Here is a 72089-nt window from a genome sequence, read left to right on the forward strand (position 1 = left end):
CAAGTTGATTGTCAGGGTGTTAAGAATAGTACCACCTTGTATTGATGACCCTATGTTGGCAAACCAGGAACCTATGTTGACCCTGATAATGGCAAACCAGGAACCTGCTATCAGACCCTGAGACCCTGCATGTTGATAGGGAGAACCTACTTCATCTGGCAGCTGCTGGATGTTGGAGCATATGGGTAAGGTGAAGCCAGAGACAGACCAGCATACACACAAGGACCCAGAAGGACAAACAACATATACAGACAACATGTGGAGTCGGACTTACCCAGGGCAAAACATAGATGGTGCTAAAGCACAGAATCAAATTACTAGTTAGAAATTGAATAAACATAGCAGAGGTCAGATATACAGATAAGCAAATTAATAACTAGCAGAAAATGGGGAAAGGTATAAGGAGACTAGTAGAACCAGAAAAGTGTAATGTAACTGGGCAGGTATAGAAAAGAATTCCTGGATGCCACCCCCAGCAGCTGACTAGATTGGCCATCTATCACTCTAGTAACTCTTACTGGAAAGAGCTGGGCTGCAGAGGAGCTGAGTGTAGGTCAATCAGTCCCCAAAACAGCAGCAACCTAGCACAGTTAACACACACTATACATTGAGGAGAATGAACAGCTTCTTAGCCACCTTCCGTGGATAGAAAACAATGCTGGCACGGATGTTACAACATGGAACATGTTTCAACCTGTTCCCCCAAAATGTATCCCTTTTCATGTAAAACACGCTAAAGATCTAATTTCATCTGGCAGGTTCTCATTTCTGTTATGCGTGTACAGATGCGTCACCTTAGGGTTACTTAGAGGACACATGTTTGTCTTAGGAAACATATTTGAGGTTGAGAGACTTTTAATAAAAACATGGGATTTAGTAATAAGAATTCTGCAGAATTAATAATCTTGTGTGACAAATCGCGGATGTCTGGTGTTGTGGACAGCTGAAATAAAAATATTTTTGTAATTGCCTTACTAGAATTGATAGCATTTCTGTAAGATATGGCTTTGTGGAGTAACCATTAGGCAAACTTAATTCACTTACTCGTATTACATAAGGTTAAATCTAAGTTATGTAACTTATGTAAGCGGCATGATTTGTGTTAAGCTACACTTCAGTATGCAGCAGCGGAGACTTTGGAGCACATGTTGTGTTCCCGACTTCTTTCGTCAGATGCCATCTGTTTTCTTTTGTGACACAGCAAGGGATGAGTTTCTTCGTATTTTGGTAAATATTTACCAGTAGACGCTCACAAGTAGAAGCTTAGTTATACAAAAAGGAAGGAAGAAAACAAAACCAAATGAAGAGAAAAAGGAAAGAAGCCATGTAAACATTCATGCAAAGACAAAATCATTGTAATGACATAACTGGCTTTCCGCTTGGCAATGCCGGCTATGGAGGCCACCAAACACATGTTAGTTAAAGGAGCAATAAATCTGAGAACAAAAGCGTATAAAAGTGTTTCCTATAACAAAAGCAACAGAAAAGGCCTCTGCTACAGCTTACATAGATGTATGGAAAAGTTTCAGAATGGAGATAATTAGATTAAGTTGGGATCACATCCCAGGCAATTTCACAATTAAAAGCAAAAGAATAAAAATGATAAAACTAAAAGTGCTTTTTTCAGGTTAGTTGTTCAGGGGTAGGATAAAAAGTAAAACATATTGGCCCACATTTACTAAGAACAGTACAGTCTGTACTATGTGCAGTTTCAGGATTTCTGGTGCACGTTCTTCATGAATCTGGAGTCCACTGGACTTCTCCGACAGAGTGCACCATGTTTTTTGTGGTGCACCTTTAACATGAGCCGTGTGACACATTTCTATCGGATTTTGCATGATAAATGTGTCGCACGGTTCGACTGAGCACCGGAAAGCCCATTTCAATGCATAATTTTGAGTTGCATGAAGAATAGTGCAGCTGGGACACAAAGGGGCACATTTACTAAGGGTCTTGCGGCCGCAATTCCGTCAGGTTTTCCCAAATATTTCTGATTTGTGCCATTTTGCGCTGAATTGCCCGGGTTTTGGCGCACGCGATCGGATTGTATCGCCATCGGAAAACCCAACGGATTCGGACAAACCGTGGAATTTAAAAAATGAATTGTGCCGCAAGATCAGCACTTACATGCACCGGGAAGAAGAAGGTGAACTCCGGCGGACCTCAGCGCAGCAGCGACACCTGCTGGATATCGGACGCACAACCTTAGTGAATCCCGGCAGACCCAAATACTCGTTGGACAATGCGCCGTGGGATCGCGACTGGAACGGGTGAGTAAATGTGCCCCAAAGTGTCACGTGCACCCGAAATGTGTCTCGGACACTTCTTAAATACCTGTGCAAGCAGTTTGCACCTAAAAGAACGTATAAAGTTTGACAGAAAGCTGGCCCTTGGGAAATGTGGGCCATCCTGTTTGAACAGGGTTGTACCAGCCATTTTTGGGAGCAAAAGACCTAACAGTAGCCTTAGAGGTCACAGGAGCAGAAAGGTTGACTTCACCAGGACGGTCCAGCTGGAAGTGTATATTAAGCGGCTGGAAAGGGGATCGGAGCAGGGAAAGTATTATTTTATGCTCCTCCTGCATTCAGCTTTCTAGGGGTTTTCCAATGGAGATCAGAAAACCTCTAAAAAAAATAGACTATCCTTAAAGTACAACTCCTATCTTCATTTCCTATCAGCAGGTTCAGGCTGGCCCATTGGTAAACCAGTGAAATCACTGGTTGGGACCCTGGCAACCACTTACTCTGGGCCCCCTGCTTACTCTGACTAGGACTTCAACTCTATCTGCATTCTCTGGACTTCACATTGAAAATCTTATGTCTCGGCTGCACTTTTCCCCGACACACAACAATTTTCTGCATCTGAAGGGGTGTCCCGGTGCAGAGTTGGACCGCACACCCCATTTATTACTGGGTTGTCAGAGCCCAGAGTCTGTGGACCCTCTGGACCACTGTGGGAGATAGTACTAGCCAACACCTGGGACCGGAGTTTAAGTGGCACCCGGTCTTCACCGGAGCCCGCCGCAAAGCGGGGTGGTCTTGCTGCGGCAGGATACCACCAGGTCATTCCACAGGTGCGACTAGTCCACGGTGGCAGCCAAGGTAGCAAACAGGAGACAGTCCGTACCTGGGTGACAGCGGGAGAACAGCACAGGAAGGAACACTAGGACTCACGTCAGGAACACAGGAGCTGGCACACAGATCGGGAAAACACGTACAGACTGGCACACGGATAAGGAGACACACAGGAACGCTGGAGACACACAGGAACGCTGGAGACACACAGGAATGCTTGGAATACACAGGAGGGCTTTCTCTTCAGAGGAATGGCTTAAAGATCCGGCGGGGAATGATGAGACCCGCTGGATTAATTGCAGACCTGGAAGAGGCCAGCGCCAATCACCGGTGTGCTGTCCCTTTAAATCATGAAGTACCGCCGCACGCCCTAGGGAGCGGGTCCGTGCGCGGGGCCTAGTCCAGACAGGAGTGGGAACCTGAAAAAGGTGCGACATTGCAGCGCACAGACTCTTAAGAGAAAGGAGGGGGGTAAAAGGGAGCAGGAAGGACAATTAACATGAATGAAGGGAGTAGGGGCTGAGTAGCACGGACAGATGCATCTTTGGAACAAAGGTGGAATGGGCTTTTGTACATGAATTAACTTTTGTATGGCCATTGGTGTTTTTTTTCGGTTTGGAGTTTGTATGTGACTCATTGGGTAGGATCTTCTGCGCACTGTTATAGATCTCTATATACTGCAATACTATAGTATTGCATTATATGGTAGGAATGATCAGACCACCTAAGGATTTAAATACCCTTGGGGTTCTAAAACGTAGTAAAAAAAAAAACGCCATTTTGCAACACATAAAAAAATTTATCAAAAGGTTGTACAGTCCCCAAAATGGGAATGCAAATGTCTTTTACAATAAATGACTTTTTATAAAGCTCCGTATGCTGAAGTATGAGAAAGCATCAGTACAGGGCAAAATGAAGAAAAAGGTTTTTGTACAAAAGGTATTCATTTTTGAAAACCTATCAAAACATAATAAAACATATATACATTTGGTATCGCTGTGATTGTACCAACCCAAGGAATAAAGTACAGGTCTAATTTTGAGCTCGCAGTTGAAACCATAAAAATGGTATCCACAAGAAAATGGTGCAAATGTGTTATTTCTATAATGTTGTTACAATTAGTTTCCCAGAAAACAAGCCCTGACACAGGGAATAAAAAATGAATTGCAAAAAAATAAAGTGACCTGGTCTTTAAGGGATTACATTTTTGAAGAATTTTTTTTTACTTTAATGACAGAACAGAAAAAGTCAACCCCTTGACAATGGATAGTATTAGGGAGAACAAGTTTGTTCGATTGGATGTGACTTATCAATAAGATAGATTTCGACCTACATTATGTTCCACGTTGTTTGACATCCAGATCCTTGTTGCAGGTCGATAACTAAAAACAGATACAGAAATAACCAGACTTGGGTCCTTGAGGATTCTTGGGTGTAAGCCATCTGGTCCTGGGGTTTTGTTCATATTATTTTGTCTGGCTTTGCTTAGATCGTATTCATATTGAGCCAAGCAATGTTAATAGCACAGTAACTACATGGTGCCCCTATTATTTCTTTCATATACACACAGAAACTTTTCAGAAGATGACGAGTAATATGCGAGGAGCTTCCAAGACATAAAGCTAAAGCGAGGACATCCTATTATAGTAATATTTATCTAAAACACAGCATGACCTCCCAAATATTAACCCCATCAAGACCAGGTTTTTTCCGGGTTTTTCCATTTTTCACTCCCTTACTTCCACAAGCCATATCTATTTGATTCACCCTTTTACAAAGCTATATGAGGGCTTATTATTTGCGGCACAAATTGTACTATTTAGTGTCACCATGTAATATTTTCTGCCAATGTACTAGAAACTACAATAAAATTCCCAATGTCGTGGAATTGGGGGAAAAAACCACAGTGGTGCCATTTTCTGATGGGCTTTGTTTCTACGACTTTTGCTGTGCAATCTAGACAAGACTCGTCTCCTTTATACTTTGGGTCAGTAGGATTGCGGAGATACCACATTTATATAGTTTATATACGGTAGTTATGTTTTAATACCCATAAAAATTTGTCAAAAAAATTTAAACATTATAAAAAATCTCACTTCACCATATTCTGACACCTGTAATGTGCCAATTTGGACTATTTTTTCCATTATGGTGTTCACCTATGGGATAGTAGTTATATTTGGATATACAGGTATCCCTGGGTTATGTACAGGATAGGTTCCTTAGAATTGTTGTAAAGTTGAATGTCAGGATTCAGAGTCTGTGGACCCTCTGGACCACCGCGGGAGATGGTACTAGCCGACACCTGGGACCGGAGTCTAAGTGGCACCTGGTCTTCACCAGAACCCACCACAAAGCGGGATGGACTTGCTGCGGCGGGGTGCCACCAGGTCGTTCTACAGGTGTGACCAGCCCGCAGTGGCAGCCAAGGTAGCATTGCAGGAGACAGCCCGAGCCCGGGGTGACAGCGGGAGAACAGCTCTGGAAGGAACACTAGGACTCACGGCAGGAACATAGGAACTGGCACACGGAACAGGAACGCAGGAACGACCTTGCACACGGAACAGGAAGACAGGAGCAGGATCATGGGAACACAGGAGGAGGAACTGGAACGCAGGACACATAGGAAGGGAACACAGGAACACACCGGAGACACGGGAGCGCTGGATACACAGGACGCTGGATACACAGGAGGGCTGTCTCTTCACAGGAATGGCTTGAAGATTCGGCAGTGTATGATGGGAGCCACTGGATTATATAGCAAACCGGAAGTGACCAGTGCCAATCACCAGGATGCTGGCGCTTTAAATCTTAGAGAGGCGGCGCGCACGCGGCCCAGTCCGGGAGGAAGCAGGCTCGTGGTGAGGAAAGGGCAAGTCGGGGGGAGGCGCGCCACAAAAGAGGGCACAGATTGTGGGGGCACCCGTGACATTGAATTTGTATGTAAGTCGGAACTGTATATTTTATAATAAAACGTTTATCAATAAAACAGCATTACAGACACCTTACAGCTGATCATTTCAGGCTGGGACTAAAGAAAAACATCCAGAGAGCTTCACCAGAGGTCACAGGGGGCAGAGAGGTCCATCTGTAACTAGGGGTTGTCTGTAAGTCTGGTGTCCTTAAGTAGGGGACCGCCTGTACTAGACATTTTGGGATGCATGGATTTCTGATATGTTTTTGATTTTAGTTGTTAATTTATTTATATATGTGTTCTAAGGAAAGGGGAGCGATAAAAAAATCTATATTTTTTCATATTTTCTTTTTAAACTTTTTTCACAATTATTTCAGGCTTTCTGGGGAACTTGAACCTTAAAATGTCTAATCACTTGTATAATACACTCACCGGCCACTTTATTAGGTACACCATGCTAGTAACGGGTTGGACCCCCTTTTGCCTTCAGAACTGACTCAATTCTTCGTGGCATAGATTCAAGAAGGTGCTGGAAGCATTCCTCAGAGATTTTGGTCCATATTGACATGATGGCATCACACAGTTGCCGCAGATTTGTCGGCTGCACATCCATGATGCGAATCTCCCGTTCCACCACATCCCAAAGATGCTCTATTGGATTGAGATCTGGTGACTGTGGAGGCCATTTGAGTACAGTGAACTCATTGTCATGTTCAAGAAACCAGTCTGAGATGATTCCAGCTTTATGACATGGCGCATTATCCTGCTGAAAGTAGCCATCAGATGTTGGGTACATTGTGGTCATAAAGGGATGGACAGCAACAATACTCAGGTAGGCTGTGGCGTTGCAACGATGCTCAATTGGTACCAAGGGGCCCAAAGAGTGCCAAGAAAATATTCCCCACACCATGACACCACCACCACCAGCCTGAACCGTTGATACAAGGCAGGATGGATCCATGCTTTCATGTTGTTGACGCCAAATTCTGACCCTACCATCCGAATGTCGCAGCAGAAATCGAGACTCGTCAGACCAGGCAACGTTTTTCCAATCTTCTACTGTCCAATTTCGATGAGCTTGTGAAAATTGTGGGCCTCAGTTTCCTGTTCTTAGCTGAAAGGAGTGGCACCCGGTGTGGTCTTCTGCTGCTGTAGCCCATCTGCCTCAAAGTTCGACGTACTGTGCGTTCAGAGATGCTCTTCTGCCTACCTTGGTTGTAACGGGTGGCGATTTGAGTCACTGTTGCCTTTCTATCAGCTCGAACCAGTCTTCCCATTCTCCTCTGACCTCTGGCATCAACAAGGCATTTCCGCCCAAAGACTGCCGCTCTCTGGATGTTTTTTCTTTTTCAGACCATTCTCTGTAAACCCTAGAGATGGTTGTGCGTGAAAATCCCAGTAGATCAGCAGTTTCTGAAATACTCAGACCAGCCCTTCTGGCACCAACAACCATGCCACGTTCAAAGGCCTCAAATCACCTTTCTTCCCCATACTGATACTCGGTTTGAACTGCAGGAGATTGTCTTGACCATGTCTACATGCCTAAATGCACTGAGTTGCCGCCATGTGATTGGCTGATTAGAAATTAAGTGTTAACGAGCAGTTGGACAGGTGTACCTAATAAAGTGGCCAGTGAGTGTATATTTTACCAGTGCTGTATTGCAGTATATTGATATACTGCTTCTCTATCACAGTCTATATCCAGCAGAATGTCTGCTAATGACAGCCTCTTACAGGCTCTTAGCTATCAAAGCATCTGATCTGTGCCCTCTATGATGTCACAGGGGACAACAATCATTGGCCAATAAGGAGGCACCCATACAGCAGACACCCACGGTGTATATTGGGTCTATGAGCCCTCTCCATACACCACTTCACACACGGTTGATGTCCTTTTAAGTTAGTTGGCACAGCGGGGTTATTGTCAAAATTGTAGTTCTTAAAGGGTGTATAGAGAAGACTTTGCACTCATACATTGATGAAAAATTAGACAAGAATTTATTTAGAATAAATGTGTAGCAGTCCAAAATGTGTGTAACGTTTCAGTCTTAACCTAGACCTTCATAATACACTGATTGCAGGGTGGGAGAGAATAAAAGAAGATTGATAAGTGGCAATTAGCCTCGTGAGAGGAGAGGTAAGGCGGTATGCACCGCTGGTGGAAACAAGCCTGCAAGTCCACTAGTGGGCTTGCTTCCACTATACAATACTATCTGTACTCCTACCTCAACCCTCCTCACGTGGTTTCAGGGCCGGCTCAATAGGCCCCAGGGCAACAGAGCCTCAGTGGGCCCCTTTGAAGTGAACCCATGTGGCAGCATTACAAATTAATAAATAATAATATAATATTATTTTATATACAGCCCCCTCATTGGTCTATTAAATACAGCCCTCTCCCCTTACCAGATATTGCTAGACTGAGATTTGGCTGTGTGGGCCCCCTGCTCTGGGCCTCAGCACTTGCCTGGGTATGACTGGTGCTGGCGCCGCCCCTACATGGTATGGCCCCTTTTATCTATCTTGGCCTTACCATGGCCTCCTGTCCTCCTGCATCCTTTCACTGTGGCCTCCTGTCCTGCATCCTCCTCATACTGTGGCCTCCTGTCCTCCAGCATCAAACTATGGCCTTCTATCGTCCATCCTCCTCAATCTGAGGCCTACTGTTCTCCATCCTCTTCTAACTGTGGCCTTCTGTCCTCCCTCCATCTCCTACTTTGGCCTCCTTTCCTCCATCCTCCTCATACTGTGGCCTACTGTTCTCCAGCCTTCTCATACTGTGACCTCCTGTCCTCCATTTTCTTCATACTGTGGCCTCTTGTCCTCCATTTCCCTTTTCCAGTGGCCCCTGTTCTCTATCTTGGCTTTACCATGGCCTCCTGCCCTCCAGCCTCCTTTTACTGTGGCCTGCTGGCCTCCATCCTCCTCATACTGTGGCCTCCTGTCCTCCATCCTCCTCATACTGTGGCCTCCTGTCCTCCAGCCTCATACTATGGCCTTCTGTCCTCTTCTTCCTCAAACTGTGGCCTCCTGTTCTCCATCCTCTTCTTACTGTGGCCTCCAGTCCTCCCTCCATTTCTTACTTTGGCCTCCTGTCCTCCATCCTTTTCATACTGTGGCCTACTGTTCTCCAGCCTTCTCATACTGTGTCCTCCTGTCCTCCAGCATCCTCATATTGTGGCCTCCTGTCCTCCAATCTCCTCATACTGTGGCCTCTTGTCCTCCATCCTCATTTTCCTGTAGCCCCCTCTCCTCCATCATCCTCTTCCTGTGGCCCCCTATCCTCCATCCTTCTCCTACTGTGGCCCCTTGTCACCCAGCCTCCTCATACTGTGGCCACCTGTCCTGCAGCCTCCTCATACTGTGGCCACCTGTCCTGCAGCCTCCTCATACTTTGGCCCCTTGTCTTCCAGCCTCCTCATACTGGGGCCTCCTGTCCTCCAGCCTCCTCATACCGACTGCTCTGCAGCTCTAATGTACAGGGACCAGGAGGAGGCGGGACAAAGCAGGGGAGAGACAGTCCGGGACAATCTTCCAGCTGCATGGCAAAATCCAGGACGGTTGGGAGATATGTGTAGGTGTAGAAAGTTTACAGAGAGTAGTTAATAAAGATATTGGGGGTTATTTCTCGTATGCTGGCCCTCCGCAGCAGCTTGATACATCAAGAGGCTTTGTTTGCTTGATGTATCCAGCGGGGACCTGCACAGAGCTTCCCTCTACACTAGGCCCTGCCTGGAGTAGAAATAAACATAGCCGGCCACTTTTCACCTGCTGCAAGGAGTGCACAGGCACGGGGACAGGGATGCCATGCTGGCCCACTCCCCACCGGCCCCTCTTCACGCCCTGATATGGCTCAGAAGCCCTGATAAATATCCCCCATCATGTGTAACTATATCAATGATAAATTCATATGATACACATCTGCTTAGCTGTCAACAAAAGGTTAAGGAGTAGAAAATATGGGTAATCTGGCCGGAATTTCCTTTACGTATGGAATTAAATTAAATCTATTTTATTGTGAAGTCATTGATCTTATCTGACAAAGTGATAAATCTGTCATAATGTAGGAGGGAGTTATGCAATTGTCATTATTAGCCCAACAATGAGTAGGCGTGATTTACCATGCTGGGAAAACAAGAGGTTTCTGCAGCTTTTTCTACCAGTTAGATATTCCCAAGATGACCGAGGGCATTATAACCTAACGCATAGTGAAAGATGACCTCTACAGTCATTTCCTTTATCTAGTGCCGATTAGAACAATCTGTTTCTTAGTACAACAAAGCTGGAATAACTTCATCCAGAGGCAAAACATAGCTCTGTTATGAAAGCACCGGGGTTCTTCACCCGTTTTTTGTAAAGAGTCTTTTCCTTAATCAATAAATCTAAAGACAACATGAAAAGCAAAACTGGGAAAACTCTGACATAATAAATAATGTAAAGCGAGTCTGCAGTAACACTAACTAGCAAGTGGCAACGAGCGGACCGCATATTAATGGAAGATATCGGTAACCTTGACCATCTTTTGTGTACTGAAGTCTGAAGACAATTGCCACATTTTTAGCGTATATAGAGGTAGCAAAGAATAAAAAATACAAAAGCAAAGACTGAAAATACAACTCAACCAGATGTCCAGTTTAACTTATCTCGTCCGGAGTTTGCAGTGACGTCTTTAGATGTCGTTGCAGTTTTCTTCTGCTGCCATGCTAGTCACGGGAGCGGGATGGGGTCTTCGGGTGTCTCGGAGAAAGCAGGAGCCATTTATTACCGCTTCTGTTTTCTCCGTTTCTCAAAGCAGAGAGTAGCAGAGCCGATGCTATCTCTGGCTCTATAGACCTGGCAGTGAAGTGACCACTAAGCCTACATTGAGACGATGTATGCCCACTGTACCGTAGTACGGCGGGCATACATCGGCGCTGCGGAGAAGAGCAGGGGATGAGCGCGGCTCACCCCCGCCCCTTTTCACAGGACTATACAGCACACGGCGCCGTATCACGTAAAAAGATAGGACATGTCCTATCTTTCTACATGCTATGTAGCGGTACGGTGCAGCACGTGTGCGGCACTGTACCTCTCCCATACGGTGCCGTGAGCCCATAAAAGTGTATGGGGGACGTATATCGGTCGTATATATGTCGGCCGTATATATGTCCCCCATACATGTGTGTGAAGGTAGCCTTAGTCTAAAAGAGTTAACCAGAGCTGCTGGTTCTGATCAGACCCAGTACAGCTCTTATCTGACTCAGCGCTCACAGGGGTCCTTTTCCTCTGTAATTGGGGCTCTTATAGATGCCCCAGTCACAAGGGAAAACGTGTAAAAGAAAAATGACCTCATATAGTAAAAACACACACAAAAAAATTTATAAATATTCATAAAAGTACATTTACAATATTTTTTTAAAAAAATCCCCCACTACACTACAAAAACCATCACCATACTCGCCTTGTTTGCCTGAGACCATTCATATTATATATCAAAATGACCAAAACAAAATAGGGAATTCATTAATAATGTTCATTTTGATTTCATTAGAAAATGTAATAAATGTAATAAAAAAGGCATTCTTTCCACTTTTAATCCCAAATAAAACTAGAAATAAACATTTTTAAATTAGGGTTTAACTAATCTAATGTGTCCCGAAAACAATGCAAAAAATTTTAGGGTAGCGCTCAAAATAAAAAAAGAAGTTATGGCCCTTAAACAGCCACGTACCAAAATTAGCTAAAAATGCCTTGGTCATTAAAACCTCGTCAGCCTGAGTTAATAAGGGGTTAAATGCCCAACTGTTTCATTTCTACAGGGATTGTAAAGTGGTTACCCACGTGGCGTGCAGATTGAGCATGTTTAATTTAATATTCCCCATGCTTTTAGAGTAATAAACAACGATAACTCTAAAAAATCACGTGGAGGGGGGGCTTTACCAAGAAATTCTGGCCTCTCCAGATCTTGTGCCTCTGAATGAATTGAGCCAGGTCAGACATGTGCCCTGCTGTGTCATGGGGACTGCAGGAAATAGTTATGACATTTCTTGGCTATCTCTCACATGAAGAAGAAACAGAATGCCAGGGCACATGCTTCAAGGAAGAACGGGATCCCCATTGTCATGAAAGGTAGGTAAGTAAACCCAGGGGCGTAACTACAGGGGTAGCAGCCATGGGGCACTCAGTGTAAAGGGGCCCCGGAATCTGAGGAATTGATGTGAATATGCTGTATGTGTGTAGTTGTGATATGTATATGCTCTAAATGTGTGTGCATATGTGATGTGTATATTCTGTATATCTGTGTATATGATTTATGGGTGTATATGGTACTATACTGTATGTATGTATATATGGTGTGTATATACTGTATATATATTTTAAGGGGTAAGTGGGGTAAGGGGTAAGTCCAATTCAAAAGTTTGCTATGGGGCCCTGCCTCTCCTAGCTATGCCACAGAGTAAACCCTTTAATGTGAGAAGGAATCAAAAATGATCAGTAATTTGTTCAGTAGGCTACTGTGCCACACTCAACTTTATACAGTACATGGCCTCTGTACTTAATAAATAAAACAGAAACTATCAGTGATTATCAGTAGGGACAAAAACTCATCCTTCTCTTAGGAACTTGGTGTTTCTATTCCAAGGTTATAATCCCAAACATAGATGTCGCATGGTGATGGTAGCTGCAAAGTTGGTTATTAGTGCAAAAAAAACGTATTAAAAATGTATTCAAGTATAGTAAAGTAGATAAAAATTCACAGATGGGATGTTTTAATTGAGGCCACCTATGAAGGGTGCAGATTTTTACACTGTGACCTTTAACCTTGTATCTACACAGACAAATAGTGACTGAATGAAAAGTTACAATAAACTATATTATAAGCCGCACCAATAACTTATGTGGAAAAGCATCGTTTATTACCAAAGGTACCATTAAATAGTGTTGTCTTGGGCAGGGCGCCATAACTTGGTCTCTCTGGTGTAAATGTTGCTTCATGTTTTGTCTCTCTCTTCCATTTTCTCTCTTCCTGGGGTACCATGTTATCTCACATGGCCACATATGCCGTACACATTGGGGCTCATTTACTAAGGGTCTGCGGATCACACAAACGTCGGATATTCAGACGATTACCGTTTTGTGGCGCATTTAAATGGGGAGTGTGGAGCATGCAATCAGATTTTGGCGCCGGCTTTCATGCGTTACAAATCAGGGGCCGGGCCGTCGAACGATCCGACGGATTCGGACTGAGCGCAGGATTTAACATTTGAATTTGTTTCGCAAGCCCAAGCACTTACATGCACCGGGAAGAAGATTGTGAACTCCGGCGGACCTGAGCGGGGGAAGCAACACAAGCAGGAAATCGGGCACACGATCTTAGTGAATCGTGTGCCCATGAGTCCATGATCGTCGGACAACGCACAGTGGGGATCGCGCAAGGGACGGGTAAGTAAATCATGATGTACATGATGGACATGAAGCTAAATCAGCTTCTGCATCATATATGACTGGATTAATACCACACTAATCATAATCAGGACCACAGGTCTCTCCATAGTAAGAGCCTGTAAGATCCTGTCACTTCTGCATAGATTGACAGTGTTGATACCTTGCAATACATCAGTATTGCAGGGTATATAATATATATATAATATACAATACAACTTTATTGATCCCTTACATGGAAATTATTTTGTACACAGTGCTCTGGCATCTTGTTACATACAAATAGTTACATACACTTTACATCAGGATGACGACAGACTACGTTTGTTTGTTTATTGCTGCTTGCTTTAAAGGTCCTAGCTACATGGTAAACATACAAACAATATACATAGACGATTGTAAGACAAAAACTCCTGGTAACTTACGTCTTACTTGACACTATTTAAGTGTAACCTTTAGACCAGCATTGGCGGAAGGGGGCACTGTCTGCCTATCAAGATAGCGCATCAAGCTGCCTATCTGACCAGCCCAGGGCCTCTGAATTAGTAATTCCCCTTACGACCAGCGCTGATACACTATGGTTGGTGTGTGACATTAGCTGTGGCAGTACCATTGGGGAGGTTTGTGCGACAATAGCTTAAAGGGATGGGGGGGGTCAGGAGGTACTGATGGGCCTCTTTTTTTTCCCTTGGGTGACTGCGGGTACCACTGGCACCAGGACTTTTCGACATTTCGGCGTCCAGGTCAGGTTGTGTGCAGCCAAATTCTGGTGCTCTAGTGCACCTGAACCTTGTGCTCCAAATGTAGTCTGGTGTCTAGGCCGGCAATAAGGAAGAGCTGCCGCCACCAATGTTCACAGGCCCACCCAGTCAATGGCACCAGTCGGCACCGGCTTGCTTGCGACACGAATCGGGGGACGTGGCCATCGGACAACCCGACTGATTCGGACAAACCGCGGAATTTAAAATTCTAATTGTTTTGTAAGATCAGCACTTACATGCACCGGGAAGAAGATGCTGAACTCCAGCAGACCTCAGCGGGGGAAGCGACACATTCAAGAAATCGGTGCATGCTGTAAGTGAATCGCGGCAGCTCCGAATCCTCATCGGACATTCCGGATCGGTGGACGCAACGGGACGGGTAAGTAAATGTGGCCCAATATATCCACTTGTAGCACTAGATGGTAATGTTGTTTTACAATGCAGCATAATCAGAAAATTTTACAGTATGGTGATCAGTCCTACTGGGTCCACTTCAGAAAGAATTCCAGACTGCAAATTTTGTAATGACCCAAACAAGGTTTAACCAAAAGGTTGGTGGCAGAATGGCGCAGATTTGTTTTGCTCCTTGGATCCTTGTAATGGTAACCATTTTGGTATGGACTCCATGTCGTGCTAGACTACCCATCTCAGGTAAGGCCCGTTAGTGTGGAGGGGTAACCATCTTGATAACTACAATACACATCTAAATAAGGACCTGTTAGGGTACATCCCTGAGACTCTCAAAAGTCTAGAGGAATAGATGTGGTTTGAATCACTTCTATGACATGGCTAGCCTTGTGTAAATCAATGTATTCCTACGGCTATGACAGTCAACCCCCATCTAGACTAAACCAGCCTGAAAGATCTTGACATACATTGTTCCATAGATTACATAGAGCACATTTTTTTAGGTTACAAAAACATATATATGACATTTAGGGCAACTACACACAAATGTACTCAGTCCATGGAAACAAACCCATGTGCTGGTCAGATCCTACAGACCAAGTACAGTGCAGTGGATGGGAGTCCTTGCATCATAGTAATATATGCAAGGAGTCTCTGCCTGCCAGCCAAATAGCAGCAGTTGAGCTCCATGCACACTTCTGCAAAGAGTTATGTGGGCGAGTGGCTTGCGGTGGTGCATTTATGGTATGGGCAGGTGTAAGTTACGGACAGTGTAAAAGGGGCATTTTATTCATGCACCTTGATACTGTGATGGGATCCTGAGGCTCGTTGTTGTGCCATTCATCCATGACCATCAACTTATAAACAATATTTGCGACAAAAAATATTTTTGCCTTTAGAAAAAGTGTTACATCTTGGATATCAGCTCATGAAAAATGTGAGCAAATTCTATACACTTATTTATAGTTTTTTCTAAGTGTCTTTTGCATTTTATCCAACAACAGAATAATATCCAGATATCTTATCATACACCATAAGGAATCATTATCAGATCTTACAGAGCCTCATATGTTTCCTATTTTTCAGCAGCACATTCTGTCTGAAACTTACCTGCAAATCAGATAGAAACCAATAAACTGTCCAGACTATAAATACCGCAAATCCCAACTTGTTCCGTTCTCTATAAAACCTTAATCTGTGACTTCAATCTCAGTACTAATTACTATGTACAAACAAGCCCAACTTTCCTGCTGGAGTGTCACTTGGCCCAAGTATGGGGTGGGCCCGGAATGATGTCATAGCGTGGCCTCATTTGGACTTAAGTAGAAAATGTCAACCTTAAAATGTAGATTTTACAGCTGCAAATCTACGTAAACCCTCAGCACTTAGGTAACCCTAAATGTTTGTTTACTTTAAAATTAAGCCAAGGCAGAAAGCACCCCCATATTACAGAATCTGCCAAGAAGGAAATCCGTCCATGTACTCCGCACAAAACTTTGCTTGGGAATTTCAAGCAGAAGAGAAAATCACCCATGAAGATAAAGACACGTGTCTCTCAATGGAAGAAAAATATACTAGCAGGACTTCCCCCTCTAGTGGTCAGAGATAAACACACAGACACAAAAAACACAGTGACATGTCTGCTGTATATAATACTAACTCAAATTCTGTGGACAACTAATTCACAGAAAAGAAATATATGAAAACATTAAGTTTCTGTAGAAGGATATGAAAAATTGGTGCAATCACATTTCCATAAAATTGATTATCTCAGAATGGGTCACATTTACTTACCCGTCCCATCGCGATCCCCGAGGTGCGTTGTCCGACGAGGATTCGGAGCTGCCACAATTCACTAAGATTGTGCGTACAATTTCCTGCATTTATCGCTTCCCCTGCTGAGGTCTGCAGGAGTTCACCTTCTTCTTCCTAGTGCATGTAAGTGCTTGGTTTGCGACACACTTTTGAATGTTAAATCCCACACTTAGTCCGAATCAGTCGGGTTGTCCGACGACCACGCCCCCGATTTGTGTCACATGAAAGTCAGTGCGCTGAAATCCGATTGCGTGAGCCAAAAACCCCAGGTAAATGCGGCGCAAAACGGAAAGAGTCGAGAAACCCAACGAAAATAGCTATATGTTGCCTGTTATAGTAAATGCTAACTTTAGACTCCAGCACTGTTTGGTGCATCAATCACAGGTCTAGTATACTAGATTGGCAGGAACGTGAGGATGGTTCCTGCCAGGTGCGTAACTTGAGGGGGGCAAAGGGTGCGGTCGCACCCGGGCCCAAAAGGCTAAGGGGGCCCATAAGGTGTCACTTTCCCATATGAGAAGGATAGTTGTATAAACCATACATTATAGTAGGGGCCCTGGCACAGACTTATGTCCAGACTTCTGATAAATCTCCCCATAGATAAAGTGACAGTTAGTGAAAGAGGCCGTCACTGTAATAAGAGTGTCAGAGACAGTCACTGGAATGAGAATGTCAGAGACAGTCACCGGAATAAGATTGTCAGACATTCACTCAAAGAGACTGCCAGAGACAGACAGTCACTCAAAGAGACTTCCAGAGACAGACAGTCACTCAAAGAGACTGCCAGAGAAGGACAGAGACAGAAACGGTCTAAGTTTATAAAAAAGGGACGGTCAGTGGCAGAGACGGTCAGTGACAGAGACGGACAGAGACAGTCTGAGACAGCCTATGGATACATATAAAATATTTTTTGCTAACCCATTCTATTTTGCTACAGCTAAGAGCAGTTATTTACTATCCCGGGCAACACCAGGAGCTACAGCTAGTACAAATGTAAACTATTCTTCCAGGAATAGTATAACTGTTGTTTGTAATAGTGATTATATGTTCTGTACAGTAAAGAATAAATAAAAACATGAAAAAATACAAAAACAACAAGAATTTTCCCTGTTCCTCATTTATTTATTCTGTAAAAAGGCAAAATAAATTGTAAATATGTGTCACGGATGCACCCGGGCACCCCCCCCCCCCCCCCGGCCCGGAATTACCTCTTCAATAGCCTGCTTCCCCATCAACTACCGTATTTTCCGGACTATAAGGCGCACTTAAAAGCCTTGGATTTCCTTGGAAATCCAAAGTGCGCCTTATAGTCCGGTGCGCCCTATATGAGGCAGCGGACCCTACTTACATAGGTCCCCGCTACCGGAGACAGCAGATCTCCAGCGGGAACTGCAGACCACGCGGCACGAACAACTTCTGCCGCGTGGTCTGCAGTTCCCGCTGGAGATCTGCTGTCTCCGGTAGCGGGAATCTATGTAAGTATTCTATTCTTTACCTCCCCCTCACCTTCCCCGCTCACCTTCCCCGCGTTCCGCGTCTCGTCTCGGCGTCGCGTCTCGTCCCGTCGGGTCTCCGCTCCGCCCCCGGACCTCCGCCACGCCCCCGGACCCTGCGCCTTATAGTCCGATGCGCCTTATATATGGAATTATTACATATATAAGGCGCATCGGACTAATGCGCCTTATATTCCGGTGCGCCTAATGGCCCGGAAAATACGGTAGGTTGTGCGCTCCCGCTCCTAAGGTGCGCGTGCGCAGGCTCTCCTAGCCTTAAAGGGCCAGCGTCCTCCTGATTGGAGCTCATTAATTCAGCCTCGTCTGTATAATCCTTCCTTGATGGATCTTCAGCATTCTACATGGAACTTTCAAGGTTTCCACACCTCGCTTCTCACAGCTGTTCCTGTTGAAGAGAAAGCCCTCACAGCGTTTCCATATGCCTTCGTGTTTCCTGTCTCCAGCGTTCCAGACGCTCCCGGTGTTCTCAGCATTCCCAGAGGCCTCCAAGCCACCAGCTCTCCTCCAAGGACCTCTTAGTTCCTGTCTGCCTGGGTCGTGTGCCAGCTGCCTACTTGCCTGCCATGAGTTCCAGCTCATCCTTCCAAGCCGCACTCCTGCTGTCATCCCCATGCTCAGACCGAGTCCTACACCACCTGTACTCCCAGGCTGCTACCGCCGGCCTAGTCACAACCTGGTGGCACCCCGCCGCAGCAAGACCACTTTGGTGAAGACCAGGTGCCACTTAGACTCCGGTCCTGGGTGTCGGCTAGTACCATCTACACCTTCCCAGTGGTCCAGAGGGTCCACTTGTCAACAGACTCCTCCTTCCGGACTCTTCCCACAGAGACTCCAGATCTGTTGTCTGTGTACCTTTACAATATGGATACCCATGGGTTACAACCTAGTCCAAAGGGATATCAGGTTGTTTTGTCCATGCATTAAAGGTTATAAAAAAACAACAGAAGAGAAAAAAATCATATGTAAAGTCATATGTAAAGTCACAGACTAAACTCATTTATTGTTTTCCCCAGAAATTGTGGAACAGTGGAATGGGAATGTTGCAACATAAGATAAATAAAACATATTTTTTATTGATATAAAATAAAATGAAAAAACTTGCCTTGGAGTGCCTTGGATACACTGCAGCTGTAATGGTCTTCTGTAACCTGTTCTTAGTGAAAATGAGGTCCCTGCTGACAGGTTCCCTTTAAAGAAAATTATGACTCACACAAGGTGAGAATGGGAAAAAAAAGGCCCAAGTGTGGATTCATGGGTTAACTCTTCCTGGATTTGTGGTAAAACTCTTCAGATGTTCACCTTCCTCCATACTCACCTGCATACTCATCTTCCTCACCTCCTCCTCTTTTGTTATATTCTACAGGACTGAGAATGTTTTTGACCAATTACCTGGAGCCTTCAAGCATAGATAGGAAAGGAAGGTAGATGGTGCTGGAGGTTGAGGAAGATAGCACTTCTTCATGATGTGCCTTACAAAACATCACAGATTCATTTCTACAGCTGACATGTCCCTTACACCAGGCTCTTATGGGCTGCTAGATTTTAGTGCTGCTTTATTCCAATAAAACCATAATTGACTGGTGAACCATGTTAACCATTGTAGAAAATTACCTTTTATAAGCTTTGTGTCCTTATGTCAAGCTATTATCCTAGTATGAGAATATACAAGCTTTTCAGATGTTACTGGATCTGAACTGTTTGTCCATTTACTTATAATCCACCTGTCCCCTCTAATAATCCAGCCCAAATTGTTTGATTTGGAAGAACCATTTTTAAAAAAGGAATTTTCGGTTAAGAGAGTCTTTACTGTTATCCATAGTAGAGAGCTGCACACAGAGCATGTGTCACATTGGAGGACATGGCACATCCATATACACCTCAGACAACCCATCGCTTTCTATTAAAATTGTGCAATTCCTAGCTTCCCCTGTAGGAGTGCTGTGGTATAAGTGCTCACTCATGTGAGACCACCTCAATGTGAGGCCACCAAATAGCTATTTCAAAGCTTCTGTTATGACATAACAATAACGTATGGAACCGGTTTGAAGATTGTAAAACCCCCTCCATCCCCTTCCCTTAGACTAGGGAACCTACCAATCAGCTGAAACAAGATAGAATCAATGCAGAGAACAGGATGAAATTCCAGCTCCATTCTCTGTGTTGTGGTTTCTCAAGTGTAGAAGAACACAGTTGCAGTTTCCAGGACTGGCCACTAGAGAGAGAACAGAGACAGACTTTTCGACGTTCTCTTTTGTTATTCCGGCAATTAGTATAAAGTCTCTGCTGCCTGATGCAAGCAAGGGACCTGTGCCCCTCCATCCCATCCAGAAGTCATATATCAGATTATTTATTTTAGTAAATGGCTTCTCCATGAAATTTCTTTCACCCATGCTGACATTTGGTGTGAAGGGACACTGTTTTTAGGTGTCAGGCCCTGCTTTATAGCAAGTGACTGCGACCCTGATGCTGCCCCCTATCTTTCTGCAGGCGGTGCTGCCTGAGGCAAAAGGCTCAACTCGCCACATCATGGATGGTGCACCCCTGGTTTGAACAATCTGATCTCTGAAATTGAGGAGCTATCCTAGGTATAGTTATGCAAAACCCCTTTAAGTGTCTACATCTGTACCTTATCACATAATGAATATCGAGTCCCATCTTTTCTTTGCTTCACAATTTAGTTGTATATCTCTTTATTGCATCTTTCAAAATGGTTTGGAGACAGAAGAACAGAAACTGAGCAGCAAATGTGAACAAGATGTCATGCACAATAGCATTTCCAGAACATCTTAGAGCATGGAACGCAGATATAAGCCATTACATACCAGAAATAACATTTATATTATGTATATGCATTAAAATACAGATTCTTTTTGGAGGTTTGTACATAATGGTGAATAAGACGATCCTGTACAAAAAGGTGAGCTGACCACATCAAGGACATGAGATGGTGGAGGCTGGACGTGGTGACTGCTGGCTGTTAGGACAGAATGTTCAGGGCAGTAGTCAGGGTCTGTAGATCATCTCGGAGGACTTCCAGGGAGCTTTGGATCCTACCAGGTGAGTCCAGAACCTCGATACTTGCAGTGTAGGGGTCATATCGCACTGCAAAAGGCCTCTTTATACGAGATGCATACATCCTAAAGGAGTGGGAATCATATATATCACAGACAATCTATACATACTAAGTGCAATCTTGATTTTTTCATACTACTTTATTTCTACGAGAGGTAAGATCTCTATGCTTAGAAACAGGTCATTTAGGGAGGTGATACTACAGCATCAGTGACTGGAAGCTACACCCCATGTATGACGCTCCTAACTTTTCCCATAAAACTCCTACTCTATAATATACTGCCTGCAAATTGTACACAACATCCAATATTTCATAACTCTTGATCTATAATATGCCATCTGCAAATAGTAGACTTTGTACAATCTGCTCAGATCCTTCTTCTCTATAACATGCTGCCTGCAGATAGGACACTATGGGGGTTATTCATCACACACCAGCGGTAATGTTGCGGCCCCTCTGATGTAGCCCTGCTCCGGCCTCTTGATGTATATGGCAGCCGGCTGCCCAGTTTCTAATTCCATGAAAGGGTCCTACATGGCGAAATATTCTGTAGTATGTAAACTTTCACCTTTGAAAGTTCGCTTGCTGCAGCCTGTACGTAAGCAAGGGGCAGGAACACCCCATGTTGGCCCTCTCTGTTTCTGGACTCCCCCCTCTACATACCCCTCCACAGGGCCAGCACTGGGCATACTCAGGCAGTGGACCCCATGTGGCCCAGAGCTGCTAGTGGGGTCCACATAAGCCTGTACATAAGGAATACATGAGGATGAGAGGGGCTGTATATACTAGGGAATATTTTAGGGAACAGGAGACTGTTTTAGTCTCTGAATTTAATTTTTAATGCCACCATGTGAGTTTACTGCAAAGGGGCCCATTGAGGCTTTGTCGCCCAGGGGCCGACCCTGCCCTCCACGCCCCCTTAGTGTCGAGCTAGCGTAAAGGGAAAATAATCATAAGTGCTGACGGATTTTGACAATCTGTGCTTATTTCAGTTTTCTGACGTAGAAGCCCTGATAAATAACCCCCAACTGTACAATCTTTTCGGCTCCTCATGCTACAGAACATGCTTATGCTATAGAAGCTGCATATGGAACACTACACAGTGCAACATGCCTCACAAGTTTCGGGCGAGAAAAAGAGAGACAAAAAGTTCAACCCCTTTTTTCGAAACCACGTCCACAGCCTCCTCCTGTGGCCCCCAGTCCACTAGCCTCCTCCTCTGGCCTCCTGTACTCCAGCCTCCTCCTGTAGCCTCCTGATCCCCAGCCACCTCCAGTGGCCTCCTGTCCTCCAGCCTCCTCCTGTGGCCCCCTGTCCTCTAGCTTCCTACCTGTCCTCCACCACCCTCATATTGTGGCCTTCCTCCACTGAATATTGTGGCCCCTGTCCTCCATCCTCACTTATTGTGGCCTCTCCCCCCTCTCCCCTACTTACCTTACTATCATTGCCCCATAGTCCTGCTTCCTACTCTCCCCAAGGCTCCGAGATGATGAGGAGGGGACAAGGCCATCTGGTGGTAGCTCCTCCCCTCAGAGCCCCGGGGAGAGGATGAAGCAGGACTGTGAAGGAACGATGAAATGGTGAGAAAAGGTTTTTTATTTAAACAGAGAGGAGGTAGAAGGAGCTGGTCCCGCTTCCTGGTCTTGGCTCTGCACCTCTAGTGTGTCGGGGCAGAGAACAGGAAGCGGGACATTGCAGGACTGCACATTCTCCCTACCACTCGGGACGGTGGGACAGTGCCCAAAAACAGTGCCACCAAATCCTACTGCTCTATAATATGCTGCCTGCATTTAGGACACTATGTACCTGTATCTTCTCAGAGAAAAGTATACCTCCTCAGATACCTCCTTGGATAGTCAATAATGCAGTCACTTGGGTGAATCGCATTACTGCCACCATCTTGCTCCCTATGGAAGTGCCTAGTAATTTTTTGCTTTTACATATCCCATAGATGAGAAGTGGGGAAGCATGACCAACCCCCTTAACAGATTTAAATCGGTTGAATAAGAGAAATTAGCCCTTGAAACAAAAAGACCCCTACAAACAATGCCACCTCTATCTATGGGTTCTGTTAAGTATTATAAACCAAACTCAACCATGTTAATGGGACTGAGATGTAATAACATTGGTAAACCAGTGACTAAAGTGGTGCTGTTTATGGAAAAAAAACAGACCTGGACAAGCCCTTTAAAAAAGACGCGTCACCAGAATTCTACCCATCTCACCAGTAACACCTTCTGGTAAAGGGTTAAAAGTCCACCCCATATCACCTAAAATTATCTGCCTCAGATGCATTGGACTGGAACACTAGTGTGACAGTGAAACCACCAGTGGGACCCGAACGTGATGACTCCGCCCTCAGCCGGCACTGACTCTGCATGCTGCTCCATCCGTTTGGGACTTCAACTCTATCTGTGACCGAGTTCAAAACAATGATGATGTAGAGAGCTGTAGATAGCATCAACAATGCGTTTTTACATATTATCATGCACTTGGATGCTTTGAAAGGGTTTTTCTTCATTGTTGAAAGTGTAAGCAGCTGTGAAAATGTTAACACAGCTGCTTACACATCCAGCAATGAAGAAAAATGCTTTCAAAACAGCCAAACGCTTAGTAACATGGACAGGGCCGGCGCTATGGGTAGGCAAAGTGGGCAATTGCCCAGGGCCCCCTGCCCACTGGAAGAGAGAGGAGAATCTCTTCTTTCAAATGAATCTTGAATTGTGTTTCTAGGTGCCCTGGATCCAGAGATATTCAGGTTTAAAGTGAGAATATCAGGTGGCATTTTTATATATAAAAATCACTGACAACAGCAGTTAAACAGTTAATATCTCCATTTTCCTGACACTTAGAAACACATTTATATAAAAGAAGCGACTCTCTTCTTTCATAGGAAAAAAGAAGTGAGGTTCTATGTGTCACAGAGCCAGAGATACAGCCCCCTGAAGTGTGTCCCCCCGCCAGATTCTTAGCCATCAGACTGCAGGGAGCATTTGGTGGACACAGGAGCTGCTGCACCTCACAGATAATGGAAATAGTCACTTTATATGTTACTACATTTTGAGAAGGAATAAAATCAACTAATGTTCATGTTTTTAACCCTTCTATATGCAGAACTATCTAAGAACACACTTGCTCTCTTATTGCCTTTTATTTGGTGACAGTTCTTTTTGCAAAAATTGACTGATATGATGAACATTCGATCCTCTTCGCCTAATGTCACTATTATATATTAACACGGCGACCTAAAACATGTCCATAAAGTTATATGTAACACCAAAAACACACACATGGAATAAAGTTATTATTTCCCACCATCCTCCATTACTTACACCCATGTTATGATGTTCTCACTCAGATTCTTATGAAGCGCGGAGGGTTCTGTTATTGTGCAGATAATACATTGGCGACATCTAAACGTGACTTTTATTATGTCATAAGAGGGGTTTATGGATATACAGTTATTATTTGGGTGACCATTGTGTAAGGAGCATATAATGATAGATCTGTGTGACGTTCACGTAGTTTGGTGTCCCCTGTGGGTGTAACGTTCCCTTTGCTGCATATTTTGGTGAATATGCACATGTGGGGTCTGTATGATCTCCTCACATCTTGCTGTTCTAGGAAAGTATATTTTCTTTATATAAGTATCTGGACTTGTACATATTTTAGAGGCAATTTTGAATGTTAATTGCCAAATGCATCGCCTGTTTGTTGGATTTCAAAATTCTATAGGTTTTATGGCGCCTTTACTGTTTATTCTGTTTTATTGCTATATTTTGCAGGTTGTGACTGTCTTAAAATTTCTAGCTGAAAAGCAGATATCTAGTTATTACAGTGTTAGTGATATTATGTGGATTTATTTATGTGAACATATCAATATGGGACATTTGTGAGCTCTACACATGTCCATCTATTACATTTAGGAGTAGTGAAGGTAAATATTTTCTGTTTGGAGAACATTTTTTGCCATCAAAGTTCAAATTTTAAGTATTTTTTTATAAAAATGTTTCAGTTTGAATCAAATTTGCACGAAGGAGCCTCTGTCTATAAACTCTTTAATGCAATTTTGAAAATGGGGCAAAATTTTATTTTTTAAACGTCAAAATTGTAAAAATTGCTCTGGTCCATAAGGCGACAAAATATCCAGAAATGCCTGGCAGTGAAAGGGTTAATAGCCCTAGGTTGAATTCCCAGGTGAAGATGCTTATCATATATCCCCTGTCTATATATCTATCTGTCTAGTTATCCATCTCCTATAATCTGACCATTTATATATCTCCCTTTTTCTCTATCTATTTTTAAATCAATCTTCTATTTCTCTTCTACTGTATTTATCTTTCATCCATCTCCTGTATATATACTATAACTACGTTATAGTTCTGCATCTGGAAATCTCTATCATCTTTCATATTTATCTTCTATCATAATAATTATAATTAATAATGCTCACAATCTATTCAACCTACCAGTCATTTTGTGGAGTGTGGGAGGAAACCGGAGGACCCGGAGGAAACCCACGCAAACACAGAGAGAACATACAAACTCTTTGCAGATGTTGACCAGCGCTGCAAGGCTGTAGTGCTAACCACTGAGCCACCGCGCTGCCCATCACTCTCCCTATCACCTATCATCTCCTATAAAATTCTCCCATATTACAGTTTGTTTTACCATACTAAAGGAGCCTCTTACTGACTGTGACTGGTTATAAAATAGCTTTATTTTGGGGCCCCACTTTTAGTTTTGCCCAGGGCCCCACTTTGTCTAGCACCGGCCCTGAACATGGAAAAAGGCATCACAAACCCCATGTGTGACAGATGTATTTGGAGTGTGACTGGGTATTTGTTGTTGTTGTTCCTTGCCAGACACAAGCGTTTAGACTAGACACGTGTGTTCAGGGAGGAGATATTCCGTATGCGCTTGATGTGCGTTTCAAAATGAAATTTAATTGCAAACATAGTGCTATGCAGCATCTACATTATGGGGCATATTTATCAGGACCTCTGCGCACCGCCAGTGGCGCAGAGGCCCTGAAATAATCGCAAATGCTAGCTTATTGCTAGCTTTTGCGATTATTTTCCCCAACCCGCCACCTTCACACCAGTGGGGCGTGAAGGGGGGGGGGCGCGGCCGGACGGGAGTGGCCCGGCGCAGGGCGTTACTGTCCCCGCGCCTGCGTACTTGCTGCTGCCGCCGACTTTTCATAAGTGAAAAGTTGCCGGCTGCGTTTTTTTCTACACCAGGATAAACGCTGCGCTGCTGGCAGCCCGATACTTCAAGAGGCAGATGCCTCTTGATGTATCGGGTTGCGAATTTGCAGCGGCGGGGCGATCATACGCTGGCGCACGAGCGCCAGCGTATGATAAATATCCCCCTATGTGTCTACAATGCGTTTTAAAACACATTGCAAACATAACGGGAAAAACGCAACTCAAAACAGATCTGCGTTTTTACCATTATTAACCCCTTAAGGACGGAGGGTTTTTCGGCTAATTTCTCGCTCTCCAACTTCAAAAATCCATAACTTTTTCATTTTTACGTGTACAGACCTGTGTGAGGGCTTATTTTGTGCGTAACAAATTTTACTTTCCCGTAATGTTATTTATTTTAACATGCCGTGTACTGCGAAGCTGAAAAAAAATTCCAAATGTGGAAAAATTGAAAAAAAAACGCACGTGCGTCACGTTCTTGTGGGCTCAGTTTTTACGACTTTCACTCTTCGCTCCAAATAACACGCCTAATTTATTCTTTGGTTCGGTGCGATCGCGGTGATACCAAATTTATATAGGTTTTATTGTGTTTTAATACATTTTCAAAAATTAAACGAATGTGAACAAAAAAGAAAAAAATTTTTTTGCCATCTTCTGACGCTAATAACTTTTTCATACTTTGGCGCATGGAAATGTGTGAGGGGTCATTTTTTGCGAAATGAGGCGACGTTTTCATTGCTACCATTTTGAGGTCTGTGCGACATTTTGATCATTTTTTATTTCATTTTTTATGTTATGTAAAAAGGTGTAAAAGTCGCATTTCGGACATTTGGGCGCCATTTCCCGTCTCGGAGGTCACCGCCGGCCGTAACCGTTTTTATATTTTGATAGATCGGGCATTTTGGGACGCGGCGATACCTAATATGTCTGTGATTTTTACTGTTTGTTATGTTTTATATCCGTTCTAGGGAAAGGGGGGTGATTTGAACTTTTAATATTTTATAAATTTTTTTTATTTTTTAAACTTTTTTTTTTCTTTTTTTTTTCACTATTTTTTAGACCATCTAGGGTACATTAACCCTAGATGGTCAGATCGCTCCTACCATATACTGCAATACTACAGTATTGCAATATATGGCGTTTTTGCAGGTCTTACATTACAATGAGCCACTGGCTCATTGTAACGAACCTGCATAAACCATGTAGCCTCGTGTCAAAAGAAGACCCGAGGCTACCATGGTAACCGATCGCCGCCCCCCGATGACGTTCGGGGGCGTGGCGATCGAAAAAAAGATGGCGGCGCCCGCGCGCCGCCGTCTTTTAAACGCCGCCCGCGACTTTGCGGGCGGCGTTTAGAGGGTTAATAGCCGCGATCGGTGCTAGCACCGACCGCGGTTATTAGCGGTGGGGGTTTTGTGCAAAATGCAAAAACCCCCACCTCTGTATGAAGAGGACTCAGCCCGTGAGCCCTCTTCATACATCCCTTATACCTCTGCGCCGTAGAGCTACGGCGCAGAGCGTTAAGGAGTTAACAATGATGCTTTCAAAAAGCAATATAAAGGCATTGTTTCAGTGTGGCTTTAAAATGTATGTTTAATATTCATAGAAAAAGTTGGTCCCTCAAAATCAATTTCACTGGTCCTAGGTCCACCAGTACGACCCTGATTGCACCTTAATGACAGCTGCTTTTCTGATATGCAAATGAGTAGACATGAGTCAACTTCTGAAGAGAAGAGTCATGCTTCCCTGTCTCCTTCAGTGTTTCTTCAAATCTCAACCAGAGCAGACAGGAAGTCCTCTCCCTGTGCACTTCCTGTCCTTACCCTCTCACTTGCATGGTGTATTTAGCAGTGAGCACTGTGTGGGAAACTGCAGATCTCCTCACCATTTCACACACCCTGCAGCGGGCGGAGTCATGTGATGGTGGGCTCAGCCACACTCCAGTGAGTGCAACCAACATAAAAAAGGCAGAAAAAGTTTGGGGAATGATTTTACTGGTGGCAGGAGGCCGGTTTAAGCTGGGATACCTGTGCTGCACTTTTCAACAAAGGCAAGTGGCGGGGGAAGGGGGGTTTATTGTACATGTTCTTTTAACACTCAGTTTCCTACTGGATAACAAAGGGTGTGAGTAGACTTTTATATGTTGGGTTACTACAAGATATACTGTATACCGTATCCTCCTGGTTCTTTTACCTACCGTAGCTTTTCTTTAGCATCGGTGAAACTTTCTGATACAAAATATACAGATTGGTAATTCAGGTCTTGATACGGCTGAATGGCGGCTTCATCTGGATCAAAGGCTCGTACCTCTGGTTCATCAGACAAAGAATGCTTAAAAACAACAACAAAACTACATGAAATAGAAAAGCTTTACAATAGGAATGGTTTTTTAAGTAAGATAGAAGTTGCCTAAATCTCTGTTATTTCTTCCTCCCTAAAGCTCCTCAGGCAGATGACAGGGGAATACAACAGGGCATATACTTGATTCTAAAGAAAATCTACCATTTGATTTCATGCATTATGAATCGAACATACCTTGAGAATGCTGTGGCTACACTGATGCAGAAACATATCTTGTTTAATCCCTGATCCGAGCGGTTTTGCTGAAAAAACATTTATAAAGTTATGATAATGAGGCTCTGTGGCTTCTGTGGCTGCCTGAGCCTCTCCTCACCCTAATTATGCACTGCTTCAGCCGTATTTTGCCCAGTATAACAGAGAACACGTCATCACTGTGTTGTCCTTGACAGGCAGAAGTAATCAATCGCTGCACCATCCCCCAGCTGCTGTGTATGAGTCATCCAGCTCAGGTTGATTAGTCCTGTCTGGACAGTTCAGGAAGCTCTGTGTAATGTGTTTATGAACGGCAGCCTGATGCAACCCAGCTTTCCCAAACTCCTGAATTTTATAATTGTTTTTTGAGCAAAACCACATGGATCAGGGATTAAACAAGATATGTTTCTGTATCGGTGTAGCTACAGCATTCTCATGGCATGTTTGGTTTACATTACATAAAAATAAATGGTAGATTTCCTTTAACATCTCCTTTGGTCCTTTTAAAGCACATGCACACTCGACTGTGATATGGTCACATATAGATAAAAATGTCTGGATGTAATTTTAGTGGTCACTTGACATAGCGGGTAATAAAACGTATTTTACCAATGGATATTTGTCACCCATGTTAAAGAAAAATACTTGCTATCCAAATGCATGTCAGTTATGTTGACCACAGAAATCGTACTATGAACCCTATGGTAAGAAATTGTTACTAAATTTCTAATAATTACTGTCTATGTAATAATGACAAAATATTACGTACAAGCAATTCGCCATAGGACGATAGTAAACCGGCACCATAGGCTTTCACTTCTCCATCCTGCTTGCAAAGACCAAATTCCACAGTAAACCAATAGAGCTGCAATAAAATACAGGTGACAACAAAGTGTTAATATTGTTAATGTATGTAGTTGTATTTCTATAGAAGAACCATGCCCGAATCCTGTTTATAGCTCTCTTTTGTAAGGATACGTGGGGCAGATATGTGATGTACCCTTACAATAGATGCCTAGGATGTGCTTATACACTGGGATACGTTGTCCTGTTCCACCCCTAGTCACTGAAAGCAGGAGGAGTGAACACTGGCGGCAGTCAGTGATTGGCTGCTGAGGTGTTTCCTTACATGGAAGTTACATTAAGGAAACGTTCATTAGTGTACATTCAGCAGAGGCGGAGGATGGATGCAATACAGTTGTATCCTTCCCCCATAAGCCATTATTCTGTATACATCACTCAGCAAGAGCAAGCAGGTTGGAAAGATGTAGCTTTGTGTGCAAGGGCGTAACCACAAGGGTAGCAGCCATAGCAGCTGCTATGGGGCCTGTAGTGTCAGGGGGACTTGCATCTGTCCTGATACACTAATGAATGGAGGATATGCACCATTATATACATATTATGCTGCACATTGTACAGCACAATATGTATATGAAATTGCACATCTTCCACAGAATGAATCGGCAGCTCAGATTAGAAATTGGGAGGGGTCAGCAGAATGGCAGGACTAGTTACGCCCCTGTTTGTGTGTCTTTCCATTCTTTGTTTCCCACACTTTCTGATGTATGCTGTTCATACAGAAGCAAAAAGGAATCAGAGAGGGAAAACATTTCTATGGATGTGCTCCAGGATGGGAATGTATCCAAACATGTAAGGAAGTCAGATGTCATTTCTGTTCAGAAAAGGGTAATGGGCTGAACCCTCTCCATATAGGGCGGTTGTCTGCGGTAATATAGAGTAGATATAGATACTAATAACAACCGCAGCATCTAAACGTAAAGTTAGGGTGTGTCCAAGGTGACCCAGACATATTGCCAAAATGGCAGCTGAGTAGCCAATCATTCAGATTGACAAGCAATAGACACCCTTAGCCAATCACAGCAGTGTCTAGTAGCACCAATCTAGCAATATGTCTGGGTTGCTTTGGGTGCACCAAAACCCCAGAACCAAACTTAATGTTTTGGGTCCGCTCATCTCTACTTTAAAAGCGATGGCACATGGGCTTCATCTCGGACCTGACATTGTGGGGGGCTGTTCGGTTGCTCTGTGAGGCTGTTTTACTGCAGAAGTATATTGGCAAATATTGAAATACAGTTGTGTTGCAGTACATTGTATGACTGTTTAGACCCACTGGGGGTTCAAATGCCTAAGGGGCCATAAAAATAGTCATCCCATACAGTGGACACCATAGTAGTAAAAAAAAGTCACTTTTCTACCATTTTGCCAACCAACATATTTATAAAAAGGATCAAAAAGGCAAACTGTTCCCAAAGTGGTTTCAATGAAAACATCAGCTGGTTATTGGTTCTTACCGTTGCAAGTTTCTCTATTTCCTCATCTGTTGCTCCTAGTGACGCCAAACCAATATCCTGCAAAAAACGTACAGACTCAGCAATATATGAATGGGATGTTATCTTATGTATAGAGGGTCTGCATATTCCACCGCTCAGTATAGGAAGGTGCTTATAATCTGCCTCTACCATATTCCTAACTACCACACTAGGGCACCATGAGAAGCCAATAAACTTGTAGTATAGTACAAGAATATTGGGCCATGATTATGTTTGGACCCATGGCCCCAGCACTGCATCTAATTTTTATGTCCTGTTCACACCTAATTTTTGGATATATGTGTAACACGATGATCAGTTTTTCAAGACAATGGGGCTCATTTACTAAGGGTCCGTGGACCGCATTTTCGCCGGGTTTCCCGACGATTTCCGTGTTGCGCCGCATTTAACAGGGGTTTTTGGCGCACACAATCGGATTTTGGCGCATCTGCAAACAGGGCCGGATTAAGGATGGTGAGGGCCCCTGGGCGCAAAATCTGGTGGAGACCCCACTTAGTGTAGCGTACATACATATCGTCCTGCTCACTATCCACTATCCCAGCAGTCACTCAGCTACATACAGCGCCTCACCCCCAGTAACACAGCTACATACAGCTGTCTCGCCCGCAGTAACACAGCTACATACAGCTGCCTCTCCCCCAGTAACACAGCTACATACAGCTGCCACGCCCCCAGTAACACAGCTACATACAGCCGTCTCGTCCCCAGTCACACAGCTACATTCAGTCACCTCGCCCCCCAGTAACACTACTACATACAGCCACCTCACCCCCAGTAACACAATTGCATGGGGTCCGAACTGGGGGGCTCGAGCCCCGGGAGCCCCCCCTATAATCCGGCCCTGTCTGCACCAAATGTGTCTGTGTTTGGCCACCAAGTGGCTGTATTTTGAAGTGCAGCCTGTTGAGGCTTTAGAGAGCATATAAGGCATGGAATAAAGACGTAGATTATTCTAATGCATCCTATGGAGTCCTGAAAAATGCTAATAGATAACACAGTATTTCACACATCACAGGTATCTGTTACACAGAAGTTAAACTGTAGTAAAACTTTTTAAACTTACTTGTGAAAATTGAGCAAATGTTCTGTCAGCCAACATAGGAACATGTCCAAGGAGCTCGTGACAACAGTCCCTGAGGAGCACCACAAGACAGAAAGTGATTCTTCCACATATACATGGACATTAGGCCGTATCACAGCGTCACCAACTGAATAACGGGCCCATCTCTATCTGGTAACTCAGTTAATGTAACTTTTATGGTTAATGTGGACGTAATGTGATGACACTGGCCTATTATTAAATCTTCATTGATCCTGTCTCCATGAATATCATCATTATGGGTTGTATGGTCCTGCTAAAGCCTTATACTGGCCTCAGCTGTACATCAGGGAAAGGCGGCAGTGGTTATGTGCACTTAATGTCACTGTTAAAGCTTATGTTTACAGAACCGCAGTGACTCGAGTTGCTGTGCTGGACCAGAAGGAAGAAATGGGTTCAACAGTCGGCAAAAACCAGCACCAAAATGAAAATTTGGATAAAGAAAATCACAAATTTTATTCTTAAATGGGTAAAATTCAGGTAAAATTCACTGAAACAACCAGAGAAGAAAATCCAGGGCTTCCAGGAGAATACTGTCCAAAATTTCTTATTTTATTAAGTTCCAATAAAAGCATATTTCATGGCAGGGTGCATAGGAAAACATGACGTAACATCACAGGTACAACGACCAGTAGGAAAGTATTCAGACCCCTGTAAAGTTTTATTCTTTGTTTCATTGCAGCCATTTGATAAGATGAATAAGTTGTACACTCTGCCCCCATCTTGACAGAAAAAAACAGACATGTAGGTATTTTTGATAACTGAAATATCACATGGTCATAAGTATTCAGACCCCTTGCTCAGTGTTGAGTAGAAGCAGCTTTGGAGTTCGTACAACCATGAGTCTTCTCGGGAATATGATGCAACAAGTTTTTCGCGTTTGGATTTGGGGATCCTCTGCCTCTTCCTTGCAGATCCTCTCCAGTTCCCTCAGGTTGGATGGCGAACGTTGGTGGAAGCCATTTTCATGTCTCTCCAGAGATGCTCAATTGGGTTTAGGTCAGGGCTCTGGCTGGGCCAGTCAGGAATAGTCACAGAGATGTTCTGAAGCTACGGCTTTGTTATTTTAGCCGTGTGCTTAGGGTCATTACAGGGTATTTATCAGGGCTGCTGCACAGGCCCCCGCCATATACATCAGGAGGCCAAAGCCTCTAGATGTATCCAGCTGTGAGTGCCAGCATATGATAAATAACCCCATTGTCTTGGAAGGTGAAACCTCAGACCAGTCTGAGGTCCAGAGTTCTGGAAGACGGTTTCATACAGGATATCTTCATACTTGGCTGAATTTAACTTTCCTTCAATTGCAACCAGTCGTCCTGTCCCTCCCCCTAGAATGATGTTGACACCATCGTTTGGCTGGTGATGAGCAGGGCCTGGATTTCTCCACATATACCGCTTACGCAAACTGTATGCAGCTTTAATATGACTTGCACTGAGAAGAGGCTTTCGTCGGCACACTCTGTCATAAAGCCCCGACTGGTGGAGGTTTGTATCTCTGGAGCTTAGCCACAGTTATTTTCGGATACTCCAATAAACTCTCTTACCGATGCTCTTCCCCCATGATTGCTCAGTTTAGCTGGATGACCAGGTCGAGGAAGAGTTGTGATTGTCCCAATCTTCTTCCATTTATGGATTATGGAGGACACTGTGCTCTTAGGAACCTTGAGTGCTGCAGAAATTCTTTTGTAACCTTGGCCAGATCTGTGCCTTGCCACAATTCTGATTTTGAGCTCCTTGATCAGTTCTTTAGACCTCATGATTCACGTGTATTCTGACATGCACAACGAGCTCTGAGGTTTTACAGGTGTGTGACTTTTCTAATCAAGTCCAATCAGTTTAATTAAACACAACTGGACTCCAATGAATAAGTAGAATCATCTCAAGGAGGATCAAAAGGAAATAAACAGCATGTGAGTTAAATATGAGTGTCACAGCAAAGGGTCTGAATACATATGACCATGTCATTTTTCAGATTTTCTTGTTTAATAAATTAGCAAAAATATTTACATTTCAGATTTTTCTGTCAAGATGGGATGCAGAGTGTACATTAATGCGCAAAAACTATTTTGATGCTAGATCTCCCAGATCTCACTATCATAGTTCCACCAAATGATTGTGGTTGAACTAGTGACCACACAAACTGCTATTTGTTATAAACCCTATTGAATTCTAGTTATTTTGCTACTGTCAGGGAATCGCACTACTAACTGGCAGTGATGTCACCCTATATACATGGTACATATTGTGGATTTATTACGTACGGTTCTGGAGAGTGCATAGGTGATGATGCGTGCCGGATATACTGGGTACACTGGAAAACACGGAAAGCCAAACTAGAGAGGAAGTCACGAGCGGACAGAAGGCCGGCCACGGGGCGTACCTGGAAGCCAGTCCTTTCTGTAATAGATAAGAGACTTACAGGTAAGGGCTGGGACTAGTACAAGACAAATAGAAGAAACATGGCCGAGGGTCAGTAATAAGATATGGAAATGGATATAAAGAACTGTTGCATCCCATAAAGCCGCTGCATGATCATATTAATCTATAAAAATGACTCCCACATATACACATGAGAATGGAGGCCATTTCACCCACTATTTATTTATTTAAAATAAATATTTTTTTTATATTTATATTATTTATTTTGCAGTTGCAGTTTACAATATTGCCAGCAGATGGAGCCAAATTCCAGCGTCAATTTACTCATAACTAAAAACTGATGGCTAAATAAGCATCTATCTATAATCTATGATAACATTATAATACAGTATCTGTAATTATAACACAGTGGGGTAATTTATCTTATGTCCCCCTTCCTAAACTCTTTTTTTTGCGCCTGTCGTTAGTCTATTTTTTGTACCTGATTTGTCTTCATCATGTTTCTTTTGCGCCTTATTTCAAGGCAAATTTTAAAAAAGGCGAAATTTTGCTGCGCAAATCATACTATTGCTTTTCCTAAGCATGGTCTGGACTGTTATTGCAAAATTATTTGAGCCCATATAGGCATCTGGAAGCAGGAGAAAGAAAAAGACAAATTAGGTGCAAACCATGCTGCATGGCGAACTCTGGTAAAAAGTGCAAAAAATTGTGCAAATACCCTAATTTGCTAAATAAGTCACTAAAATACAACCATCAGACTAAGGCTATATTCACACGAACGTGTGCCCACCGTACCGTAGCTCGACAGGCACACATCGGCACCGGGGGAGGAGGAGGAGCTAAACGCCCCTCTCCATAGCGATACATGGCGCACAGTGCCGTATTCCGCGGAAAGACAGGACATGTCCTATCTTTCTCCTGCCTACAGAACGGTACGGTGCCGTACGTGCTGTACCGTACCGCTCCCGTACGGCGCTGTCATAGGGGGACTTATATACAGATTGATTGATGGATAGATAATAGGGAGAAGATACAAAGTTAAATAGATAAACAAAAAGATGGATAGATAAATCGTTAAGTAGACAGATATATAAATAGGAAATAAACAAATTATAGGAGAAACACCTGCACCGGCATTCAACCATGTGGCATTAAAAGAGCAATACATCCTCTGCCGACAAAAGTCTACATCCAGGGGGCCCCTTTAGGACAAGGGACCCTGGGCAAATACCCAGTTATGCCGGCCCTGGTCAGAGGTAGGATGTGCCAGGGGCGGTGCTGTCTCTTTCTTTTTCCTGACCTGGATGCTCCCAGTTTTCTATTACCTATACCCTTTATCCCTGATTGGATGGTGAATTGGTTATATGTGTCTTATTTTTTGCCTCTCTGCAAACATATTGCAATTGATCTCAAGTATCCCATGAATGGCTTATGTACTGTTTACATAGTTATCAGTGCCGATTGATCTATGCTATTGTGATGTATAACATTTTATTGTGTGTATATAATGTGGTTTTAATAGAATACATTAAAAGTTACATTTTAGTATCTGCTTTCACCATTTTTGGTGTGGTGGGTGAATCATAGTGCCATAGGCTATACCTCTACCTACATTAGGACTCTACATTAATGTTCTGCTCCTTCCATGTATAATTTTTCAATCGTAGGTTGCACTTCAGATTGCATTCAGTTACTAAGGCTTGTACATTGGTGGCAGGGCCCTTGTGTATGGGATTCTTTCATCTAGTTTACCTTTTAGAAAGCAGGACACATCCTGTAGCTGTGGGATGTTGTCTTCGCTGTATCCACAATGGGTCTCCAGCAGATGAAAGGCTTCTAGGTGCTCCTTACATGCATGAGTAGGGTAGAGACTCTTAAGGGTCGAGTACACTTCCTTCCTGCAAATATCAGTAAAAAGATTGAACTATAACTCGATATATATCATCTTCCAAATTTACTTCCATAGGGGTTACCTCTTACCAGGTTGTGATTTCCTCTGGCAGGTACTCCACCCGTGGTATCACATCGCCGCTGTAAAGATGAAGAATGAAGCATTTGTGAAATACAACCTCATTGTAAAGATTTAGATTCCAGTGCTCATTTTTCAATTACCTCCCCTTGGGGTAGGTTATTAGGATCACAATGATAGAGTTTTGGCACCAAGCACCCCATCCGATCGTGGGGTTTGAAGCTGTTAGCGCTGCTTCTGCTTCACAGGTCTATGAAGTCACTTATATCAGTCACATGAAATGTTTATAGCTCAGTCTCAAGGTGATGAGCAGCAATACCAGCCACTGCCACTACACAATGTACGGTGCTGTGCATGGTAGAATATAAATGATACTATTTATAATGTTGCCGCCTGACTGTTGGGCTTGGGTCTCAGACACCCTCTTTACAAAATGTTAGCTGAGTAAAGGGCAGATCTTACTACAAAAACACCTTAAACGGTTCCATACATCGAAGTATGAAAATGAAAGTGGTGTCAGAATATGTCAGAAAGAAGACATTTCTTTTGTACGAAAAAAAATAAATTTTTTGAATGTATTAGCTTCCTAGCGTATGTAACTTGATTCTTAGTACTGAAGTTCTTAATAGGAACCTGTCATCAGCAAGGTTATTTTTACATGATTCAATACAGGTTTCTATACCCTCTGGCATGTTGATTTCAAATATGCCTTTGGGGGGGCAGTTCAAATGGCACCAGTCTTCAACTCTTCAAACTCAACTCTCTACCTTCCTGATTCCTGATGACAGGTTCCCTTTAAGTACAATTTGTTAGCCTTCATACGTCTCTGTAGACTGAAAAATAAAAAAGTTATGGCTGCAGCATTAAGGGGCTCTGGTACCACCCCTAGACCACCCCTTGAGGTTCATAAGGATAATTGTAAAAGTTGATTTTAGAAGGAAGGAGGCCATGGATAACAAATATGAGAGGATTACCACAGTCACAGTGCCTGGATCTATGAGTAAGTGCCCCTGGTTTATCATGATGAATTTTGATGGCAGATTTCCTTTTTTATTAGACAGGATTAGATTTTGCAACGTATTTCAGACATGGATTTTTATATATTTACATGGAATTGTGATATGATGCCATTATTCACCACATATGATGCTGGTTAATGCACCTGTATAAATGCGCTGTTGCTTGATAATGCCTTAAAGGGGTTGTCCGAGAGTTCTGGAAAAAAAAACTAAAGGTGGCCAGGAGAGGGCTGCTTAAAAAAATAAAATCCTACTTACCTTCTGGTGCCCTCCGGTATCCATCGCTGCTGGATTCAGCTTCCAGCCGACCGTGGCTGGGCACGCCTACCCGTCCCTATTCACAGCATTGTGAATGCGGGCCGGACGGTTGTCGGGTCCGGCCGGAAGCTGAGGGCAGTGATGGCAAACCTTTTAGAGGCCGAGTGCCCAAACTACAACAAAGACCCGCTTATTTATCGCAGAGTGCCAAACAGAAATTTAATTTGTGATTTATACTCCCTTCTCTGTCACAGCTTTCATTGATACCAGCCCCTGAGGACACCAATAAAGCAGAAAATAGTCCCAGGTAGAGCTGTCACTTTAAAATAGCTTTGTGCACAGCAAGTCCTGGGCTGTCTGGGCCTGCAGGAAGATACCAGGAGTCATCTCTGGTGATGGCCTGTGTGCCCAGAGAAAGGGCTCTGAGTGCCACCGCTGGCACCAGTGCCATAGGTTAGCCATCACTGCCATAGGGGGTCAAATAGAGAAATGTCCCTGGCGGGCACAGACCCAGCGGTATCGCTGACACCTCAATACACAGTCCGATTCTCCAGGGGCAGGGGTGATCACAGCAGGACTTCCTGTAGGTCACCGGAAGGTAAGTAGGACTTTATTTTTTTAAGCAGCCCTCTCCCGGCCACCTTTAGTTTTTTTTTCAGAACTCAGACAACCTCTTTAATAGAGAAGGCAAAATGTTGCTTGTTTTTTACTATGGTGGAATAAAAAGTATATTATATTTTCAACTATGCTGCTTCATTGCTACTTTTTTTGTGGATCTAAGAGTAAGTGAATTATCATGCTTGATTTCGATGGTAAATTTCCTTTAATATTAGACAGGTTTAGGCCATCTGCACCATTATATCAATTAATTGATCACTTTAAACACACATGAGGCACACTCCTATGATGTCCATATATTTTAGATCAGCCAGGGGTGGATTAAGACTACCATGGGCCCTGGGCTGTATGAATATTACTTCCTACATTTAACTCCCTACATATGGTAGTAGAACCAAGCTAGGAGATTTCTGCCTGTTTTCAAACTCCGGTTTCAGCACCTGAAATGTCTCTTGTGTACATGTGTATTGAGAGCAAGTGACAGGATCGGAGGTAGTGGATCCTCTGAACCACTGCGGACGATGAAACAAGCCAACACCTGGGACCGGAGTCTAAGTGGCACATGATCCTTCACCTGAGCCCGCCGCAAAGCAGGATGGTCTTGCTGCGGCGTGTTACCACCAGGTCATTCCACAGGCGTGACTTGTCCGTGGTGGCATCCAATGCCAAGGTACAGGAACAGCAGGCAATCTCGTAGTTGGGGACAGGCAGGAGGTCAGGATGGGCAGCACGGGATCAGAGTCGGGGATGTAACAATAGGTCAAGGCAGGCAGCGAAGAAGACTAGTCAGTCACAATCACAATAACAGCGCAGGGCATCAGACAAAGCTTTCTCTAAGGCACAAGGCACCAAGATCCAGCAGGGTGTGCAAGGAGAGGCAGGTTTAAATAGATTTCTGGGAAATGGGCAGTGCCAATTAACGGTGCGCTGGCCCTTTAAATCTCCTGAAGCCTGGAGATGGGGATGGGGACATGCATGCACGGACCATAGAGGGGAATCAGGACCGGAGAGAGGTGAGCAGCGTAAGTGCCGGGCCTGTGAACATGGAGGGGCATCCCGTAACCCCTGTGACAGCAGGGACATATATAAGAGGATTTTAATGGGAGAAAAAACTGCCTATATTACTGTATAATCCACTGCTGCATCTTCCCTGCCCTATACACATGTACGCTCAGCTCAGCTCCAGCAGAATACGGAGTCCTCAGAACCCAGGACTACTGGAATGCTTATTTCCCCCAAACTTCTGAGACCACGAATTCAACATACACGTTTAATATTGGTGAATTTGAGTGATAGATGGCAAATTTTAATGGCCTGCATATTTTATGCCATAGAAATGATTTTTTATGCTATATATATTTTATATTTTATTCTACATTCATGTCATTTCATCTTACTGTCTATAGGAGAAGGCTATGTCAGCAATCATCTTCCTCCTCTTGCGGTACTCCTGGTCAGAGAAACCCTGAAAAAGAAGATCAATAAAAATGAGGGATTGATAAGTAATTTTTTTTTTTTAATAGAAGCAAAGTTTATGTCTACTAAAAAAAGGATCTCGTATGAATCCTGACAATCTGTAAGTTGTGTTATTCCTCTATTATTCCTTTATTAAAATTGAATAAATAGGTAACTGTCTGCTAACATTACCCTTGTGATTAGACTTTGACAATGTCCAGTCAGGGGCGTAACTACAGTGGTAGCAGCCGCTATGGGACCCACAGTGTCAGAGGGCCCCACCATCTGACTTTACACTACAGAATGAAGGATGTGGCACTGTTTGTGTGTATATATGTGATGTGTATTATGTATATTTTGAAATGGGAATGGGGCCCCATTCAGATGTTTGCTAGTTATGCCCCTGCTGGGAATAACAATCTATTCACATGTCTTCAAGAAGAATAACAAAGTAATGGCCCAATGCTGAGTATGATTTTCTATAAAGGTAGTGGTGTCGTCCTGGGTGGTTTCTATCAGCATTATGGATATATGACCATTACTTGTGTTGTGATTCCATGAATTTCCAATAAATCTATAATTAGAATAGGTATATATCTGGCTTACCGGATGATCCAAGTCTAGATCCGGATCGAACTTGGTAACCAAGTGGTGACACTTGTCCAGGTCTGAAATTTTTGTCGGAAACCAGTGAACTGTATGTGTCGAAAGAAAGAATTTTATTTAGTAAAAAACTAGCTTTTTAAAGAAGTGTAAATTCATGTCTTCCTGGTCCTGTGTTATCTGATATCTGGTAGATATTCATATCTAGCGTCTATTTATCAGCCATTGCAGGTGAACAAGGGGCAGTATATACACCATTACCCTGTGCAGCTACACCGCACACCGCATTTCCGTCAGGTTTCCCGACTATTTCCGATTTGCGCTGCATTTAACAAGGGTTTTTGGCACACGCAATTGGATTTTGCTGCAATCGGATTTCATGCGACACAAATCGGGGGCCTGGCCGTCAGACAATCCGACTGATTTGGACTAAGTTTGGGATTTAAAATTCAAATTGTGTTGCAAGCCATGCACTCGCATACACCGGGAAGAAGATGGTGAACTCCGGCGGACCTGAGCGGGGAATCGACACATGCAGGATATCGGGCGCACGATCTTAGTGACTTCATCCTCGTTGGACAACGCACCTCATGGTAAGTAAATGCGCCCCATTGTGTATTCCCTACTCATCATACTAATGTATTAAAACACAATAAAACCTGTATAAATTTGGTATCACCGCGATCGCACCGAACCAAAGAATAAAGCTGAGGTGTTATTTTGAGTGCACAGTCAAAGTCGAAAAAACTGAGCCCACAAGAACGTGACGCACGTGCGTTTTTTTCAGTTTTTCTACATTTGGAATTTTTTTCAGCTTCGCAGTACACAGCATGTTAAAATAAATAACATTACGGGAAAGTAAAATTTGTTACGCACAAAATAAGCCCTCACACAGGTCTGTACACGTAAAAATGAAAAAGTTATGGATTTTTGAAGTTGGAGAGCGAGAAATGATCGGAAAAACCCTGCGTCCTTAAAGGGGTTATCTGGGTTTAAAAAATTTCTTATGGCCGGGCTGGGGAGGGCTAGTTAAACATAATAAACATGTACTTACCTCGTCCAGCGCCGCTGATGTCCCGCGCCGCGGTCCCTTCGATCCGTGCCCCTGTTTGTTTACAGGGGCACGGAAGCCGCGCACAGGGAGCTTCCGGTCCGCAATGTGGACGGCTCCTCCCATCCGTCTCTATCTCTCAGCATTGTAAGCGCTGGGAGATGGTGCGCATGGGAGCATCCAGCCGGCTGGAAGCTCCCTGTGCGCACTTGTAATGAAACCGGCGCACAGAGAAGACCGGCCGCGGCGCGGGACATCGGCAGCACCGGAGGAGGTAAGTACATGTTTATTGTGTTTAAATAGCCCTCCCCAGCCCGGCCATAAGAAATTTTTTAAACCCGGATAACCCCTTTAAGGGGTTAATATAATTAGTGGATCACAGATTCTTCTAGCAGGACATAATGGGGTACATTTACTTACCGGGTCCTGTCTCGATCCCCGATCCGGATGGTCCGACGAAGATGAAATCCAGCGCGATTCACCCGAGATCCTGCAGGATTCGCTTCCTCGCTGAGGTCCACCGGAGTTCACCTTCTTCTTCCCCGTGTATGTGAGTGTCTTGCGATACAATTTGCGATGTTAAATCCCGCGCGTTGTCCGAATCCATTGGATCGTCCGACGCCCCCCCCCCCCCCATTTGTGTCAGGTGAAAGCCGGCGCCAAAGCGCCAAAATCCGATTGTGTGCGCTGAAAAACCCTGTTAAATGCAGCGCAACACTGAAATCGCCTGGAAACCGGACGAAAATGTGCTCCACGGACCTTTAGTAAATGAGCCCCAATGTCTATAGCAAGGCTGGCATTTAAGTTGTGAAATGCTTGTGTGCACACAGGACGTGTAGTCGGTGGACATGGTGCCTAGGGCAGTGAACGGGTGGAGGTAAGTAGCAGTAGTGGTAATAGTAGTAGTTGGAGCAGGTAGCGTGGACATCCCCCCTCCTCCCCATCCTACCAGACTACTGCAGGAGTGGGATTTGGTCAAAGTGCCAGCTCCCACCCTGTGGTTGTTGCATTGTTGTCTCAGTTCCTTGCTCTGTTACCATTCATTTCACAGGCTGCTGGTGTGCAAGAGGTGACATGTCTGATGTCACCACGTGTCTCCTATAGAGAAGAAGGTGCCTGGGAAAGATGACAGGAATAAGTTAAGGGTTTTTTTACATTGTCTACTAAGGGCAGCAGTGGCTAAAAGGGGTCAGCATGGCTACTGGGGATAGCACTAAGACTACTGGTTATTTGGAGCAGCACTAGGACAGCTGTGGGCAGCACTAGGACTACTGACTACTGGGGGATGCATCTAAGATTACTGGGAGCAGGCACTGAGACTTCTTGGAGAAGACACTGAGACTACTGGGGGTTGGCACTGTGACTCTTGGCTACTGTGTGGGGGCAATGTAACCTTTAGCTACTGTGTGGCGGGTACTGTGGGGTACTGTTAATATATCGGCTATCGTGGGAGACTGTTACTATAGTGGCTACTATCAGAGCACTATGTTGTTAGATATCAGTATTAGGTATGTAACAAGAAGAGATGATGATGAAGTGCGATACCTAACATTTCTGTGTGACTAAACTGCACAGAAGGGTTGTAGCTGGATAAAGATGAAATGGCGGTCAGGTAGAAATAGAAAATGAAAGAGACTCCTTAGATCAAAATTGTCATCTGTGAGTAGCTGGATTTACAGTAAGTGCTAGTATCACACAGCAGCTCACAATTCTGCTCTAGATATTTATGCACTGAGCATGGTTCTGGTACTGTTTTTATATGATAAGATGGGTTCTAGTGTTATTTTTGTCTACTGATCTAGGTTCTGGTGCCACATTTATGTTCAGAACTCAGTTACTGTGCTTTAAATGTACAACTTGGATTTGGTACTATACTGTATGCACTAAGACTGGTTCTGGTTCTGTATATATGTACTAGGCTTTGTTCTAGTGCTGATATTTGGTACTGGTCTTAGCTCTGGTTTTGTATTTATGTACTGGCTGTGTTCTAGTGCTGCATTTTGGTACTGGGCTTAGTTCTGGTGCTGTGCTTATGGTTTACGCTTGCCTTAAGTATTTAACTTGATTTTGGCATTGTATGTGTTCTGCATCCTGGATTTATGCAGTTATCTGAGCATTTTTGTATTTATGGGCTGTTAATGGGGGCTGTATTGGTTCACATATGAGAGCATTAAGCATCTACAACAAATAGTCTGAGCAGATAGGTATGTAAACAATTTTTTTCATAGTTATCCAAAAGTGTATTTTAAAATCTAGACTTGAAGACCATACGGTTGGAAAATGTTAACTGAGTCGCCGCTAGATACAAAAAGGTTAAACTTAATATTTTATATATTAATGTAAAGTGCATCTTGCTCCCCTGTCTGAGCCTATTTCACACACCTGATATTGTAGAAAAGATTAGTCATTGCCTACCTACCTTTCACTTCCTTTGTGGTCCTTACATCTTCTGATACTCTTCTTATAGAGCTCATTAATGTGCTAAGGTCTGAACGATGGACTTCACAGCGTATAAAATATTCCAAATCTGAGCTTGATCCTGTTCCCTTCTTTCCAGGTCTTGTCTCCAGATGCTGGATTTTGGCTTCAAATGTCTGAGATAAAGGTATATTCAATATATTAGGAGAAAGGTCTGGCAACGTAAAACACGTGCAGGGGTGGAGGAGGGGCAGCGCAACAGGTCTATATAGGTAGTACAGCCTTTATATTGTGTATTTGTCACCATTCGTGCACCGTATTTTCTGGACTATAAGATGCACTTTTTAGCATGAAAAAATCTTGCTAAAAAGTGCCTCCATCTTATAGACTGAAGTTCTCGAGGATCCAGCACTGCCAGACCTTCCTGACCACAGTAATGGAGATCAGGTGATGCTCTGATATAGAGCTGCACCTGATCTCCCAGAGGGGAGAGCCTGGCACTGCTCTCCCCTCTCCCGCGTGTCCTACAGGACCTGCGGTGATGTCAGAATCATGTGACTGATCACATTCTTCTTACATCACCACATACTGCCGATAATGGGGACATGCTGCCCTGGGACAGGGTAAGAAGAAGTGGAAGAGGGTGATAGGGGAAGAGGGGCAGGGGGGGTTCTGTGTGTATAGCTGAGCTGTTTGTGTAACTATATGGATGATGCAGAGCTGTGTGTGTAACTGTATGGATGATGCAGAGCTGTGTGTGTAACTCTATGGATGATGCAGAGCTGTGTGTGTAACTGTATGGATGATGCAGAACTGTGTGTGTAACTGTATAGATGATGCAGAGCTGTGTGTGTAACTGTATGGATGATGCAGAACTGTGTGTGTAACTGTATAGATGATGCAGAGCTGTGTGTGTAACTCTATGGATGATGCAGAGCTGTGTGTGTAACTGTATGGATGATGCAGAACTGTGTGTGTAACTGTATAGATGATGCAGAGCTGTGTGTGTAACTGTATGAATGATGCATAGCTGTGTGTGTAACTATGGAAGATGCAAAGCTGTGTGTGTAAATGTATGGATGAAGCAGAGCTGTGTGTGCTGTGCTTTAGTGCAACCAATAGGGATATTTTAATTAGAGTAAAATATATTTTTCCTTTTTTGGAAGCCTAAATCTGGGGTGCGTCCTATAGTAAGAAGCGTCTTATAGTCCGAAAATACGGTACATATTCTTATATATACTGTTTTATGTATATACATGTTATGTATACATGTCTGTCTTGGAGAGTTGTCTATTGCGTCCTGTTTTATGTGGGCTCACTCTGTATGTTATGATTTTATTGTGTGTTTTAAATAGTTTTTTATAAAGTAGATTTTTTCACTTTGAAATGGCAGAATTCTCTCCCGCTTTCTTTGGTTTAGTTGTGTCTAGTGGAGAGGCCGGACCCATTCCAGGCACATATTTACTACCACCTGACATAGCCATATATGTAGTTTATCATCTATAGGTTTATGTATTTATAACACACTGATAAAAACAGAGTTTACACTTTTTTTTACGACAATTACGACAAAAGGGACATAGTATTTGTAAAGTGGGTGCGGCTTACCAAAAAGTTATGCAAAACACACCAGAATTTTGGCACAATTTTCTAGCATTAACTAAGCCAACTAATATGAGGTGTATAGTTAGACTACACAGTCTTAAAGGGAACCTTGCATCGTAAATTGACCTATTGAACCAATACCAGTATGTTATCAAACAGGTTATCAACTTCCAGTTCATTTCATGTTCCAGTGTAATGGCATTATTTGGGACATGCATGTTGTAGTGAGAAATAAGTTGGAGACATAAAATCTTGGAGGAAGATATTTTAACACCAAAGTCAAGCTCTCCTTATCGCAGAATGCTCCACTTCACTGTAATTGAGGGCCCTGCATCCAGGGACATTATTAGCAGATCTCCTAAGTCTTGTGCCTGATGTCCATCACAGCAGAGTGGGAGTTCTGGGGCAGGGGGAGCTTGACTTCAGTATTGAACTCTCTGATGTTATACAACCTATTTACAACTCTCTTCAAGGTTGATTTTCTGGATGCCACCACCAAAACACCCAATGAAAGAAAACATGATCTGGAATGTGTTAATCTGCTTTACAACCTACTGGTTTCTGCCCCCATTAAGTGGAATTTGCGTAGACAATGGAAAATTTTTTTAAAAAAGCCATCGCCATCTGCTGCAAACATGGAGTGAACCACACTCACATCTTCTCTATGCCAGAAAGCTGCTATAAAGCCTGGAATATATTTCCTATAGTGATAAAATGTCAGTTCTAGTAAACGGGAGACACTGCCCCTAAAATAATCCTATCCCATAAAACCTTCTACATTGAGCGCAAGGAGGGAAGTTAAGTTATTTTCTATCCCCCCCCAAAAAAACAAGCGAGGCGGCAAAGGGTTAATAGAGCTAGTTAAACTGTGTGGCGCTGTAGGCAGTGAAACGCTGCCCCTCCTGCTCTATTTGTGCGGCAGGTATCTGCACATCAATGCATTACCAGCTAATGTGACAGCGCTGATCGCATTACCACAGCAGGGGCAGCAGCTGATAGCTGGCACATACACAGGGAAATTACATTACCGCTGTCTGTCTCCCAATCCCAGCCAGAGGGCACATCCCAGACTGCGTCTTCCACTCCGCGTGTCACATCTCCTACCCCACAGCACGCTATGGCGCATATCTGCATGCAGATGAATTCTTACTTTATTGCTCTAGTACCTTCCAGCTATTATTACACTTCACTTTATTCTATGTTTGTTTTTTATGTCATTACCGGAGAATAATCACAACCTCAACGTCTTTATTATATCCGAGTGATAAGCGACCTGGCTGCGTGAAAGTGATTATCCTGGCATCCGTTTTTCACAAATCCTCGTAAAGTCTATGAATGATCCGTTAAAAATCATTTTTGACTAGGACACGCTCTACCTCTCAATGGATTGGTCACAAGTTACATAAAAATGACGTCTTTGGTCGCTGATCAAATAAAAATGAATGCATTTAGCTCAGTCGTGTGCCGCGCACATGTCATATGGCACATACCGATACTCGTGTGCTGCTGGCAGGGGGCAAATACTATTTACATGACAAATAACAGCATCCCTTTAACCCATTCAGGACCAGGCCATTTTTTCGCTTTCGTGTTTCCATTTTTCACTCCCTGCCTTCCAAAAGTAATAACTTTTTTTATATTTCCATTTGCATAGTAATAAGAGGGCTTCTTTTTTGCAGGACAAATTATATTTCCTAATGAAACTTTTTGTGAAAATGGGAAAAAAAATTGATTTTCATGGAATTAGCTAAAATGCTGTAATGGCATGTTATTACAGGCCTTGTTTTTATGTAATTAGCGTTACTATATATATATATATATATATATATATATATATATATATATATATATATGTGTGTGTGTGTGTATGGAGCTGTCTGTATGGGTTCTACTGAAAAAAACAGCAGTCTTATAGGGGCTTCTTACTCCTTGGTCAACAAGGTGTTTGGCATATTATGACTTAAGGGTGGCTCAGGATTCCTCAAAAAGTGCCAAAATTACAACCAAAGTTGGATATAAAATTCTGGGGCACAATAAGGTGACTACAATATAGTAAAATATAAAAGAAATAGTAAAAATATAGTAAAATTTAAGTTAAACTAAAGCTTCTAAAGATACACTAAATCCATTATACAACTGAAATCATTACATGAAAACTGATGTTTCTTTACCTTCCTACCTGTTACAGTATACAGATACATGTTAAATATCCTATATATTAGTTGAACACTTCACATTCAGTTTGGCCAGCCATCTAATGTGTATGGGGACTCCTGACCTCAGATGGTGAGGGGACAAGGCAGAAGGGTCAGGGCAAGCATGCATGTGTATAAGGGAGTGGAATGAGATAAGTGAATTTCTCTGATTAAAAAGGAAGATTAAAAAGGATTATCGTGATAATGAAAAGCGCCATCCTATCTCTAGGCGGTGGCTGGTATTGCAGCTGAACACCACCATCGTTTAACTAACTTCAATGGTCAAGTTTCTATATTTATTAAAAAAATGGATTTAATGTAATAAACAGAAATTCTGAATATTCTATGACAATTTATTAAGGGGGCTTATTATATAGAGATTCTAGATCTCCTTTATAATCCAGCTGTTGCTTGGGTGCAGTATGAGTAATTGAAAACGTAAATACTTGTTCTTGGAAATTTGGGGGGCACAATAAGATAAGAGAGATATCTACAATAATACTAATGAGGGTAATTTAAGGGTTTGGATGGTCGGGAGGCTCCATAGCTAAAGGGCTAGGGTCGGGGATCAATATGACTCATGCTATGTGTCGTATTATACATCTTACCTCAAACACTTTCAGAGTGCGAGATAGAGATGATGGCTTATTTCCTTTAAGAGTAAAGAGCAGGTTGACAATGGCTTTTCCATCCTTCTCCTCAAATACCAGGGGGTCAGTGCACTCTCCAGCCTCTGCCGCTGCTGCCGCCGCTTCCCGTTCCTTCCGGGCATCTTCTATTAAACTCTGTCTTCTGCCCAAGAACCTCGGAGACTAGAAAGGCAACAATCATCATCAGTGACCAAATTCAGGAAAGTATAGACTTCATAATCCTGCAAGGAACAACGACTGATAATAATACAATCCCTTATAAGGAGTATTGCAGTTAGGGAGACATTTTTTTTAATTTTGTTACTCCCAATGGGATTTATTTCTCCTTCTTCAGATCAACACTGCAGAGTAATGGTTGGATTCCTAACTTTTTCGTCCGGACTATATTTTATATATTACTATTAATTATATTGCTTGTTGAATTGTTTTATATAGTTTTCCTCATCATAAGCCGCCCCCCCAAGACTTGAAGTATTTATAGTCCTGACTTTTGCTTTTGTACCAAATCCATGTTATACGAAAGTCGCAAAATGTTTAAGAGAGGATCATGGCCCCACACCACAGTAATTCATACAAATCATCCCCCCAAATCTCCAGGCTGCTGCCTGACTGATAAAGGGTTACCTTATTTCTGGCACTGAGAACAAAAGATCGGGTATGTTTGAATCCAACTTCCCAGTCCTTCCAAACTCTATCATTTGTTGTGGGGGATTAGTCACTTAATAGAAAAGTGACAATTTTTAGACATTGTCATTGACATTGACATTGGACATACACATCAAACAACTATGTGCTTGTTTGGCCAAGAGCTATCTCTTCTTTTTACCAGATCTGCCATCTAATTGGTACCAATTATCTTTTATGAATAACCAATCATTACAAAACATGGGGGAAATTCATTAATCACCTGCGCCAGATTTCTGGCAAATTTGCACCCCCCTAAAATGCATTTTGACATATTTAACAAGACTTTTAGAACATTTTTTCCCACTTCTCCGAAGTGTCCTCACAGTGTATGGCCCAGATGTATTCCACTTTATGCCTATACAGAGGGATACGTTGCCTGGGGACCCCCCTGGATGCGTGGGAAGACGTGTACATTGCCGGCCCCAATGAATGGGGTGTTTCCCCAATGATGTCACTGGTCTCCCTTTTGCTGATACGATTGGGGAGGCTGTGAGGAGGGATGCAATATGCATCATTGGCTTCCCATAGCCGTCCATTGCCTCTTCTGAGAACGTATGTCACTAAGCCGGAGGCCGCAGGTTGAAAAGACGTAGCTTCCTACATCTTTCCATCTTGCATTTTTTGATGGACAGGACCTGGAGTGAACCCACCTTTAGACTTCAATAGATTTATCTTCACAATGATGAATCTGGCACAGAGTAAGATTAGTGTTGTCGAGCTCTGCACTGTCAAACAGTGCAACACATCAATGAATTCCCTGCCCACTGTATCAGATTTCTAGAGGTCTGAAAATACTTAAAACACTTATGTTATATACCCTATGTACAGGCAATCCTCAGGTTACGTACCAGATAGTACTGTAGGCTTGTTCTAAAGTTCAATTTGTATGTAAGTTGTAACTTATATATTTTGTAACACCAAAGTAATAGAATATTCCAAGTTTTGTCATGGAACAAGGATTAACAGTAGAGTTTATTGTACCTGATATAACATTCAGTATATTACCAGCATCCAGAGAGCTTCATCACAGGGTACAGTGGACAGAGAGGTCTGCCTGTAACTGGAGGTCATCTGCAAGTCAGGTGTTAATAAGTCGGGGACTGCCTGTATTTTATATATTCATAAGATAATTTTATATATCCTTAAGATATCCCAAAATCTTCACTAAGTGAGTACAGAAACTTTTGTGCTAACAGAACATGGGTCAATTAAACACGGATGAGTGGAGGAAGAGCTTGGAAACAGAGGCCACTGTAGATTTCATGTTTTTCAACTGTTATTTGGCAAACAGCAGATATTTACCAAGTTCCAGGCTTTTCTCCAGTATTTTTCACCTAGGTCCCTGTAAATAAGATGGCGGCTGATGGCTGGTTCAAGCAGCAAAATTTTTATTTATTAAATTAATTATTTTATTCTCTTCCCCTATAAAGAATGGCTGGACCATTATACAAGCTCTTGTGTCACCCCCTCATCCTCATAGTCTGTAAGCTCTAGTGTGCAGGGCCCTCACTCCTATTGTTCCATATGACTGTTTGTACTCTGTAATGTAATATTATATATGTATATGTCCCCTATGATTTGTAAAGCGCTACGGAATTTGATGGCGCTATATAAATAAAGGTTATTATTATTATTATTATTTCAATTGGAAGTATAAACTGTAATTGGCAAAGTCCAGAGAGTTGTGGCAAATGATTTGTACTTGTACTGGTCCATGGTTCTGAGTGATCAACCCCAATGTTGTGTCTGATGTTTATATTGAAAATGTTAAATTAGTTACAAACCAACACGGACACCTCAAGTAAGGTCCACGGAGGAGAAAAGTGGAGTTATGCAACTGCGTAATGATTTGTATTCCTGTGTGTCCTAGTGGATTAATACCTAATTTTCTATCTTTTTGTTGTCAGTTAAATGGACTCCATACAGACGTCATCCATGTGTATGTGCAGTCCATTTTTCAAATACCAATGGGCACAAAAAAGAAGATTACAGAAGGTTGAGGCATGTAAAAAAAACAGATGTAACATGTACTGTCTTTTCTGGTCTAAAAAACAAATACTGTATTTCATGAAGAGTCACTAGAGTATAAGTTTGGCCTCAACTAGAACGTGCAATTCAGTTCAGGAAACCAGTCCATAGATGAGATGTCCAAGAGTTAAAATTGATACAAAAGAGAGTCAAACAACTGGCACGCTGCAGTATCTATGGTAAATTATGAGGAAAACTCAAAAGAAATACATTCATGTAGTCTATATATTCTATAGTTTATATACACGCAGTCCCCAATTTAAGGATACCCAATTTACTGATGACCCCTAGTTACAGATGGACCTCACTCCCCACTGTGACCTCTGGGTAAAGGTCTCATTACACCTAAGTGCAGGGGGAACAACAGAAGGCTTCAAAAAAGTCTCTGCCCATATAATTCTATATCATTCTTGTTTGCCACACCCATATCCATTTCTGTCTGAAATGTCACTGTACAACATTTCAGAGTATTAAAAAAAAAAATCACTTTTTAAAACTGACATTAAAAACCTGACAATAATTTGTACATTTCAGGTTTGATCAAAAACTCCTTGCAACCATATCACCTTCCAACCATTCAAGCAAGGTAACATTAACCAAGGCGTCCCAGTAAAAATCTAGACCAGTGGTGGCGAACCTATGGCACTGGTGCCAGAGGCGGCACTCGGAGCCCTCTCTGTGGGCACCCGGGCCATCGCCCCAGCATGAAGTTCACCAGACAGGACTCAAAGAATCTTCCTGGAGAATCTCCCTACAATGATAGGCGAATTGCCCTCCTCCTTTCAACTGCATTGGTGTCTTTAGGAGGCTGAACGATTGAAAGCTGTCAAAGAACAAGGAGAAATAAATTACTGCTTAAATTGCAGTGCTGGCACTTTGCAATAAAAAAGTGGCTTTTGGTTGAAGTTTGGGCACTCAGGCTCTAAACGGCTCGCCATCACTGATCTAGACCAACATAACTACTGTCTTGTCATTGACTTGTTCTTTTTGAGAGGTTTTAAATTTGAATATGTGCCCCCATACCAAAATGAATCCCACTGACAAAGAGTCATGTCATTTCTTGATTTAACCAGTTGCCAATAGTATGAAGTATAGACATCATTTATAAGCCAACTTCTGCGTAAAGGGGCACTGAATATTTAGATGGCACAGTATCCTCTTCAATAAGAAAACAGTGAGGGACCTTTTGCACAAATTAAAGTTTCATTTGTACTCCAAAATTAAAATTAAAATAGTCGGTCATCCATGATGTTGGTGTTGAGTATGTGAATAAAATAAAAGCATAGTACTATAAAGTTACAAGAAAGTTTATGAATAAACCAAAGTATTAGCAGATTTCCAACAGCAATTTTTGAGGATTTTCTTTGCAGCCCCATGCTTGGGAATAGCAGATAGCATAATTACAGATAAAGGGGATAAAGCGGATATACTGTAAATCTATTACATTCTAAAAATTTGGACCATGTACATCCCCCAGCAAAGCCGTGATGTTAAAAGCTACCGACCTTTATTAGTATACAGATTTATCATACAAAAAAGTTTTATGCAACAAAAACCTTTCAGAACAGAAGTTATATACTTAAGGACACCTGACTTACAGACGGCCCCTAGTTACAGACGGACCTCTAGTAAAGCTCTCTGGATACTTTACTATAGTCCCAGGCTGCAATGATCAGCTGTAAGGTGTCTGTAATGAAGCTTTATTGATAATCCTTGTTCCCATAACAGAAAACAATTTTGAAAATCCAAATGTCACTGGGACAAAAACATTGATGTCTGGAGCTATAATTATAAAATCTTAAGAACAAACCGAAATCTTTTAACGCAACTGCCTGTATATCCATTGTAACAATCATCAGAAGAGATGATCAGTGCCTAAAAGGGAATGTCCAAGACTAGGAAGAAGTGACTGCGTTCTTCTAAAAAAGCACAAATCTTGTCCCAAAGTGTGGATAGATCTACAGCTAATAGTTCCCTTCAGTGGAGTTGAGCTGTAGTACCAGACACCCCCGTACGCAGGTGTGGCACTGGAATATAATAGTACCCACTGTTTTCTTATCCTCAACATAAGATATTACACAGCAGTAAATTTTAATATATGTAGTACATATAAAAATGCATAAAAACAAGAAAAAGTATTTTCACCTGAAAGCAACATAACAATATAAAATAAGCTAAAGTACAAACTGTAAAATATGATGCTAAGCCTCTTACCAGAATAGCCTCAGCCTGTTTGGGATCAAGCTCAGAGACAGCTCTTCTGAAGCTTTTCCCAGCAGATCCGGAGATGTTTGGTGTTGGCATCACTACTATTGTAGAAGTGTGTTCCCTGCACCTGCTACAAGCCCCAGGCTTTTATAGTGCTAGTCTGACGTCACCGCTCCCCCCCCCCCCCCCCCCCCCACAACATCTCAGCCTGAGGGAGGAGGACGGACAGTGGTCCTTTAGAATATCTCCCGCAGATCATCACTTGATGTGTAAGTGTTGCCTTCTTACCCAACACCTGCAGATTATCTCACCCAGTATACTGTGCAGCTCCACATCAGCTTGGGAGTGAATAGGTGACTTTTAGTGCCTCTATTTCCATACTAATAACTTACTATTAGTAACTTAACGTTACGTTATTTTTATAGACCTCAGTTTGTGTCATTTTTGCTGAAGTAAAATCAAAGTCAAAAGCTGGAATTATTAAAGATTTTCAAAACCTAAAAGTCCATATCACCTCCTATCAAACAAAATGTAAAAATAGTTATTTCCCGAGGTGAAAACTGTAGAAAAAAGACTTTTAACTGTCTGAATAGTCACCATTTTCACCATTTTGTCACAATTGAATTTGAATAAAAATTGATTAAAGGGTTGTACAGTCCCCACAATAGAATCAAAAAGTCAGATTGTCCTGAAAAAAGTAACAGCATCCATTAAAGTTATAGTATATGGTGATTCGGAAAAAAAACATTCTTGAGAGGTTTCAATGTTTTTTGAAGGTGTTAAAACATAACAAAAACTATAGGCATCTACTTGATTGTACTGACCAAAAGCATAAAGGAGAGGTCTCACATGGAGCTCAAACTAAAAGGCGTGAATACGAAGACCCTAAGAAAATGGCACAATTCAGTTTTTTGGTCAATTTCACCTCCCTTGGAATTTGACATGGGATATTAAATATTGACACTAGAAAGTTTATATTGTCCTGTGGAAAACAAGCTCTCACACAACTCTGTAAACAGAACAAATAAAAAAAGTTATGACTTTTGGTTGAGGAGTCAAAAACCCCCCCAAAAGAGCCAGGTTATGAAGGGACCAAGGTCACAACCTGCCATTTGGAGGGCTCAGCTCAGATGATGTCATTTTAAGGTTAAAGAGAAATAGTGAATTCTCCTTATTTGTCTAGTTTACTTATCCCCCCTGAATAATTCTAAAGTGTTTCTCTAAATATAAAACCAGGTAAATGGGTAAATGGGGCTTATTTTCAAGGGATGTCTTATTTTTTTCCATGAACAAAAATCCATTTTTATTCTTGAAATAAATATCCGGGTGAATCCCTGGATTGCATTGATACCAAACCCTTTTGCTATGGTCCCATCCCAAGGTATTTATATCTCATTGTCCAAGCATGCTAGAACCTAGGGGGCACTTTGATCCCCTGGTTTCCTGATTCCAAAAATGTATTTGCCCTTTGGCTGAGGTGGACCAAAACTCTATAACTGTCCCTAACCAAAATATTGGTCTGAGATTTTATAATCCTTTGTCTTCTGGTTTCAGAAGTCTCCTTAAGCCTTTCGGAGTTGCTGTGGCTGCAAAAGGTGTTAGTTAATAGCTAGCTCCTACAGAGCCAGAGTCCCTCTGCAGCCTTTGTAGTAGGAAGTTAGGGATATTAATGGCTTGATGAACAGGACAAAACCTGGCATGTGAATCTCCCTTGTACATGTATGTTCATCACAATATCTGGCATGTGAATCTCCCTTGTTCATCACACCATCTAGTTCAGTGAGCAGACAATGTGGTTAGATTATCAGGGTACAAGGTTTGTATACACTTTCAATTACCTTCTGAACATTGTACTAGTATCTGACACATAGAAAGAGGGAGCAAACAGATCAGAGATGATGAGATCCATGAGCTGCCTATTACACACAATGACACTCTCATCTCTCCTACATCTCTGCGATTCCACAACACAATAGATCTGCTGTGCCTTCTTCCCCCGATAAAGAACTTATGTGTCTGTAGCTTGTAGTTCTTCTCATGCTGCTGTTAGCAGGAAGTCAGTGTATGTGTGAGTGATAACTCCGTCCTGGATTGCACGGGGCTAGAGTGCAGGGAGCAAAGAGAGAGAAACTCAGCTCCACGGCCCCAAATCTCTGATGCATGTATTTCACAAATACAGCAAGTGGCAGGTTCCTATAGAGCCTTAGAAACTATCTGACACCCTTCTCTTATCTAAAAATTGTTTCCCTCATATCCCCATAAAATCAGTTATAAACTTGCCTGGTATCTAGGGATCCATAGAGTGAGTCAGGGGGCGTTGCCTAACGTCATGTGATCAGGGTGATGACATCACAGGTTCTTTATCCTCTTAACATTAGCAAAATGTACCCAAATATCTGACCACGTACATCACAGTAGCCTGTATGGACTTCTACTCCTCTCCATGCAGGTTGCTGTGATTTCGTGCCTTTCTCAGCCTTTTCCAGAGAACGCATACATAAATAAACAAAAAATTAAAACGTTTGAGGTATTTCCGCTTTTCAAAATGTCCAGAACATTATTTTTTTTTCATGGCTAAGAATTGGTTCAGTCACAGGCAGTTGTCACACAGTCACAAATACCAAGTGTCTTTTACTTTTCTATAAAGACTCTAAAATCAAACCAAAACCAGTGCAGATTTTGTTGCATAAAAATTCACAGTTCTATAGGACTCCCATTTCTCACCTATCCCATGTTTTTCGTGGGTACAAAGTTAGACTTTCTTTTTCTACATATTTTGCCTTCTTAAAATGGGATGTCACATTACAAGGACTTCTTACAGAGTCCTCAGGCACAACCTGTATTTTCCAGGAGTCTACTGTGGTTTTAAAAAGTGAATGCCCGCCTTGATCAATACACATTTCCTAGAAGGTGATAGGATCTGCATAGGTGTAAGATCAGTCATTTCTGATGACCATTTTCATTTTTAAAATAATATGACACAATAAACAATATGATACAAACTATTACATATGAGTGACATTGCCCTTAGTCTTAATCATATATTACCCATAATGTGGAAAGGAGGAAGCAAAGTATAGTACAAATAAGTTATCCTGAGTATCTACATGTAAATATGAGACACTTTCAGTATTACACAGGCCTTTTCACCTTGTTCCCCATTATTTACTTTGCAACAGCCGCATATTGGGGGGGGGGGGGGTATGTATTAACGCACTTGCACCACAATTCTAGTGGTTCTGCGCCTAAAACAAAGTGTGAAAAGCCTTACACCACATTTATCAAGGCTTTTTAGACCTGTCTTTAGCCATTTTCCGACTTGTCCAACTGAGGGGGCGTGGCCTTCGGAAAAAGGGCTTAGTCTAAAAGGGGCGTAGCCTATTTGAATGTTCCGTGCGCCAAAAATTGTGGCGCAGAGTAAAGACCACTTTAAAGTAGGTCTAAACTGGAAACCGACAGTCTTATCCTGCATCAGATTCATTAAAACAGTGATAAATCTAGTGCAGAAAATGACTCGGGTTTTCCACCACTAAACTGACGGAACCTGAGACACATTGATAAATCCCCCCATTAGGTTACTATTAGTTTGCTAACATCAAAAATGAGGCATCACCGAGTTCCTGGTGTCATCTCTTGCTCGCCATCATCAAGGCTTTAGTCCCCTAACTACTAAAAGGCTCTTCCCTTAATTTACTAAAGGGACTGATCCCTCCAAACACACAGGGACAACATGACAAGGGGGCAGGAAAAGGTGTCAGATGAGCAGTGGAGGTACTGGATGTCTAACCGTTACCAAACAGATATACAGTAGGCTACATTGGTAATAAATACTTGAAACCTGGAACACCACTTTAACTTTCCTCTCACAACCATCAGAATTAGGTATTTAATTTAAAATCCCATATAATCGTTATGGGGAGGTTTCCTAAAGTTTCCCAGAAGAGAGTAACTTGTTTAAATTCTAAATTAAAGTATAAATTTCTATTGTTTTCCCCCACAAAAGTTTTTATAAAAAGTCATCAAAACATCCATCCTGCATGTGCGAACCTGCTGATACTGCTGTTTTGCTGGTATCAGCAAGGATGGGGTTCTACACTAATGAGACTCCTGGACGCCAGTGTATATCTCTATTTCATCCTTGCCTTTGCCCAGCACCTTGATGAACTAACCGTAAGTATGGTCATGCAGTTCCACACAAAAAGGATTTTTTTTTTCTTTATTAACTTAAGTATCTTCTAAAAACGGGCTTTCGGTTTACAGTTCATTCCATCCTAAATTGAATGGACTATAAGGCTCACCAGCTTATAAGGTGCACCATCAATAAATGCCTGCTAAAACGTCTAGGTTCATATATAACGCGCACCAGATTATAAGGCGCACCTGATAATAAGGATGAATGACCAGCAGGTGGCAGACCTGTGCACAGTTCAAAGCAGCTGTTGTCTGTAAGTACGGTTCCTATATAAGGCGCACTGGACTATAAGGCACACCTTTGATTTCTGAGAAAATCTAAGGGTTTTCTGTGCACTTTATAGTCCGAAAAATACGGACATTTTCAGTCATCAGCAATATTATAGGAGTACAAGTGAAAATGTATATATGATTCACTGATCTGATATATTTTCATCTATCAAAAACATTATAGGAGTACAAATAGAAATGTTTTTATGATTCATTGATGTGATATATTTTATACCATTGCAGGGAAAGATACAATAGGGAATCTTTTATATTTGGGCAGAATTTATATATTCTCACCTATTGGATAACCTAGTCAGCTACTTTAGGAGTAGAAATATATTGGGAGAGATATACATGCCAGTCACTCGTAGTATAGTACAGTAAAGTTACAATGGAGTATTGTCTTATCCATTCACTGTAGGGGTTTTTATGCATTAAATATTAATATTAAAAACATATCTTTACATGTGCCACAGTTCTATTTTCAAAAAATGTTTTTAAATATACTGTATATACTCGAGTATAAGCCGAGTTTTTCAGTACAAAATTTGTGCCGAAAAACCCTAACTTAGCTTATACTCGAGTCTATAAAAATATTAACACTGTACTCACATTTCCGACATCCCCATTCGGTTCTCTTCTGCTTCCAATGCTCCGGTGCCACCTCGGGTCCTTCGAATCCTCTTCGGGTTCTTCAGCTCCTCTTCGGGAAGTTACGGTCCCCTTGTGATGCCAGAGGCTCACAAACAATGACATTGACAAGGAGCTGACGTCATTTTGTGTGTCAGCCGAGCGCAAAGACCCCAAGAGGAGCGGAACGTCCCGAGGAAGAGCTGAAGAACCCGAACAGGACCCAAGGACCCAAGGCAGCATCGCAAGCAGAAGAGGACCTATGGGGGATGTGGAAAGGTGAGTACAGTGTTAATTTTTTTTTTTACTACAGGGGCTGGCAGGCTATATACTACAGGGGCTGGCAGGCTATATACAACAGGGACTGGCTGGCAATATATTACAGGGGCTTGCAGGCTGTATACTTCAGGGGCTGGAAGACTATATACTACAGGGGCTGGCAGGATATATATTACAGGGGGCTGGCTGGCTATATATTACAGGGGGCTGGTAGGCTTTATATTACAGGGGGCTGGAAAGCTATATATTACAGAGGCTGGCAGGCTGCATACTACAGGGGCTGGCAGGCTATATACTACAGGGGATAGCAGGCTGTATACAACAGGGACTGGCTGGCTATATACTAGGGGCTGGCAGGCTATATACTACAGGGGGCTGGCAAGCTACATACTACAGGGGCTGGCAGGCTGTATACTACAGGAGCTGGCAGACTGTATACCACAGGGGCTGGCAGGCTATATACTGGAAGTTTGTGACCAATGCATTTCCCACCCTCGCCTTATACTTGGGTCAATAGTTCTTTCCAAGTTTTTGTGTTAAAATTGGGTACCTCAACTTAAACTCGGGTAGGCTTATACTCGAGTATATTTTTGGCTTTGGTGTCAGCCTAATTCTGAGCACAGTTCTGTTTTATTTGGGCGGAATATTCTTATGACCATCTGCTTAGTGTGAAATTTTTTATATATATCAAAATATTAGATGAGACAGAAAAATGTGTTTTATTTAAAAGATTTATATTTTTAAAGGTATTAAAACATAAAATCTATATAAATGTGAAATCCCAGCGATTATAGTGACCAAAACAAAGTATTTCGACCCCACACATTGAACGGAATAAAAATGAAATTTACAGCTTCCAGGTACATTGCATAGATATATGGTGCCGCTAGGAAGTATAATTTGTTGTGAAGATAACAATGTAAAAGTAAAAATTTTTTTCAAAGTTATGACTTTTGGATGTTAGGAGGTAGAAACTGAAAGATAAAAATAAGGGAATAGGTTTAATAACATGCCCAGCGTTTTGGTCTGTTGTTTGCATGTCTATTCTTTTGACCCGTTTTATGGCATTCATAGATGACTGCATGTGATATATAACTATAAATATAGCGCCAATTTTTCTCATATCTTTACGCATTTTATAGACTGCAGATAAACAATCCCCGGCAGGTTCCAGTTCTCCCTGTTTTCAGTTTTATGTTTTTTTATCTTGGTATTAAAGGCCTCGCTTTCTTTTATTATAACATCTCCTTAGCAAATATTTTCTCTTCTTCATTCTTCTTCTTGCAGCCTCCTGTTCTTTCTCTTTGCCTAATCTCTGCTCCCCATCCGTGCCTCCTCTCTCTCCCTCCTCCTGTGTCTCTTTCAGTAATTAGACTTTGTCAAACACAGTAATTAGCACCACTTTGCCTTGGTGGCTTTTTGCCGTCATGACTCTTTTCATTCACAAAAAGACTTTTAATGACCCATAATGGCAGGGCACGACTGCTTCTCTATCCTGATGAAGGTAAGCTCTGCAGACAAGGGGCATGCATGTAGGCTTGGTACAAGACAAATATTCAGTTCTTCCATACATTTCTGTGAGCATGCACCCCAAACCATAAAAGATCTGCTCTTCTGACAAAAACCTGTAGTCCCATGAAATAAGCTATTTTGTAGAAGTAGATTTTGTACATTTGCTTCCTAAAGATATTTGCGTACATGAACAAATGGGTGTTATGATTTGAGGGGATGTTCTTACACATTGTTAAGGGACACACCCTATTGACAAGTGGAATGTTACCGTATATTTCGGACTATAAGGCGCACCGGATTATAAGGCGCACCATCAATAAGTGCCTGCTCAAACATCTAGGTTCATATATAAGCCGCACCAGATTATAAGGCGCACCTGATTATAAGGATGAATGACCAGCAGGTGGCAGACCTGTGCACAGTTCAATGCAGCTGTTGTCTGTAAGTATGGTTCATATATAAGGCACACTGGACTATAAGGTGCACCTTTTTATTTCTGAGAAAATCAAAGGATTTTTTGCGCGTCTTATAGTCCAAAAAATACAGTAATCACCAGTTATAAAAGTATTAAATAATTGCAGGAATATATCGGACAGGGACAACACAATTTGGAGTCCTAAGAATAATTAGAATTAAGATAAATAAGATAATTTACAATTATTTACCTTAACCCCGCTGTATATGTGTTAATTGCACAGATAACACATGTACAGACGTCATATAAACTTCAAATACTATATTTCCTGCACCACTGCGCCTACAAACACAGTTCTGGTGCCCTACTAAAGATTCTCTTATTTTTCTCTTAATTTTGAGACTTTTTGGGCACATTTTATATATTTGCGCCTAAATTTGTGACTTTACCACTAGAAAAATTTATCTTTAAAATCCAGATGTGAACGCATGAAAAAGTCGCAATTTTCGCGCAATACAAAATTTTAAAAAAGCCACAAATAAATTCCATTCCTGACCATGCGTAGAAAAAATTTCAGAAGAAGTTGCAGTAGAGTTTGAGACTTATGTGCGACTTTTTAAATAAAAAGTCACAAAAACCCTGTAGCCTCAGCTCCCTGATATATCAACCTCTAGGATAAATCAAACAAGTCCAAAATTTGGAAAAAACAAGAAATTACACACACAAATGTCCTGACTAAAAATAAATGACCCCCATTGTGTTGTTAGGTGCCACAGAACTAGAGATATCTAGTGTTAATGTGTCACTAAAACATTTTTTATACAGCTCTCAATTCCTGACTGTAATTTTAACAGTTGGCATCTACACTCACCGGCCACTTTATTAGGTACACCATGCTAGTAACGGATTGGACCCCTTTTTGCCTTCAGAACTGCCTCAATTCTTCGTGGCATAGATTCAACAAGGTGCTGGAAGCATTCCTCAGAGATTTTGGTCCATATTGACATGATGGCATCACACAGTTGCCGCAGATTTGTCGGCTGCACATCCATGATGCGAATCTCCCGTTCCAACACATCCCAAAGATGCGCTATTGGATTGAGATCTGGTGACTGTGGAGGCCATTTGAGTACAGTGAACTCATTGTCATGTTCAAGAAACCAGTCTGAGATGATTCCAGCTTTATGACATGGCGCATTATCCTGCTGAAAGTAGCCATCAGATGTTGGGTACATTGTGGTCATAAAGGAATGGACATGGTCAGCAACAATACTCAGGTAGGCTGTGGCGTTGCAACGATGCTCAATTGGTACCAAGGGGCCCAAAGAGTGCCAAGAAAATATTCCCCACACCATGACACCACCACCACCAGCCTGAACCGTTGATACAAGGCAGGATGGATCCATGCTTTCATGTTGTTGACGCCAAATTCTGACCCTACCATCCGAATGTCGCAGCAGAAATCGAGACTCGTCAGACCAGGCAACGTTTTTCCAATCTTCTACTGTCCAATTTCGATGAGCTTGTGCAAATTGTAGCCTCAGTTTCCTGTTCTTAGCTGAAAGGAGTGGCACCCGGTGTGGTCTTCTGCTGCTGTAGCCCATCTGCCTCAAAGTTCGACGTACTGTGCATTCAGAGATGCTCTTCTGCCTACCTTGGTTGTAACGGGTGGCGATTTGAGTGACTGTTGCCTTTCTATCAGCTCGAACCAGTCTGCCCATTCTCCTCTGACCTCTGGCATCAACAAGGCATTTCCGTCCACAGAACTGCCGCTCGCTGGATGTTTTTTCTTTTTCGGACCATTCTCTGTAAACCCTAGAGATGGTTGTGCGTAAAAATCCCAGTAGATCAGCAGTTTCTGAAATGCTCAGACCAGCCCTTCTGGCACCAACAACCATGCCACGTTCAAAGGCACTCAAATCACCTTTCTTCCCCATGCTGATGCTCGGTTTGAACTGCAGGAGATTGTCTTGACCATGTCTACATGCCTAAATGCACTGAGTTGCCGCCATGTGATTGGCTGATTAGAAATTAAGTGTTAACGAGCAGTTGGACAGGTGTACCTAATAAAGTGGCCGGTGAGTGTATGTGTCTGTGGCACCCACTTGCTACCTTAGCTCCTCTCTCTGCCTGATGTAATCTCACTGCAGCACAGGAAGTTTCAGCACTCAGCGGGAGGGGGATGTATTCTTGCACAGTGTAACAACCTGTGAAGCTGCAGCACAGAGGGGCTCTGATAATGCCCCCAGAGCCCTTATGGGTCATTAGAATAATTATAAAATAAATATAAGAAGATTACCACAATCACAGTTCCTGGATCTATGAGTTAGTGTTCCTGGTTTATCCATGCTTGATTTAGATGGTAGATTTCCATAAATAGGACACCAGAGCCGTGTTTTTAGGTGCTATGGTTCAGGAGATGTAACCATTTGAAGAGAGCCATCCTCCTAGGCAGAATGCAGGGGGAGCTAAGAAGACACTTTGCAAAAGTACATGCATCCTCTGCCTCTGCCTCTGAACCTGGAAAATGGTGATGGGTTGGCACTGTACTTATGTACGTCTCACATGTCATTAAAAAACTAATTAAAATTCTTATGATATGTAAAGGGGTTCTAGAGATATATTCACTTAAAGAAGAGCACAATCAAACCTGGAATTTCAGGCAACAATGACAGCCAATCACGAAAGGATTAATAGGCAATAAGGCAGAAAAGGGGGCAGATCCTTTTTAACCCCTTTATGACCAAGTCTTTTTTTTTCATTTCCATTTTCACTTTTTTATTTTGAGAGCTGTGTGAGGGTTTGTTTTCTGCGTAACAAATTGCCCTTCATAGTGACGTTATTTAATATATTCCATACCGTGTACTGAGAAGCGAGAAAAAAATTCCAAATGCAGTGAAATTAGCGAAAAAACACATGTGCACCATTTTCATGTGGTCTTGGTTTTTATGGCTTACTTTGTGCACCCAAAATAACATCTCTCCTTTATTAATTGGGTCGGTACTATCACTTGAATACTAAATTTCTATATGTTTTATAATGTTTTAATACATTTACAAAAATTATAACCTCCTGTACAAAAATATTATTCGTTTTGCCATCATTGATGCAAATAACTTTTTCATACTGTTTGGAGCTGTGTGTGGTCTCATTTTTTGGGGGGTTGAGATGTTGTTTTCAATGCTACCGTTTTGAGGACTCTATGGCCTCTTGATCACTTTTTATTACTATTTATGTGTTGCAAAACAGCAAAAAAGCGCCATTTTGGACTTTTGGGGCTATGCGTTACAGGGTTAAACCCTGGAAAAAAACATTATATTTTGATAGATAAGACATTTTGGGATGCGGCAATACCTAACATGTTTATGAATTTTGCTGTTAATTTATTTTTAGTTCTAGGAAAAGGGGAATGATTTGAATTTTTATATTTTTTTTAATTAACTTTTTTTTAATCTATTTTTCAGATGCCTAGGGTACTTTAACCATAGGTTATCTGATTGATATTGTATGGCAGTATATGAAGAATTTACTTATCTTGTATTACAATGTGCCACTGGCACATTATATCGAATGATCAGAAGCTATGAAGCCTCGGTTCTTAAAACGACTCAAGGCTGTCATAGGAACAAATCGTAATTCCCCGATGGCGTCATGGGGAGTGGCGATCGAAGAAAAGATGGCTTTTTATCGCCGCTGGCAGCTTTGCAGGGTTGCCAATATGCAGCAAACACTCCCTGTGTATGGAGCGTGCTCAGCCTGTAAGTCCTCTCCATACACCTGCTTTCACACAGCCTTTGTGGGGACACATATCCAGCCAGGGTTGGCTCCAGGTTTCAGAAGGCCCCTGGGTGACAGTGCCTCAGTAGGCCCCTTCGCAGTGAACTCATGTGGCGGTATTAAAAATTCAGAAAACAGACCCCTCATGGTTATTTATATAAAGGCCCCCTAACCTATGGATTCACTAGGTACAGCCCCCTCGCCTTATGTACAGCCTTATGTGGACACCCCCAGCAGTTCTGGGCCTTGGCAGTTACCCAGGTATGCCCAGTGCTGGCGCCAACCCTGTATGTGTATTCACACCACAGATATGCAACACAGCTTAACTAGGTAGTGTGAAGTACTCTATCTCCAACTCCTTATAATGGCATGGATAAGACAGTTCTGGATGGGAGTATTATATACGATGTAAGCAGTGTCAGAATGGATCCCAGAGTACCAGAGTGTATTTCCTGGTTGATAATGAAGAGTGGGCCCCCAGATTAATTTTCTCTGGTGGGTCTAGTCCAACACTGGATATATACTAATAATAATAATGGCAGATTGATACTCCAGTCACAGCCACAGCTGTAGGCATCTGAGCCAATCTATGAGTACATAGATGATTGCAGCTTTGAATGTGATTGGAGTATAACAGAAGATATAAGGATTGTAACTGAGAACATATTATCCTGTATTACCTGATATCACCTTATATATTACCTCACATATTATCTTATATCACCTTACATATTACCTCACATATTACCTCACATAGTACCACTTATCACCTCACATGTCATCTCTTTACCTCACATATTATTGGACATATCACCTCACATGTTACCTGAAATTACCTCCCATATTACTTCACACATTACCTCACACATAAGCTGTTTTATATTACAAAAATGGTATAGGATACTAGTGTTTATGTCCACATGAATTGTGTAATTAACTGCCTGTGAATAGGGACATTTAAAACAAAATAACTTTATTGGTATTTTATTAAAAAGCAACACACAACGGGAATGTCAGGGCTGTCTATATAAGATAGTCAGACTAAAATACAGGCTGGGTAAGGAAAATTTCAGCGAGTTACAGGAGGTGCCGATATGTACCGTGTAACCGTGACGTGTTGTTTGTCATATCACTTATGTACAGTGTATTGTTCTACAGCACTCTTCTGATATGTGTCCGAAATTTTCATTAAACCCAATAAACATGCACACCAGTGATTTCTCCGTTTGTTGTACAATAGAGAATTAGTTCACTAGTAAAATGTCAATTTGTCAAATATCTGCCTAACGCGTTTCCCCACTGGCATACATCCAGCGGTTCATCAGAGGTTTCTTTTTGACAATATGTGAAAGAGATGAAGCACCAGAATTGTAGGAATCTACAATCTAGTAGGAATTCACCTCCTTTAAATTGGTGTACACTGAATGATATAGGAGGTCTCCTCTCTTCGGCTGGCACTAACTCAACTGAACGCTGTCCACATTTCTCTGTAAATCGGACTGTCGTTGCCTCAGATTGACTATTGTCTACAGCCAGCTATTATAGAGGATCACCCTCTAGTGTCACCGAGCTCTCGCCCCTCATTAGTCTTATAAGGGTTAAATTCCTAGCTATTGGAAAGCAGAGGACGTGCCTCCGATCATAATGCACACACACGCCGGCATTGATAACAGCCGCGTGTGTCGCTAGCGTTCAAGACTCTTTAAAGCTTAAGCACCGCCCCTAGGGTGTGTGCAGAGGGGGGCGGAGTCCCCGAGCGGTATAGGCCAATAGAAACTCTCTGTAGGCTGGTGGTTCCGGCGCGTCATCGCACCAGGATCCAATCAGACCGAGGGGGCTCGGCCGAGATACCGGCATCGTATTGTGTACCGCCTCCCACAGTACGTCACTAAGTTGTAACCATAGTAACTGAGGGTAATCATCGCGGCTAACAACAAAAAGCATAAGATATACTGTCTCCAAAGGTTTTTGGACATAGAGATGTTAGCGTCTGGCGAATACCATTACAGAATTCTCTTGTACATACATCAGCTATCGAATGCTCGCCTGATGGTCAAATAGTGTTGTAATCGAGAATATTGTAGATTATATCACGGGTGACTTTGACAGGTGAGGGAGGGGAAGATATAAACTACAATTTTGAGGTCTAACTGCACTTGTATACTTAAAGGGAGAACCCAAAGAGAAAAGGGGGATCACAGAAAGCAGGAGTATACTATGTGCTCATTGAGTCCATTGGGTTGTAGGCTCCCAAGGTTGAAAATCCATTTGGATTCCCGTTGGGACATTTTTCTCTCAAAGTCCCCACCTCTAGGTGAGGGCTCCACCACTTCAATAATTTGGAACTGTAAGACACTGTGGTCCCCTTGATGTTCTTGCCACACATGTCTAGAAACTGTTGTGTCCTCCCTGTTTTTCACATTGTTAATGTGTTCTCTAAAACGTCTTCTTGCTTGTCTCGTGGTTTGTCCCACGTATTGTATCAGACAGATGCATGTGATTAAATAAATCACCCCCACTGTCTTGCAATTAGAGAAATGTTTGATATTGAAAATTCTTCCCGTACTTGTACTCCTGAATGTCTTTCCAGTTTTAATGTACTTACATGACTTGCATCCACCACAGCTGAAGGTCCCAGTGGGTTTGTTTGACAGCCAAGTTCGTTTCCCAGTCAGTGGTGTCAAATGACTGTGGACAATGCTATCCCCAACATTTTGGCCTCTTCTGTAGGTGATGGAAGGATAAGGATCAATAGCCTCGGCAATATCCTTGTCCATTTTTAGGATATTCCAATTTTCTCGGAGTATCCTTTGTACCTCTAGATGGCAACTGTCATAAGTCCCAATAATCCTCATTTTTTGTTCTTCTTGTATGACCCTCTTTTTGGGATTCAACAGCTCCTGTCTTTTTTGATTCAACGCATGCTGGTGGGCCCCTTTCAGGATATCTGGTGGATATCCCTTCTCCAGAAAACGACTCTGGAGGTCTTTAGAAGCCTCCAAATAATTGCCTAATGAGGAGCAATTTCTACGAACCCTTAGGTATTGCTCCTTGGGAATGCCTCTCTTAAGGGGCACTGGATGCCAGCTCTGCCATCTCAAAAGGCTATTCGAGGCTGTGGGCTTTCTGAAAAGTCGTGTTTCCAGGTTTCCTGCGTCCGTCAGTAGGATCTTGATGTCTAAAAATGTTATCTCCCTGGAGTTAATTTCGGAGGTGAAAAAGAGGCCCAACTCATTGATGTTTAAGAGGGCCACAAACTCCATGAAGAGATCCACAGATCCAGTCCACAGGATGAGCACATCGTCAATGAACCTCAGCCATAGAGCTATGGCCGAGGTCCATTTTTCAAGTTCTTCCTGGAAAACTACTTCTCTCTCCCACCAGCCCAGATAGAGGTTTGCGAACGTGGGAGCACAAGGGCTCCCCATCGCAACCCCTCTGAGCTGGTGGAAGAAATTACCCTAGTCAAGACAAAATCCAAAAGGTTCATTAGGAACTCATTATGAGCTCCACATTGTACCCCTCTGGTTTTCAGGAAGTCCCTCACAGCGTTACAACCCTTTTGGTGGGGGATTGAGCTGTAAAGGGCCTCCACGTCTAAGCTTGCCAGTAGGGTGCCTTGTGGAAGTGTCAGGTCCTCAATCATTTTTAGGACATCCATGGTATCCCTTACATAAGATGGAAGGGATACCACAAAGGGACGCAGAATCGTATCCAGGTATATACTGGCATTCTGCGTCAAGCTGTTGATGCCTGAGACAATGGGTCTCCCCTTCAGGGGAGATGTCCCCTTATGGACCTTGGGGAGGGAGTAGAATGTGGCCATGCTGGACTTGTAGGGGCACATGAACCTGTGCTCATTTACTGAAATTAGTTTATCCTCTAGTGCTTGATCCAACAGAAGTACCAATTCTTTCTTAAATTTCTCGGTGGGATTGGATGTTAGTTTCCTATAGCACTGTTGGTCGTTGAGAATTTTGAGACACATACCCACATATTGGTCCCTGTCCAGCACGACCACATTCCCCCCCTTGTCCGAGGGTTTAATAATTATTGTGGAATCGCTTTTCAGATTCATTAGTGCCTCATGTTCGTCCCTTGAGAGATTATATTTGGGGGAGGTTGATGTAGTCAATCGCTTCAGTTGGTTTGTGACCACTTCCAAGAATACATCAATGGGGGAACAGTCCCCAATAGGGGCTGATTTGACAGACTTTGGCTTAAGATCGGTGAAAGGACCTTCACCTGGGGGCCTTTCATTCTCTTCTAAAAGGGTAGTGAGGTTGTGAAAATCTGGCATATCTGCTTCGTCCAGACCCAGTTCCTCACATCTTCTTCTGTCGTTTAGCTTGAAGAATTTCTTCCACTTCAAGCGACGACAAAAGAGGTTCAAGTCCTTCACCCAATCAAATGGGTCAAAATGAGGGACTGGAACAAATGATAGCCCTTTTAGCATCACCATCTTTTCATATACTGACAAAACTTTTTTGGATAGATTAATAATCTGCATATCTGAATAACCAATCAAAACTCAGAGGTTTTATTAACGACCTACGGTAAAATTAAAACTGAGTCGTTGGTTATTGGTTGATAAAAGTTGAGCTGTGATTGGTTGCTAACTGCCACAGCATCCAACAGACAAAGGTGGTGTAGAAGGAGATCCTGTATATGGTTATTCATTATTCGGTGTATTTTGGAATGGCAGAGTGAAAATTTTGACTCAAAACCTGGTCTATGACGTTCCTTGAATGACAGGGTTGTAAATGTGACGATATAGATTGCTTTAACAGACATACATACATACACACACATACATACATATACATACATATACATACATACATACATACACACATATACATACACACACTCAGCTTAATATATTAGATATCTTTTTCGTATTTATCATTTTACTACAGATATTGTTAAGGGGACTTCTAATACTACTGCCGATGTTTGTACATTTAAGTTTCACCATGTTTCCTGACCTATAGGAGTCTGGGCAATAGGTGGAATTCAACTGCGAAGTTTGCGAAGACAGGAGCAGTAGCGAAAGAGGATAAATAATTGAAAAGGGAAGCATAGCTTAGGACGAACATATAAGGGGATAATAAGCATCGGAGGGTGGATGAGAGCAAGAATAAAACGCTGACATTTGTATGTCCGGAGCTCCCGCAAGTCTGATATTTGCTCAGGATTATCAGATCCTTCTACTTTCCCGCTCTGAATCCTGCAGGGTATATAGATTAACCCTTCCTTGACCTCCTGTTCTAGATGGGGGACTCTTGAATACCATGGCTGAGATCTAAGATACATTAACCAACTCACATAGTCATGTGCTAAGACTACATCATGAAGAATCAATATCACGTAACTCTGACCCCTAATAGCGCAATGTGGCACTTGACCTATAGCGAAGGATTCCATATCATAATGGGTCATAATTAGGGCGGCCGGGAAAATGAGTTATAACCTGTTCTTCGTGTATCCATTGTTCTTCTCTGTGGCTTCAGGAATAGAGAAGGCAGGTTGTGTTCAGAGATGAGATAGTATAATTTTGTGGAATTTGGTGGAGTGTCCATAGCTGTGCTCGGAGGTCTTGACTCGCCAATTACCGGAAGCCTGTGGTGTGCTCTTCATTTAGGAATAAATAGAGGAATTACCATGCACAGGTCACAAGCGACGGATCAATGGAGAAGAGCTGTCACCCACTTGTCCTGCACAGTGATGAAACCAATCAAAAGTGTGAAATTTACAGGAATATATTGAAGTCATTTCTTATATTACACATTTACTATGCAGACATAGGATTTCTATAACCACACAAGAGGTTTCCAGGCCTCTCCATGGTCAGGAGGACATTGACTTGACTCCACGCTGTAAATTGTGATCTTCAAGGCGATACCACACTGTCTCTTTGGCGTTTCTGTATCCACACAGTGTCTGTATCAGCGAGGTTCAGACACACTGAGCAAACATCTCTTCCTGTCTCAGATAGCTGAGAAACTGTGATAAGAGTGACTCTCATGAATGACGCAAGACTTGCTTATGCAGCCTCGTATCATTGATAGGAATATGATTGCGAGTACACTTCCTACAACATCAAAGAAAAAGATGAGTTCCAGACATCCATTTTACATCCATATTTTAAATAGTTTCCTCATCCATACATGTAATTTTACTGAAGAAGCTTAGATTCTACTCAATGTCATTGGTTGCTAACTGCAGCCAATCACAATGAAAATATCTTAAAGCGAACGTAAAACAAGGAAATGTTCTATTTTTAAAATCAAGTTCATGTTTTATGGAAGAAATATTTGTTGTTGGTTTTTCAATTTCCCCCTTTCATGCACCCCTTAATGAAATGCCCTGCCAGACGCCCCCCTTCAATGAAATGCCCTGCCAGACATCCCCCCTTCAACGAAATGTCCTGTCAGATGCCTCTCTTCAATGAAATGTGCTGTCAGACACCCCCCCCCCCATTTAATGAAATTCCCTGCCAGATGCCGCCCCTCTCCGCCTGAAAAAATAAAATCTCTACTCACCTTTTGGTTTCTTCTTCCTTGGCCCCGCAGCTCTGTCTTCTGCTCCGTCGAGGCTGCGGGACATCATAGTTTAAGGGCCTGCGTGCTGCATATAATATGACATCAGGCGACCCATCACCACCGCATCATACTAATGCGCGCCTGCCTGAAGAGCAGAAGACAGAGCCGCGGGGTAGGGCAGATGAAGCCAAAACGTGAGTATAGATTTTTACATTTATTTTTTTCTCATATAGGACCCGGAAATGGGGGGTTTAGTGTATACTGTGAGCCCCTTGGTCTCCTTTTTTGAAAGGAACACAGGAGGTCCCTTGAACACCGTTCCACAAGACCCCCCATGATGGGGGCCCTGAGTGTGTCATTATGTCTGCTCTGTCTCATCTCTTTTTTTCTATGTGTCAGATACGAAGGAATGTTCAAAAGCTAAATAAGTCTAGATAAACCAGTACCCTGGTAATCTAAGCACATTGTCAGCACACAGCATCTCATAGCACAGAGGAATCATGTAGTGTCTGCTTAGAGAGTTCTCGTTTATACTAAACATTTCTGAGTAATAGGAGCTAAAACACCAATAAAACTTAGTAACATTGTAAAGTAGGGGGCTTAAAAATTATCTTTATTGCGTAAATATCACTGGGGGTAATAATTTGAGAACTTTCTTTTATGGGCAAACCCCTTTAACAGTACATATAATGGGATCCAGTAAATGTACCTTCCCTGAGCTGTTTTAAGCCACAGAGTAGGGACTATGTGCTAAAGGAGTAGAGAGTTCCCAAGAACTGAAAGTAGAAACCCAGACATGAAGCTAATTTGGAGTCGTATAGAATGTAATCTGAGTTACTGAAACATGAATCAGGCAGTGGCTCACTACTCTCTCTGCATTAACAACACAAGTATGACTGGTGAAGCCTTAGCTGCATATAAACAGGGAGGTCAAAGCAATAGCTCTTGCCCAAATATGTGTTGAATTGGAACCTACCTAATTTGCATGACCAATCCAAAGGCCATTTTCTATTTCACTTGTAGGTAGCTCAGCAATGATCCTTGTCCTTAAGTAAGGGTGCGGTCACACATTGCAGTTACAACTGCATCGCAATCAGTTTTAAGGTGGTTTTAGGTGCAGTTTTGTTTATTTATGA

The 72089-nt window shown here is 42.5% G+C and overlaps 1 protein-coding gene across 2 annotated transcripts; it reads right to left on the minus strand.

The window, feature by feature from the left end:
- Positions 1–20576: 20576 nt before the first annotated feature.
- On the minus strand, positions 20577–53443 carry TH (tyrosine hydroxylase). Of its 2 annotated transcripts, none has more exons than XM_072118113.1 (13): positions 53341–53443; positions 48370–48573; positions 43963–44137; positions 40496–40584; positions 39832–39899; positions 36551–36601; positions 36323–36468; positions 34453–34588; positions 32156–32225; positions 31054–31110; positions 29511–29606; positions 28386–28519; positions 20577–21042 (listed from the first exon to the last, which is right to left on the minus strand). In XM_072118113.1, the coding sequence occupies exons 1-13, from the start codon at positions 53428–53430 to the stop codon at positions 20883–20885; spliced, it is 1476 nt and encodes a 491-aa protein (XP_071974214.1). In that variant the 5' UTR covers positions 53431–53443; the 3' UTR covers positions 20577–20882. The 2 variants fall into 2 exon arrangements, 1 of the variants encoding a protein (XP_071974214.1); XR_011849018.1 differs by having other exon boundaries at positions 20903–21042; positions 28386–28497.
- Between the last annotated feature and the right edge of the window lie 18646 nt (positions 53444–72089).

Source organism: Engystomops pustulosus, chromosome 7 (assembly GCF_040894005.1).
Source record: "Engystomops pustulosus chromosome 7, aEngPut4.maternal, whole genome shotgun sequence".
Lineage (NCBI taxonomy): Eukaryota > Metazoa > Chordata > Amphibia > Anura > Leptodactylidae > Engystomops > Engystomops pustulosus.

What these genes read in the sequence shown, in the direction of transcription:
- TH (XM_072118113.1), bottom strand. Translation starts at nt 53,430, where the DNA reads ATGCCAACACCAAACATCTCCGGATCTGCTGGGAAAAGCTTCAGAAGA. An exon ending in AACAGGCTGAGGCTATTCTG is followed by an intron (nt 48,574 to 53,340) that starts GTAAGAGGCTTA and finishes TTGCCTTTCTAG; the next exon opens with TCTCCGAGGTTCTTGGGCAG. An exon ending in CCAGAGGAAATCACAACCTG is followed by an intron (nt 36,469 to 36,550) that starts GTAAGAGGTAAC and finishes TGATATTTGCAG; the next exon opens with GAAGGAAGTGTACTCGACCC.